This window comes from Pinus tabuliformis, chromosome 6 (genome assembly GCF_031772625.1).
Source record: "Pinus tabuliformis cultivar Carrire ecotype Pingquan chromosome 6, CPIR1, whole genome shotgun sequence".
Taxonomy (NCBI): domain Eukaryota; kingdom Viridiplantae; phylum Streptophyta; class Pinopsida; order Pinales; family Pinaceae; genus Pinus; species Pinus tabuliformis.
This window is the reverse complement of record NC_142292.1, coordinates 1,398,388,024-1,398,460,112: the sequence shown is the minus strand read 5'-3', so window position 1 is coordinate 1,398,460,112 and position 72,089 is coordinate 1,398,388,024. Positions and strand designations below refer to the sequence as shown.

Genomic DNA, 72,089 nt, shown 5'->3' with positions numbered 1-72,089 from the left:
GACCATAGTTGTGGGGAATTATAGGGGCATCAAATTAAGAAATTGATCCCCTATAGGGTAATTGGATATAATGCTCTCATTTCAAGGCATTTTCTGCAGTCATGGGATCATTTAAGTTTCCATCACAGGGATTTAAGGGACAAGCAGGTGTGGACTATTGTGAAATCGGATTTGCATAAGCATGAGAGGGCTAAGAAACTAGTGACAACAAGTCCAGCATTGTGGAGCCTCCCACGAACGAAACGTAGGTATTGGAAAATGATGCCCAAGTGAACACATTAAATCCAGGTAGTGCGACAAAGGACCATAACAATTATGTTGAAGAAAGAATGGTGTATTATTTTAAAGGGGCATAAAATGTTGAGCCATTAATTCAAATGGGAGCGCGAGAGTTAAATTTTTCATAAAGAGGCAAATATTATTATTATTATTTTTATTCAGAGGTTCATTATCCAAGGGTTTAAAGGCTTATTGACAGGACTCCAAATCCTCCAAAAGAGATCAAACATCTCGAGGAATGGAATTGCCATCTCAAAACAAATCCTTGGTTGGATTACTAGTGGAGAGAAATCGATTTGGTCCTGTAACCAAGGGATCAAAATTTATGGTACATTATTTATACTAAAACCATGGATGAGGTCATCTTTATTTTTTTTTGACTTGGGTATCTGCAATTGGCAAGTTGAACTAATTGGAATCCTTGTGTGCTCCAGTAGAGTAGGACATTCTCTTATTCTAGACGTGTTAGTTAAGTTGAGAACACTTATCTATAGGATCCGTGTTCGTGCAGGATTTCATGTGCGTATTGGAGGATCTAGTTTGCAATTATAGAAATAAAAATAGATCAATTTTGTGCACAGTTGTTGTAAGGTCCGAAAACCATCGCTCTAGGACTATGGATTGGCATTTAACATTTTGGGTTTTTGTTGCAGCCATGCTTGGTTGATTTGCTAAACAAGTAGAATACATGCATGAATAATATTATCCATTTGACTAATTACAGGGCCTTGATTTTTCACCACAGGAGCTCACATTCTCTAAAAGGTCGTGAGGCCATTACATATCATGTGGAATAGTTATAAGGATGCAGGCCAGTCGAGGAACAACGCCCCCGCATTCCTAATAGAAAGGGCATTATCTCTGTAATAGTCGAGGCCGTTAGGGGAAATAATTTTGTACACCAAGCTGCCATGAAGCCATACCTTCCCAAACACCAGAACCTCAGGAAAATATTGGCACGTTGTCGCCATCGGTGTATTAACCACATGAGGATATTTGATTGTTGAAGCCATTTTCTCCACTTTTATAAAAAGGTTTGAGCAATTCAATTTAGAATTACTAAATCCAATCTGGGGGTTGATATATCAACCAAAATTGCATTCCATAATTTTTCTGAGTGGAGTTATTATTGACATGTGTTGTAAGGGCCTCATATGGAGCCATTATTGACAGGCATTGTGAAGGTCGCATACTAGTTTACGGGATGATTTCCATATCATTTTCATAATATTTATCTATCAAAATCCTCATAAAAATGGCAATGTTTGTATTAAGAAATAAAACTCACTGGTCAGCTCTACGAAAGGGAGTCTGAACCAGGAGAGTCTGGCTTTGCAGAACGCTCTACATTGTTCATCAACATTACACATTAAATAGAATACATGGTTTTAGGGAAGTTAAAACAACATCCTAAGAAATAGAAACAAATTCCTATCTTAAGGCTATGTGAACCAACTCTACCGATTCTAGAATATTCTCCATTATCTTCAACACTCCCCCTTAATGGAGAATGGGTTCACATATATGCCTAACATCTCCCTAAACATTTGAAGTTTTACTTTTCCAAGGGGCGTAGTGAAAATGTCCGCAACATTATCACATGTATTACGATATTCCAGATGAATTTCTTTAGATTGCACTTTCTCCCTAACAAAATGGAATTGAGTATCAATATGTTTCGTGTTTTTGTGAAAAAATGGATTGTTGGCCAGCTTGATTGAACTTTGATTATCGCATCTAATTGTTGTTGCAACTGTCTATTCTTCCCCAACACCCTGGAGAAGTTTCCCGCAGCCAAACTGCCTCACATGTTGCTGCACACATGGCTTGATACTCTGCTTCTGCTGAGGACAAGGATACTGTGTTCTACTTCTTACTGCTCCAAGTGATCACCCCAGATCCAAGACTAAATGCATAACCTATTATAGTTTTTCGATCATCTACATTTCCTGTCCAATCTGAATTTGCAAATCCTACCAGTCTAACATCAGAAGAGTCAGTGTAAATAATTCCATAATCTACAGTACCTTGTAGATACCTCAAAACATTATTTGCTGCATTCCAGCTTTCAAGTGGCTTAGACATAAATTGGCTTAACAAACTGGTTGCATAAGCCAAATCAGGTTTAGTGGTGGTTAGGTAGATCAGAACCGCAACCAACTATCTATAAAGTGTTGCATCCGTAGCTTTTGAGCCATCCTCACACTGCAATTTGATGTTCTGCTACAATGGTACCGATGCAGGCTTACATTGATCCATTCTAAACTTTTCTAATAGGCCTTTAGCATAATTTGCTTGTGACAGAAATGTTTGACCTGAATCTCTCCAGATCTCAAGGCCTAAACAATATCTGAGTTCACCGAGATGCTTCATCTCAAACATCTATGACATCTGCTGCTTGATTTCATCAATTAGATATATAGCATCACCTGTAATTATCAAATCATCTACATATAATGAAATCAACACTACGCACCCCTGTTCATCTTTCATGGTGTAAAGATTAGGGTCATTCTTACTTCTATTGTAGCCAGCTTGTAGAAAAAATGAATCAATTTTCTCATACCATGACCTAAGAGCTTGTTTTAGTCCATAGAGTGCTTTCTTCAACCTACAGACTAAATGTTCTTTTCCATTCTAGACAAACCCTTCCGGTTGCTCTAAATAAACCTATTCTTTCAGTTCCCCATTCAAAAATGTAGACTTTACATCTAGTTGGTGCATCATCCAATGTTTCTCAATAGCTAAAGCAATTAACATTCTGATGGTGTTCAATTTAGCTACAGGGGTGAAGGTTTCTTCATAATCTATCCCTTCTTTTTGTGTGTACCTCTTTGCAACCAACCTAGCTTTCAGTTTTTTTATAGTTCCATTTGCATTAATTTTCAGTGTATATAACCATTTGCAACCTATGACCTGTTTTCCTCAAGGAAGTTCTACCAATTCCCAAGTGTTGTTTCTGATTATTGAATCATATTCCTGTTCCATGGCTATTTTCCATTCATTATTTTCATTTGCTTCTTTATAACTAGATGGTTCAACAACATTCATCATACTAGTTATAAATGCATTTTCCCTATATCTTGCAGGCATTTGAGCTTTCCTACCTAAACTCCTGAGTGGCGAGGTGGTGGTTTCAAACCTTATTTCTTCCTACTACTGCTACTGTTTCTGTTGTTGTTGTTGCTGTTGCTACTGTTGCTGTCGCTGTTACTGTTGCTGTTGTTGCTGTTGTTATTCATCCTCTGCCTTTGTTTGCTACTGATCCTAATTGTTCTCTCCATCCTCTTCTTCAAAGTACGAAATGTCCCATCTATCATAGTGCTCATTAGTTTCTTCACTATCCTGCTCATGGAATTTAACATCTCTACTAACAAAGATCTTGTGAGTAGAGGGTATAAATAATCTGTATGCTTTATATGACGAACAATACCCTATAAAAGTGCATCTGATGGCTTTTGAGTCTAATTTCTTTCTATCTTCCTTGGCTATGTGGGAAAATGCTTTACATCCAAATATTCTTAAGTGTTTTACTACAGGCTTATATCCATACAAAGCTTCAAAAGGAGTTTTAAACTCAAGACTTCTTGTAGGACTTCTATTTTTTAAATAAACCACAATACTCACTGCTTCAGCCCAAAAACCATTCAAAAGATTCTTACCTTTCAGCATACTTCTCCCACATTCCACCAGAGTTCCGTTCTTCCTTTCTATTACTCCATTCTGCTGTGGAGTATGGGGTACTATAAACTGCTGCAAAATTCCATGATCTTTACAATATCTGATCAGCTCATCTTTCCTATATTCTCCCCCTTGATCAGAATGGAGAATTTTTATCTGTTTCCCTGTCTGTCTCTCAATCATATTTTTAAACTGCTTAAAGTATTTGAATGTATGTCTCTTCTTACTTAAGAAATACACCCAAGAAAATTTCGTACAGTCATCAATAAACAATAGGAAATACGCTGCACCTCCTAATGATTTTGTCTGCACGGGACTACAAAGGTCTGTGTGCACTAACTCCAGTATAACCCTCTGTTTCTTTTCTACTCTAATAGGGAATTCTTCTCTCTGAAATTTTCCTAAAGTACAAGCATCACAATCATTATGTACTTGCTTTAGCATAGGAAGATCTCCTACCATTTCTTTCCTCTGTAGTAACAAAAAATCATTGTAATTGATGTGGCCGAATCTCTAGTGCCAAAGATCTTCTATAGTCAAGCTCGTTGCTGTCAATGCTCGAACTGGTGTAGTCTCACATCCAACTTGCATAGGCCTCCTATTCAGATCCCTGTATCAATTGTCTTCATTCCATCTAGCAGATCCTTAATGTAACAGTTAGATTTTAAAAATTCAACCTTCAAATCTTGATCTGTAATCATTAATACAGAAATCAAGTTCTTAGTTATGCAAGGCACATACATTACATTATAAATTTGTTTAATATTACCATTAGGTAGAATAAAAGAAACTTTCCCACATCCTTTGATTTGATGGCTTCTGTCATCTCCTAGGTAAATCTGTGCGCCTTCATTGATCTTCTTTAAAATCCTCCATCCAATGCTTGTTCCTTGTCAAGTGTGTTGACGCTCCTGAATCTACATACCAAATGCCTGCATCAACATCTTCATCACGATCAACCATGAACAACCTCAAAATTTTGCACCTGATCATTGTTCGTGAGATGACCTGCATGTCTCTTTGGCTTCTGCTGTTCTTCATGATACTTCTTGTTCCTACATTCCCTAGCAATATGACCCAATTTTTCATAATAAAAACATTTAGTTTCAGAGTAGTTTTTGTTAGGGTGCATACCTTGGGTCAGATTTGGCTGTTTATGTGAAATTGCTCTGTTTTGTTGTTGTGGACCTCCTTTCCGTTTGTAGAATTTCTTCCTCGCCACCAATGTAAGATCGACAGTCTAGGGCTTCATATTCAATCTTCTCTCTTCTTCTTGCATCAGTATACCTGTCAGTGCTTCAATATGTAGGGACTTTTCCCTGGTATTGATCCCAATGATGAACATATGATAATCATCAGTGACACCATTCACTGTAACGGTCACAATATCTGTATCGTCCATTTTATGACCAATATCTGATAAATTTTTTTTAGATCCTTAATCCTTGCTACAAATGAAGCAATCATTTCATTCTCCTCCATCTTCATGGACAGGATCTTACTCTTGAGGAACGAAAGATGATTTGAATTTATGATCTTGTACAATTCCTTCAGAGTTCCCTAGATCTCGTTAGCTGACTTACCTTCTCTGATATGCGGTATAATGCAGTCTTTCACTAACATTTTTAACATTGTCGTTGCTCTTCTTTCTCATTTCTCCCAATCTGGGACCGATGCTGATCCAACCATGGGCCTCGGCTCATCCCCATTCATAATAGTCCAAGCACTCTGTGCTTCTAGTAGAGTCTGCATTTTAAACTTCCAATTTGCATAATTAGAACCATATAGCTTGTTATGCTCATTCATGCATGCTTCAAAAATATTGTTATTCATCTTTGCGATTTAGAAAAAAAATCGACAGGTAAAAAATGTTTAATTTACCCCAGATCTATGACAAAGACAGATTTGTTGTTTGATCTCGCAACAAACGCGCAGATCACCGTGGCTTTCTTCCCAGCCTCTAGACAACCTCCTATTGTCAGCTACAACCTTGTTTTTGCTTCCCCACTCAGCTTCTCTGTCAGCTACAACATTGTTCTTAGCTCCCTTTACAATTTCTTTGATTTGCACGATCATCATAGATACTTGCCCAATATCCGAGGCTAGTCGCAAACATCGTAGAAATACACCAATTTTCTGAGACTAGTCATAGATATATGCCCAATTTCTGGGACCGTTGTAGAAATATACCAATTTTCAAAGACTAGTCACAGCTGTCGCAATTGTACACTGGAAAAATGCGATGATCGAAAAAATGAAAATTTTAAGAAGTGTAGTGTATCGTCGCGGCTATCCACTCAAAACCTGCGATGATTTTGGTTCAAAGAACCACCCACCAACCATCGTACAGGTTCCTTAGCCCTGACGCTCTGATACCATGATAAAAATGGCAATGTTTGTATTAAAAAATAAAACCCACTAGTCAGCTCTACGAAAGAGAGTCTGAACCAAGAGAGTCTGGCTCTGCAGAACACTCTACATTGTTCATCAACATTACACATTAAATAAAATACATGGCTTTAGGGAATTTAGAACAACATCCTAAGAAATAGAAACTAATTCCTATCTTGACGTTACATGAACCAACTCTACCTATTCTAGGATATTCTCCATTATCTTCAATAAATCCTCTGCCATTTATAGAAAGGAGTGTTGATTGCTTAGATGACCTTGGAATTATTTCACCCTCTTAAATTACATAATGCAGTGATAACTTAATCTACTGGTATTTTTTTGTACTCTTTGGAATCTCAGAGTGGTGGCAGTTGTTGAGCGAGATTGGAGAGGGCTGATAAAGTTGTATGTCCAATAGGTACATAATTGTCGAGGGGGAAGTTATATACCAAGAGGCCATACATATCGGTGCCAATGGACACATATCATTTCCAAAACTCTAGAGCCATATGTGGGTCACATATCATTGCCAAAACTGTGGAGCATGTGGGTCATGCATTTGAAAAGGGTCTACACAATCTCGTGTGCAGTCTGTCACTCTATACTCTACAATTCAATGCTTTGGAATAATTGGACCAAATATTTTTCTGGTCATGGTGGAGATATAAGGGTTATGGGAGATATAAGATTTAATTTATTTTGGTGAAAAAGGGTTTGATTAGGATGGTGATATTGAAACATGTGTTTATTTTCCAAGATTGTTGGGTTGGGAAAAATAAAGAAAGCGTGGGAAAATCATTTTTATTATTAGCTCTAGTTATTATCTTCCAAGTATGTGGCTATAGTATTTTTGGGAAAAACTTGTTGATATAATCCCCCTATAAAGAATTAGTGTATTCCTACATATTTTCCTGCTTTGAAGATGGGTCGTTTTGAAGAGGTCCTAGAAAACACCAAGAGACTTTTTGACGAACTAGTGAAAATATATGGTCCTTTACCCACCAATACCTCCTTAGAACAAAATAATGGTTAAAGCAACAGACCATTCTAGAAAAGATTCCATGTCATTCTATAGCAAAAGCACCCATTGGAAGTGAAGGAAGGCTGAGAAAGAGGGGCTATGCTCTTGACACTTGGATTTGAATTGTGACAAAAAAAATTCAATCATAAACCTTCATAAGTTGGTGGAATTAGACAAATGTGTGTCAAGGGTGGGACAACTAGAATGGAAAAAACACAGTTGGACTCTCAAGCCATCCATGCTTGCATTGATACAACCCAAACTTTGGTAGCATCCTTGTGAATAATTTAGGCTCATATTTGCCTCTTGTCTTAGCAGGATCATAACTTTAACATCTCCTCTACCGCCTTACAATAATGATATCATGAGGGAGGCATTGCAACTGATAGTAGAAGCCCTTAAAAGGTTGAATACCGTCATGCTTCCTACTTTTCAAAAGCGATGCAAAACATTAGAACTCATGGTAGAGTGAAACTTTGGCACATTCATGCTAAATCCAGAATGTGAGGACTTAATATTTCAGGTGTTTTAGAAGTTTTACACTAGCATTATATCAACTCATCTAGACAATGTCAAAACAAGCATACAAAATATCATGTTCTTGTTTTTAGAAGGAGACGCCGACATAGGCAAGATACTAAGATCGAAACTGTTGACCATCTAGAGAAAGGAAGTAATGGTATCACCAACCGCCTATCATCTAGTCAAGGAATTGGTCATGCAAAACATAAAATTGCTTATAACTCTATATACTAAGAAGGATATTAACATGATTGATGGAGGAAGCAAAAACAAAGGTAGTAAAACTTGCAAAAAGAATGAACTAAGAAGGAGAGGACTATGATTTAACTGCAAGGGACCTTGGGCACTTAACCATTCATGTCCAAGTGATAGGAAGGATGCAATAGGGACATAACAAGATGAGATTTCTTCAGATCATAAAGAGTCTTCTATAATTGAGTCTACTGATTTTCGAGATGGTGAGAAATATTACGACATTATTCAGAGAGACTTGCAAGATGACAAACAATCAGAAGTACATGAGGAAATTCTACCTAATGGTGTTGATAAGATAGACTCCTATAGTCTTGAGTCCATATGTCTCTAAGAGGATACCCATAAACAATATGAAGAGTCAAGTATATATAGTAGTCCACAAATTCATCTATATTTGACAACCGAAGAGGATGAACAATAGATTGTCTTCACAATTAGAGGAGGCCAGGAATAGTTGATTAAGGAGCCAACAATAGTGAACCAGCATGATAAGCATGATCATGAGGGGGATAATGACATACTTAGTGTGAAGGATGAACAATTCTCAAAGAGTTAGTCAAAGGCTCAAGTTGGAGCTATTATAATTGGGCATCTAATGTAGACAAATACAAAGACATTTAGCAGGGTACCAAAATCACCAGTAGAGGAATTTTACGAAAAGATTACGCATTTCAAGACACATCGTATGATGTTGAAGCATAGATTCTGGACAACCTGAGACACTATCTTACATGAGAATAGAAAAATTTTGGAGCTCATGGGGGTATGTTCCTAGTTAGCATCCAAGTCCTCTAGTGTAGAGTAATGTTTCAAGTCCTTCACAAAACAATAAGAGGAATTTGGGAGTTCTAGAGAAACCCTCCAGTGGAGTACATAGATTTGTCTTGTGAAACTAATAAATCACCTTTATACATTAGGGAGAGAATTAAATATTTCTCCAAATGGATCATGTTGGGTGACCAAGCAGAGAAACATGAGTTGAGCACCACACAACATCAACATAGTAGACTTATTCCATGTATTCATGAATTAGATCTATCCCACGAGATGGATTGGAGAGAGATTATGAGGGTGATTCCTAGTAGGATACCCTTAGCCAAGAGCATATTTTAGCTTTGGCCCTTAGGAACGGGCAATGATGGAGGTATAAAATGGTATCATAACCCACAGGTCCTAGGATTTAGGTCGAATTGGGATCCAGGTGAATCTATTGAGAGAAGGATTGGTTAGAGGATTGTTTGAGATTGAGGTATTGAAGGATCCATTCAAGATTATTTAACATGGAGGCATGGAATAACACACTGGTTTTTATAGGATTCTAGTATTAGTATACATATTATTTTGTTGTGGATACAAGTGGATTGATTGAGGGAAAGAAATCTTTGGGCTTGAGGATTTGGAATATTCACTTTTCTTGATATGATCAAAATGGATGGAATCTATGCATAGTATTTATCATGGTATTTTCCAATGTGATCTTCCCATGGTATTTGCCTTCATTTTTCAAGGGAAAATAATAAAATGAGCTTTCTAGAGAGTCTATCAAGCTTATTAAAGGGGATAGTTGTTGATTTTCGTAGCTTGGGTGGTAGTCCAAGCCCCATGGTTCTTGGCTTGGAGGGAAAAGTGCCAAAAGAGTCACTTGTGGGCTTGGGACCTAAGGTTGGGGTTTTGTACCCAAGCTGATTTGGCCCAAAACCATGGGCACTTTTCGACATGTGATGGATGAGGATGATAGCTCTTGTCAAAACAAATACGATGCAATGAATATCATTTGATTTTGTGCTGTAGAAATGGAGATATGAATTTTTGAAGTTATGGAGTGGGTTTGCACCAAATGAGTTAAGGTTGGCTTCAGTTTAGTAAGCCTCTTGATAGCTGGACAATCCCATGGAGGATGTTGGAAGGACCCCTTCTTATGTGTATAAAAATAAGGTGATGGAGAGTAATTTTAGACATCCATTTATGAAACATAAGATCCTGTTGGGGGATTGGACAAACTCATCATACCTACCTCTGTTTGGGTCATAGGTGGGAGAGAATCTCATCAAGGAGAAGAGGTTGGATAGAGGCCTCTTGTGACTTTTGAGGGATTATTTTCTGCTTGTAGGAGAGACAATTATGAGTAGGAGAGACGCGGGTCTGTATTGAAGGGGTTGGTGGGTGGAGAACCCTTGGAAGAGGTAGTTGCAACCTAGAGAAGGCTACTACGGGTAGGACTCAACCCTTATCAACCTGTAGTGGAGGTGTACAGGGTAGGTTGAGGGCTGCTTTATACCCATAAAAACAATAAAATAGGTGATGTGTCGTCCTATGGAAGCCTGAGGCAAATGAAGGGAAGTCAGAGTTGTTTTAGGGTTGTCTGGATGCTGTTACAAGGGTTGTTGAAGCATGCGAGTGCCCTAAACAGGAACAATAAATGACAATAGTGTGATAATAGAATTGGAGTGAAGTTTTTCCTATGTTGGATCCATGTTTTGGATTCGATTTTTTTGCAGCCTGCAGTAGCAAAAGTTGATGGGAAGACTTGGTGGTTAGATGAATTAACTAGTGGTAATATCTACAATGATTATTCATTGATGTATTATACATATGAAGAAGTCCGTTGGAAGCAAAGAGGAGGGCTTCCTAGGTGTGAGGATGGCTTAGCCAGAGGCAGAGGTTACAATGAGGATTGGTCACTCATGGTCTATTGGAGGGCAACATGAGAATGGACCAAGTGTGGATGTGTATTAGGCATTTATGGTCTTCTAGAGGACAATGTGACAGTGCTCACATTGGAGCCTGACGTGAAACACTTTGATGGAAAAAAATAGTTGCTAGAGTGGCAGTCGTTGAGCTCAAGGGTTTGATCAACCAAGAGAATTTTGTGGAGCCCTAGACTTGTGTGTGGAGAAGGACTTCCACAACAGAAGATGGGAAATCCTCCTAACTCATGTTCATTGTGGGAGATGGACATCTTATAGTCACAGGTGGTAGCACTCCATGCCTTATGTTGGTCTTCATTGGAGCAATATAGGAAGACCATAGTGGGTGGAAGTCCCTGAGTAGATGAGGAGAAATAGTGGGTATATTGGGAGTTGTTCAGAAATGGAGTTGTGAAAAACTTGATAGGAGTCTCAATGTGTTATGCGCTTGATCAACTAAGGAAAAAACAATGAGCAAACTAGATACCTGAGGTTCAGTGGCTAGATAGACTTGGATCATTGATATAGGCAGTGCTGCAGATCAGGAGCCAAAAGATCGGGAAGGTACAGGGTATGACCGAGAGGAGCTAAGAGAGTCAACTACATCAGCTAGATGGACAGAGTATCTTGTTGAGGGTAGATAGGTTGTCGATGAACAAAAACCAGCCCCTAAGAGTGAGTGCTAATTTTTGTAGATTGGGAGGTATTCCAAGCCCTAGGGTTCAAGGTTTGGAGGGAAAAAAACCACAAGAGTCACTTGTGGGCTTGGAATCCAAGGTTGGGGTTTTGCACCCATCATGATTTGACACAAAACCATGGGAAAATTTTGACATGTGATGGATGAGGATGATATATCTCATCGAGATGAATCTGACACAATGAAGAACATTTGATTTTGAGTTGTAGAAATGTATATATGAATTTTTGGAGTTGTGGAGTGGGTTTGCACCAGATGAGTTAAGGTCAACTTAAGTTTAGTAAACCTCTTGACTGCTAGACAATCCCATGAAGGACATTGGAAGGAGCCCTTCTTGTGTGTATAAAAAGAAGGTGATAGATAGTCATTTTAGACATCCATTTGTGCAACATAATAGCTCATTGGAGTAGTGGACAAACTCGCCAAACCTATATTTTTTTGGGCTGCAGGTGGGAGAGCATCTTAGAGAGGAGAAGAGGCTACGTAACAAACTTCTTATGATTGTTGAGGGACTGTTTTATGCTTATAGGAGGGTCAAGTATGAGGAGGAGAGATGCAGACCTGTATTGAAGGCATATGTGGGTGGAGAACCCTTTGAAGAGGCAGTCACAACCTAGAGAAGGTTATTGTGGGTAGGCCACAACCATTGTCATCCTATAGCACAGGTGCGTAGGGTTGGTTGAGGGCTGGTCTATGCCCAAAACAATAAAAAATAGGTGAGGTGTCCTCCTAGGAAAGGCCACAATAAATTAATGGAAGAAACAATTTTTTTAGGGTTGTTTGGATGGTGTTATAATGGTTGTTGTAACATGCAAGTGCCCTAACTAGTAACAGTAAATGACAGTAGCATGATAACAAACTTGGAGTGAAGTTTTGATTATGTTGGAGCCATGTTTTGATCATTTTGGATGGGATTTGTTTGAAGCCTATAGTAGCCAATGTGGAGGGGCAGACCTAGTGGTTAGATGCTCTAACCAGTAGAAGTATCTACAATGATTATTCATCGATGTATTAGACATATGGAGAATTTTTTTGGCATCCAAGAGAAGGGATTATTAGGTGTTAGGATTCCCTAACCATAGGCCAATACTACAATGAGGATTGGTCACTCATGTTCAGTTGGAGGATAGCATGAGAGTGGACCAAGTGTGTATGTGGATTGCGCATTTATGGTCTGCTAGAGGAAAATGCGACAGTAGACATGTTGGAGCCCAGTGCACAACACTTTGATGGAAAAAGGTAGTTGCTAGAGTGGAAGTTATTGAGCTCAAGGGTCTGATCAACTAGGAGTAGTTTATGGAACCCTATACTTGTGTGTGGAGAAGGACTTCTACAGAAGATGATGGGAAGTCCTCCTAGCCCATGTGCATTGTGAGAGATGAACATCTTACAGTGATAGGTGGCAACCCTCAATGCCCTATGTTGGTCTTCATTAGACTAGCACAGGAAGGCCATAGTGGGATGAAGTAACCGAGTTGGTGAGGAGAAGTAGTGGGAAGATTGACAGTTTTTCACAAACGAAGTTGTGAAAAACCCGATAGGAGTATCGATATGTTGTACCCTTGATGGAAAAAGGCACAACTAGTGAGTAGATTGGATATACGAGGTTTAGTGCCAGATGGAATTGGATTGTTGATAAAGGCAATACTGTAGTTTGGGAGTCGAAGGACTCGGAAGGTACAGGGTATGACTAACAGGAGCTGAGAGAGTCGACTACATCAGCCAGATGGTCAGAATATCTTGGTTATCGATTGAACCAACACCAAGCAATAGTTTTGTATTTTGTATCAGTGGATGTATGAGGGCCATTATCCCTGGTATGAAAAGCCTATACTCTTGTATTATATATTGACTAATATAACGAATTTGGGTTGAAAATTGTAAAATATTGTCCATATTTTGTGCACTAGAATATTTATTGTTGTTTATATTCTGCTGTGCATAGTAGTATCATTGTGATTCTTGGTTTGGTAATGTAAAAGATTCTAATATTCTATCCTAGACCCAAGATCGTGGAAAAAAACAATAGGAGCAAGGCATTTGGATCATCTTGAGTTACCAATCTATTTTGTCTTTGTTGAGAACTTGGCGAGGCTAGTTCTACTTTGATCCCAGGCATGAAAACCCCATGGGTGTAATTTGTTTAGTGGATCCATCCAAGGTCCACAAGTGGGCTTCAGAGTTCAGTTGGACGAGTCTGTTGATGAGCATCATTACATGTCATTAAAAAGGGTTCCTATGTTAATCATTTTCACATGTATTATTTGTAGTTATTAATTAAATAAGGTGGACGTCTTTTTGGATTCCTTTGTGTTCTTGTTCTTGCTAAAAGTTTACGTTAATTAAAATGTTAAAATGTACTAGATATGTTATAATTTTTAATATTTGTGATCTTACAACATAGTATATAATCTATGAAATCCATGAGTGATAAAAACTTACCTATATAGCAAAGAATTAACTTATTTGTAATTTTAGAACCATTGTGCTATTTAGATCCAGCTAACTTCAACCAACACTTCTAGGATGACTCCCCACCTAATCATAGGCTCATATGCACTGTATTTCTACAACTAGTTACCCATGATCCTTCAATCAACTACCTTAACAAGTGAATCCTTCTATCCTATAATTCTCCTCAGGAAAATAATGCATCACATCCTTTGTCTCATTGATTAAATAGAATAATTCATTCTAAAAAATGGAAATACAATCTTCAAGTATGAAATCCATGTGTCATCATGCAAATTTCTATTTTTTTTATTTTTACTTTACTTAAATTAGCTTTCTCCATAATTGACACTTTCTTATTTTATTCATTTATTTTTTATTAAGTTTACTTTATTTTTACTTTATTTTTATAGTTTCTTTTATATATTTATCCAATACTTCACTTTGTTATTTATTGTTTTATTGATTTATTTATTAATATTCTCACTTCTGTTTATTATCATCATCATGATTATTTATTGATTTAATAATACGGTCAATACATACTCACCCTCTTTAGGAAAATTCATCTCAAAGTTAAGTTTAGTCATATAGTTATAAGTTATTTATTTATTTCTTCTCTCATATCCAACACCTTCTACTATAAAAAGTATAAGGGCCACCTAAGTTACTGTAACAAGCATCAAAAGTTACATCACAACACCCGAGAAAGCGTGGATACTCTCAAGATTTTCTTTCCCAACATTTGGAACCAAGCTTAAATCCCTATTAGTCTATACTAGAGTCCTAAGGCGGGAAGCTCATCTGCCCCAAGGAATATAGTAGTCTAGTACTCATGTAACCTATGCATATCAAATGGATGAACCAAAATCCCTGTATAGCTCCTAACAGGTACAACGCCATGAATCAAAGTCCCATATCCACTCTAGACTTCAACATCACAACTCCCGTATGAGGCACTCAACCTTCTCAACATGGTCCCACCATGAAGTACATCTCCCGCATGCACCCGATGGAAATAGAGCATAGAAGAGACCCTCTAAACTAGCCAATACTGAAAGTTGACAACAAAATGTGAGGAATCCACCAATAGGGTTAAATGGAAACCAAAGTATTTCAAAAATCCAATTAAATGACAATATAAGTTGGCATCAAACACAAGGGAGATTACCCATTTAAAGGAAAATGCTGAAAATAAGTGTTGAGTATAAGGTAACTTATCAGTAATGGAAATAGGGCTAGGGGGCGACTCTAGATATAGTCTCTGAGAAATTTTCTAGAGTTGATAAGAAAAGACCTGTTAAGAAGAAGTTAATGGGGACCTTCTATACTAACATGAGTATATGAATGAGATGTTGATATGATACTGAGAATAACTTGATGAACTAGGTATGGTTAACACAATTAGTCAATAGATACAAAATAATGGCTGACCAAAAATTTTACTTCCCTTGAGAAAAAGCATGAAACATTTGGTGACTTAGGTAACATGGACCATAATAAACTTTGTATAAGTTTAAGATACAAGAGGCATAAACAAAATGTCCATATGTTTGGAAGATAAACCAACGAGAGGAGTACTAACTCTAGAACAAGGTTTGGTTCCTAGTGGCCATACTAAATCCCAACTTGATGAGCAAAAGACTCATAACTGGGAGAATTTTTCAAGGGTACAAAACTTACTCTGCTACCAAATAAATGAGAGAAACTCTTCCCATATCCTCTTTTTTTAGAATGTTTAATTTTTTTTTCTATCCATATAAGGGAAACTACTAGAAATTATTTCCCCATTGGAGTAACCAATTTTGTTTGAGGGAAATATTCCCTAGGGCTAGGGTTGAAAGCCCTAACAAATCAGACACAAAATTCAATCAAGAAAATTCAAACATACATGCTCAACACCTGAATTGACAAAGGTAGGAAAAAATGGCATACATATAGGTCCTACGTTAGTTGACGTCTTGTAGTGTCCAAACCTTAACTCTTCCTCCTAAAGTTGCAGACCTGCAAGGTGGACAACAAAACACCAACATATCACATCATTCAAAGTACATATGCATATAAATATTTTAGATTATAAGAGTATACATTTCAAATCCACATTCATAAAGATGAATAGTGAAAACTGGAATAAAATATGTGTTTCTTTATTAAAATGATAGTAGGAAGAGGTGGATAATCTACAAACTAATCTTGGCTACTGGCATTGATGGAAACTTCCTACGGATACTTATAATCGGGCCAACAAATACGTCGTCTCCCATAGAAGCAGTATGATGTAAGATAAATGGGTCCCAACATCTATGCATGGAAACAAGTGTTTCCTAGATACAGGGAAATGCAAAGAGAATTGGATAACATAGGATTGATCTAGGGATAATTTGTTGGAGAAAGAATGCAAATCAATAGGATGATTTTTAGGCCAACCTATTGGGTGTATTTTACCACCAAAAACTAGTTAGTTTAGTTATGCCATAAGTTCCTATATTTAGATTTCTAGTCTAACCTGTAAACCCCACTCAAAGAATAGGTAGTTTATATATTTTTTTACTTTTGAAAAGTTTTACATGGGAATCTTTGACAAGAGTTGAGTACATAGGAAATTTTACTACAGGAAAAGCACATATATATTTTGAAATTCACTTATTTAAGATGAGGATAGTTCTAGAAGGGAAAAGGGATCCGCTTAGGACAATCAAGAGCATCTCATGAAAATGAGTGGCAAAATAGGTTATAATAATTTTCTTGGCAATATGTTATTGCATAGGCATAAGAATATTAAAGAAGAAGATTAAAGACATACAATTCTTTACTCCCATACTTGAGGCAAGAGAGAAAGTCTACAACACACGATGAAAAGCATTGGATTTTGAGACAGTGGTTGTTCACATGCTAATGATATCATCCATTAACTGCTAGTGGGTGAGTGGAAGATCATTGCCAAAACGTGATATGCCTATGAGATATTTCTCATGTATTGTAACTTTGATGCATCATCATAGACCTTCCATCACTATAATGAATAGTATTTGGGGGGAGCGAATCCCCTAACTAATATGATATTTCTAAACCACATAGTCCACTAAGTGGAAAAGCCATAAGCCTAGAGAACCCGAAGAAAAATGTCCAAAATGAGCTTATAAAATGCCTTGGAAATATCAAGCTTAAGGAACATCACTAGTTTCCAATACAACTTTAATGAATGGATGACTTCATGAGCTACCATGATCATATCAATGATTTGTCTCCCCTCCACAAAACCTGTATGTTTAGGGAATATAAGATTGGGGCGGAGGGGCTTCATATTTTTACCATGGGGGCTTCACTCAATGAACCTATAAGATAGCACATGCATTTGTGGCATACTAAACAATACCCTTAATTTGACTACATATTGGAAAATACCTCTAAAAATCACTTTATATAACCTCCTACCAATATGAACCCAATACACCTTCCCAATTTAAAAAATCCCTACTTTAACTAGATATTGTATCTATCTATTTTGTATAGCTCCATGTTTTTATACACAACCTATAAAAACCCTTTACCCCCTATGATATGCTCAATATATTATGTCATTTTTCCTCAATAAATATCCCTCAATATGAACTCACGTGGTATGGTATTTCTCCCCCAATGAAGCCCCCATGCCTTTTAGCAAGAATTTTTGTAATGATCTTAGAAATGATGTTGTGAAGAGCAATATGTATGAAGCCAGTTAGTTCTTCCACATTGACTTGCTTCGAAACTAGGCTAAGGAATGTAGTATTGAGGGCTATTAGGATAGATTAGGATTTTAAATATTCTTCAACAACTATCCATACCTCTTCACCTACTATGAGCCAATGGGATTGGAAGAATTTAGTGGTGAAGCCATTTGGCCCAAGAGCTTTGTTGCAAGGCATCCTTTTAATGATAGCCTCAACTTCATTTTCATTTTTAAGAGAAAGGAGACATTTCTCTTGTTAGTGAGAAACCATGGGAATTGAGCCACGATTGTGCATATTGCATCCACTCTGTGAATACCAAGCATTGCTAGAATTCCTTGGAAATGTTATTTGAGTTCTTGAGTGATGTCCTGAAAAATATGAAGTTTTTTACTCGCAGGGTTTTTGATAGAGGCAATTTTATTATGGTGTCGATGTTGTAACATAGATGTATGAAAGGAAAACGTGTTTCTTTTACCTTCTTTTAGCCAACAAAATTTAGATTTTTAATGCCAAAGGAGTTCCTCTTGCTTCGAGATGAGTGAGAGTGATAGCATAGTCTGCTATAAGGGTGTTAGATCCACTCTTGGAGATAAATTCTTATTGAATAACAACCCTGTTTTTGCTTAGCTTGCTTTTCTCTTCTAGAATGTTGCTGAATTTCGACATATTCCAACCTTTTAATTACTAGTGAAGTGATTTTTCTTTAATTAAATGTTGAGTATTAAATATTGTATTCATAATTTTAAAAATATAAAAATTATTTTTATTATTATCTTTTAAATATATATTTTATAATTTAATTTTATTGAATAAATATAGAAAAAAAAATTAAATTAAAATAAATAATAATAATATAAAAGGTTTTACAGAAAATAAATTGAAAATTAAATTCTATAGTATAAAAACATAAAAGATTCCAAAGTAAAAGGGGAAGAAAAAAAAAACAAACATATAACTTATTGAAAAAAATATATTTGTCAAAATTTAATATTGTGATTGGATTTTGCGAGTTTAATTTGTTAAAGTGGTTGATATTAGTAAAGAGGAGACACACAAATAATTGGAAATATGTGAATAATTTAATGGATTTCAAAATAATTCTGACAATTTAAATGTTTATGAGTTATGATTTCTTAAACCACATACCAATATTAAAAAAAAAAAAAAATTATCTATTTATTAAAATATTGGAAAAAATATGTTTATTTTTATGATATATTAATTAATTAAACCTTATAAAACTCAAAATAAAATAAAATAAAAAATAAAATATTTAAATATATTAAACCTTAAAATAAAACTTAAAAGAAATAAAAAATAAAAAATAAAAAATAAATATTTTAAAAATAAATTTCAATATATATATATATGTAATGTGGGTTTCGGCATTGAGGGGGCTGAGGGCTTGAAGGCTGGATTCCTAGCCTTCGCGACCCTCGTTTTTGGGATGTTTATCCCTCTTTCGCCTCTATCTAATATTATTTTGGTGTGACTCTTTGTTCTTGTTGATGGGTTGTCATTTGTTGTTGCGTCTTCACTTTCTTCAGTCGTGGTTGTCACTCTTACTGATTTTTCATGGCTCACTCAATGGTTCAGGGTCTGTCGGTGCCTAGCTTGTGTCATTCCTCCATTCATGAGTGTTTTTGACATAGTTTGGGGTCTTTTAGTGTCTAGTTGTGGTTGTGGTCCCACTTCTCTTCTAGGTTTGGCCCTTCAAGGTTTGTCCCTTGATATAATATGGTCCCCTATGAGGTTTTTTGTATGTGGGCCTTTGCGCCCTATCTGTATATTTCTAGGGGTTTTGGGCCCGGGATTTTAGTTTTTTGTGTGGACCTTAGGGGTTCCTTTATTAGAGGACTATAATTAGAACTTTATGCTTGATTTTTTTGTAGGTTATTTGACTATCTCTTGAATGTGTATCAACATTTACAAAATGTAATTTTGTTTTCAATAATAAAATTAGGGGGAGTAAATATATATTAAAAAATTATTACTAAAAAAAAATACAAAAATACATTTCAAATTATAATAAATAAACATATTTAAAAATAACAAATAAATAATACATATAAATATATATACCCTGATACCCTGCCTTGCCTTCTCTTAGTTTTTCCCAAAAGAAAAGCACTTTCATTAAGATGAATTAAGAAAGTACAGATATCCAACATGACATGCCTATCTTGATTGGAATACAGGAACAAAGGTCATTTCAAGATCGTCTTCAGATGTCTTATGTCTTTACAAAAGAAAAAAAAAAAATAGAAGGGAAACAGAGAGATGTCAATTTAATAAAACATAGTTGCATTGCAAAACATCAAGATTCCTCCTATTGTCATTTAGCTAAGTATGTTTGGTTCCAGGTAATGAATTGAGGAGCACAGGAGAAATCTGAGAAGGGTCTCAAGAGCACGAATGTCAATTGATAATCTTTTACCATTACAAAAAATCAATTAACTCATCATTCAAAAATATACATAAATCAATTTTAAATAATAAAAAAATAAAAATGTATGAATATGTCATTTTAAAATATTATTAAAAGATTTAATAAAACTTAAACTAATACGATATCAAAAACTATTTGCACTATATTATCAAATATAAATTTGATTATTATGGACAATATAATCTAACTAATTGTTCTAGTTTCTAGAAAATGGCTATGGAGTATAATCTAACTAAATATTGTAGGTTTTAGAGAATGGTTATTATTATGGACAATATAATCTAACTAATTGTTCTAGTTTCTAGAAAATAGCTATGGAGTATAATCTAACTAAATATTGTAGGTTTTAGAGAATGGTTAGACATAGTCATTGTTAATATAGAAATGCACACCTTTTCAATATATTATCCTATTTTATATTATCATATAAATTTAATAATGGTTGAGTATACACATACACACTTTTTCGTATAATAATAAAATAAATTACAAACATTGACATTTCCATTATTTAAATTTAGTAAACTTTCATATACCGTTTCTCTATATGGATTGCTTATGGTAATTGAGTTGATAGTATCAAAGAAACAATAAAGTAGATAACATTTCTTAATAATTTCATGCAATTTTTGAAAAATAATAATGTTAATGGTCACCAATTATGTGAAGAAAGTGAATAAAGGTTAATGGTCACCAATTATGTGAAGAAAGTGAATAAAGTAATTCTTTTTTATTACTGGAAGAAAGCCAATAAAGAAATTATTTTCAACCATAATAAAAATTTATGTAACATAGTACACAATCTTAAGATATAATTATTACCATTCTCTCAACAAACAATGCTGACATAGAGCTGATATAGATATTACAATTTTTTAATTTTACTACCTATATATTAGATTTTAGTGTCTTTATATTAGTGTCTATGGTTAATTCTCATTATTAGTCCCTTCATATGGAAAAGAAGGGATTATTGTGATCGGTGGATGATTGATCACTTATTAATTCAAGCGTTGACTCTTCAAAATTATATAATAAAATGTATTAATTCGGTCAAATAATTATGTTTCATTAAATAATTGACAAAAAAATTATGTGATTGGACAATAAGATTTGAGGTCTAATTGTCGATTTAAATTTTTTATCCAAAATGTTTTTCCCACTTAAAATTTTATCAAATTCTTATTTTCTACTTAAACTTTTTATCTAAAGTTTTCTTGCGGAGTGTTTTGGTCTCTGTTGTTTTATCAAAAGTAGTTTTTATCCAAACTTTGTTTTACGGCTCTGCATATTTTGTCCAAAGGTTTTTTTTGAATCTCTGCCCACTTAGTTAATTGGCAGCGCACCGCTTAGTGGCAAGTTGCAGCTTATTACATTATAGTGTGGCAAGTTGCATGCTTACTACATTATAGTATTATAGATTGCATTGTAATCTCTCTTATACCTTTCTTCTTATTTCCATTGATGTTCTCCATTTTCCTCTGGTCCAAAACTTTTCCCATAAACTACTTGGAGGTTGCAGGCCCCTCAAATGTGCTGAGCCATCCATACCAATTCATAAGCTTTCTCTAGCCACCCTTTGATGTTAATCTCTGCATGGGCATGATGTACAAAATCCGACAATCCCACCACTACAAATTCTAGGCAGCATACACCCAAATGGTTGAATCAACGCCCCCCTCTACAATCAGTGCCCCCCACTATAGCTCTTGCAGGTATGCATTCATTTGTCTTAGATTGAATGTGGCAGCATACACACAAATGGATTTGTCTCAGATTGAACGTGGAAACATACACCCAAATGGATTTGTCTCAAATTGAACATGGAAGCATACACCGAAATGGCTGAATCAATGCCCCCCTCTACAACTCTTGCAGGTATGCATTCATTTGTCTTATATTGAAAGTTGTTGCCCTCTCTCTAGCCCTTGCAGGTATGAATTCATTTGTCTCATATTGAACATTGGTTCTCTCTTCATATAGAGCAAATATATCAACTCATTTTGATTATGACCGCCTCTCATCCATTGATAATTAACCTTCATTTTCTAGGTAATGAACCTTGCATTTTGTTTTTTTCTCTTTCATTCATAGGCATTATCAGGAGCCAAATATAGATCCGGGTCATGACCTGGCCAACTAAATAACACAATTTGAGGTGGGAGTGGTAAGGCTGAAAATATGATTCTTCAATGTAGAATGCTTTAGCAATAGCTTAGCACAACCAAAATCTACATTTATAGTAATTCATACTAGAAAAAGGAATTTGTAATAAAATAAAATAAAAATAATACTAATCTATAAATTGAGATTATGTACTATTCAGGCTAATTGAATTACCACAAGTGAACGTCAATATAATGTGTTGTTTCCCAAAAGGGTCTTGAGTCGTGATGTTTTGTTTCCCAGAAGAGCCTTGATTCATGTTGTTCTTGAGTGTCATCCACTGATAGAGCAATTGTAATTTTGTTTGTATCCTTTTTACATTAAGATTTAGGTTACATTGTAAGACTTAAATTCAGAGCCCTTGATCTCCCTCATCATAGAATTCTTCCCTACAAAACACCATCTATACATTCGTACCATAAATATCAATCTGCAACAATATAGCTAGTCATTCTCATATGATATGACCTTCTAGATTATTTCGGTTGGAACCAAATATCTAATACCTATGAGGAAATTGATGTCACTATGTTGATTGTTGATTAGGAAAGTAAGGATTTCAAAGGATTCTTCAGAATTTGAAATTTGAACAGATGGATAGCCTGCAAATGAGGAATCTACCTCCTAGATTTAATTCATCCTCTACTCTTTTGTAAGATTCAATTTCTATTTTTCGTTCATGGCCCCTCTCCCTATCCTCTCCACTGCCTCTCCCTTCCCCTTCCTTTCCCCTGCTTCGCTACCTTGAATTTGCAGACTCTTGGCATACAATCTGCACTCTTCCCCAACCACTTAATACCATTGAAATTGAATGGGCATGGTCGTGCTAGTGCAGAGTTGCCATCTTTCCCTATGGTATTATTCTACACTCTGTCACATTCTAATGTCAATAAATTATATTCAAAGGGTTAGAGGGGATTTATGCAGATGGAACAATTTGCTTTTCATTAGTAGCCAAGGCAATAATTTTTGTAATGATCTTATAAGTAATGTTGTGAGGAGTGATATGTATGAAGCCACTTGGTTCTTCTGCATTGACTTGCCTCAAAACTAGGCTAAGGATGTGGTATTGAGGGATCTTAGGATAGATTAGGATTTTTGAGATTCTTCAATAGCTAACCATACCTCTTCACCTACTATGAGCCAATGGGATTGGAAGAATTCAGTGGTGAAACCATTAGGCCCAAGAGATTTGTTGCAATGCATCCCTTTAATGATAACTTCAACTTCGTTTTTATTTCTCAAAGGAAGGAATTATTTTGCTTCTTAGTGAGAAATCTTGGGATTTGAGATGTGATTGTGCATATTGCGTCCACTCTCTGAATATCAAGCTTTGTTAGAATTACTTGGAAATGTCAGATGAGTTGTTAAGTGATGTCCTGCAAATTATGAAACTTTTTATTGGTAGGGATTTTAATAGAGGCACTTATATTATGGTGTTGATGTTGTAACATAAATTTATGATATAAGAAGTGTTTCTTTCACCTTCCTTTAGTCAACGGACTTTAGATTTCTGCTACCAAAGGAGTTCCTCTTGCTTCTGAAGTTCGTTTAGATGAGTGAGAGTGATAGCCTATTTTGCTATAAGGGCGTTATATTTTCCATTTGAGATAGCTTCTTGTTGAATCACAAGCATTTTTTGCTCTAGCTTATTTTTCTCTTATAAGATGTTCTTGAATTTAGACTTATTCCAACCTTTCAATTGCTAGATTTTTCTTTAATTAAATGTTGAGTAATTTTATTTTTAATTTACCTCATTTTGAATTAAATAGTTATATTCATAATTTTAAAAATATAAAAAATAATTTTATTATTTTTTTCTTAAATATAAATTTTATAATTTTTTTTATTAAATAAATTTAGACAAAAAGAAGTTAAATTTGAATAAATAGTAATAATGAAAAAGTTATATGGAAAATAAATTGACAACTAAATTATATATTAAAAAAACATAAAAGATTCCAAAAATAAAAGGGGAAGGAAGAAAAACAAAACTATAACTTCGTGAAAAAATATATTAGTCAAAATTCGATGTGTGATTGGATTTTGAGAGTTTAAGTATGTAAAGTGGCTAATGTTAGTACAAAAAGAGACACAAAAATAAATTGAACTATGTGAATAGTTTAATGAGATTTTCAAATAATTTTGACAATTTAAATGTTTATGACATAATGTCTTAAATGACGTACTATTACTAAAAAATAACAAAATAAATATTTATTTACTAAACCATTAAAAATAAATAAAATAAATATATTAAACTTCAATTTTTATATTATTTTACTAAATTAATAAACTATTACAACTAAAAACAAAAATTTAAATTATCCATTATTCAAAAATATACTTAAATAAATTTTTAAATAATAATAGAATTTTTTTATTAATATAGCATTTTAAAGCATTCTTGATTTTTTTTAATAAAACAGAAATTAATACCATATCAAAACTAATTAAACATACACTAATACCATATCAAAAACTAATATTATGGAGGGTATAATCTAACTAAAAATTCTAGTTTTCTGAGAATGGTTAGACAAAACCATGGTTGTATATAAAAATACACATATTTTTAATATATTATCATATAGTAGCATAATAATTGTTGAATATAGAAATATGCATCTTTTCATATAATAATAACATAAATTACAGACACTGACATTTCCATGTTATTTTAAATTTATTGAACTTCCTTATTCAGTTTCTCTATTCTCTATATGGATTCCATATGGTGATTGAGTTGATAGTCTCAAAGTAATAATAAAGTAGATAACATTTCTTCTATATGCATTGCATATGGTGATTGGGTTGATAGTCTCACAGTAACAATAAAGTAGATAACATTTTTTTAATAATTTCATGATTTTTTTGCGAAATAATAATGTTAATGGTGGCCAATTATGTGAAAAAAATGAATAGAGTAATTTTTTCTTAAAAAAGCGAATAAAGGAATTATTTTCTACTGTAAGAGAGAATTATGTAACAGAGTACATAATCCTAACATAGATCTGTTACCATTTTTCCAACATATAATTTTTTTTTTCTCAGTATAATTAAGCTATTTCTATTGAGTAAAATATAGTACAATCAAGAGAGACAAAAAACCAGCCGATCGGAAATGATGAAACTATCAACCTCGGTCTCGGAAAAGGAATGAACCATACAAGTAGCTACATCAGTTAACTTGAGAGAAAACTGACTTTTACCCCATAGGGGCAAAATTCTCAACACGATGCTTTTTCCCATTCTTTTTATTGACTTTTATCCAGCCATCCTCGGGAGAATGAGCTATAACAACTTGAAGATTGGAATTTTCCAATAGGGGGATCTCCTTATCTGATTCAGAAGAGGAGGTCTCATGGATGCGTTTCTGGGAGATTGCTGAGACAGAGGTGGGCGCAGGAGTATCAGTGGGCGGATCCATCGATTGAGCGCCTGGTCCAGTGCTGCGTCGCTCTCCTCACCTTTCGAGCTTGGGGAATCAGAGCTCATTGCTTGCGGTGGAGGACAAGGGGCCCAGCGTTTGGGTTTGGTCTTTGCAATGTTGCCCTTTTTCGCTTTTGGAGGGAGCGATGGGCAAGAATTCTACAGGTGCCTGTTAGGTGACAATGGCGGCAACGGAAGGCAGTGTTCTCGTAGTCTAGGTTCTGGGTCCAAACAAAATCGTTGATCTTGAGATTGGTTTGATCTGGCAGACCCTTGCTAAGATCTAGCTCCACACATATTCTGGCATATGTGTAGAAACCTTGATGTTCCCGCATCGAATCTCCCATTAAAAAGCGGCCCAAGGTGTTGCCTATACACCTATAGACTGCTAAATGCCATAGGTGAGCTGGTAAATTTGGAAGTCTGATCCAGACAGGCGCTTTGGTGATGACTGCAGATGCTGGGTCAAAATTTGGGAACCATGGAGTTAAGAAGAGTCCTGCTGTACCCATAAACCAAGGACCTTCTTCTAAGGCCTGCTCATAATGCTTATGATTGTTAAACAGAACTATAAAATATCCTTTTGAGCAGAAGCTGACCTTGCAATGATGAGTCCAGTTGTCATGGATCGAGTCATAGAGGTCCTTAGAGCATGGCCAAAGGCCGTTGAATCTGTAGATGATGGCAGCAAATTTTTGAAGGTTATTTGTAAGGCGCGGGTGGGAGAGCTCAACAGAGGGAGTCTCCTCTAACTTGTCAACCAGGAAAGGCTTGGGTTTGGGAGCCTCAGGGGAGAAGGGAATCTCAGAGTGTACTGAAGCTTTGTAGGAGAAGGGAGGAGGAGAAGAAGATTAACCTGCAGCGCCGCCTCTCAAGCGAAGGGAAAACACCAAAGAGCTATTATTTTTTATGCTGTAAGAAGAGAGGGAAAGAGGATCATCGAATTGTTTACCTTGAAAGAGAAGTCTATGTAGGGCAGAGGGGATCCCGACTCCACTCTCCAGTTTTACCTTGAGATCCTGCACCAGATGTGAAGGGTAGACCCATTGCTTGAGATCTGTGAGATTTGAACGTGAAAGGGGGCAGAGAAGTTTTCAAACGCTTTCTGGAGCAAAACAATGCTTGAATCTTTTGGGTTTTCTGTCTCCTCACCAACTAGAGGCGGTGGGGGAAGAAAAGGCTTCTGCAGATGGCAGCTATCGCTCCATCCGTTGCTAAAGATAGGCTAGCAGATTTGTGGAGGGGCGGAATGGACCTTTGCGTCATACAAATCCCTGCCTCATTGCTTTTTTAGAGAAGGGCACGCTTGGAGCGCGTCTAAGGTATGTGTCCTGGGAGAAAAATCTGGGCAACTGGCACAAGCATGCCAGTCTTTAGAATGTCTGCCATGGTCACCAACAAGCCGAAGGAAAAGCCAGCCATCATTTGACAACGTAACCGCTAGTGTTGCATAAAGCGCTGCAGAGGGGCAAAAGAGATCCCTGAAACGCTGAGTCTGAGTGATGCGTCTGCCTTTGCAGAGCCTCATAGCAAGGGTTGAGCGAAGCACGAAATGCAGGGGCAAAGTCGCTCGAGGCACTCTGGTGCGGCGCGTGAGTTGCAGAGGAAAGAGCCACTAACAAAACCCTATTCTCCATTTTCTCTCAGGATTTCTTATCTCCGTAGGCGATCTCAATTTCCAACACACAATGTTAGATTTCCTAAAATTCTTTAATTTTAGTGTTTATATATTAGATTTAAAGATGGTTAATGTTAAGATTTGCATTATAATTATTTCTTTTACCAATGGAATTTTACATTTTAATAATTACTTAGTAAGTGAGAACGTAAGTCCATTTATGAAAATTGGTTTGGTTATTTTTACAAATAAATCTTGGTAAATACCTGAAAATAAATAAAATACTGGTGATATATATTTCTGGAATATACTTTTAAAAATAAATAGATATCTGGATAGACCATTCGTTGCACAGTTGAAACTTATGGGCTGATGTATCATCACAACTCAAACTCTGCAGCAATCCAGAGTTTGTAGATTATTATGTATTATAAGAAATACTGGTAGAACTGTGGGTACTAAGATCGGAAACCCTAATCAAAGGCCAAACACGCAGGCAAGCTACGCAATCTCATTTTGCTTTGTCACCACGCGCTCAACGGACTATGCTGGCAAGGGCGCCAACCATCCCAGCATTAATGTACGTCGTTGGCTCCAGCTGTTTGTAAGAAGATATCGCGTCAGTGAACTGATCATTTGAATCAGGTCCTCCCACCACAGCGCCCACATGAATGTTTGGTTTCGGCAAATTGGCGTTGTACCAGTTACTCTTTCCTTCGTTGCACAATATCTTCTCAGGCTTTACATGAATGGATGGAAGGGAAGCACCTCGATGATGAAGACACTGGGGACATTTCGGTTCAAAGCCCACCATATAGGAAATCTTCAATGGGTTGTTGCCGAGTATATAGTCCACCTGATCAAAGCCCATATATTCAAACCAGTCAGATATTAAAAGCTGGTTTTATAATTATATTTGATGTGATGAGGCTCCGGCGGCATCCTTATGTGGATTGTTCAGAAATCTAATCTATTTACGTGTGTTTCTACAAAGCTTCTAATATCTGAAGGTGAAACTGGAACACTGCCACCAGGGTTGGAATTTGGATGTCTTTTTACCCATCATATAATATTTTTTTGACGTTTTAGGTTATTATGCTCATCCTCAAGAAACGTTATGTTTAAAATTTTGCCCTTCAAGAGTAATGTTCTTACAATAAATTAACTCTTCACGTTTTTAAAATTTTGCAATGTTCTTACAATAAATTAACCCTTCACCAATAAATGTTTGATTATAAAATTACTTTTCAATAACATAATTATGTTAAATTTTCACATATTTATCATAAGGAAAAAACAAAATGGCCATAACACACAAATGATTTATTAAATCTCAAATCTTGGTTTGAAATTGCATGGAACCTTCACAATAAAGTCTTTGGAACTTGAAATCAATTTATCTTGGTTTGAAATTGCATGGAACCTTCACAATAAAGTCTTTGGAACTTGAAATCAATTTTCCTTGCCCCAGACATGCCATAGCATTTGTATATATGAGATATGACTAAGGATATCTTATAGGACATATAAGATGACCAACATAGTAAAACTATTGAATGTTATCAATAACTCAAAAGTAAATTAATTAATATGGTTTATGTTATTATTTAGCATTGTTTTGGATAATGAGATATACAATAATGTTAACAACAATTAATGTATAGTATTTGAACCTTTTAAAAATTAAAAGACAAAAACTATAATAAATGGACAATGTAGATCTCTTAACATCATGTTATAGGATTATGTTATGATTTCCTCCACTATTACATTTTTAGAGAACAAACACTTATAATATTAAATGTGATAAAAGCATGCTCTCATCAAATCCTTCCTTCTATTTATCATCAAATTGTAGTAAAATCAATATATATAAACAAAAGCCATTGTGTATTAAAGTAACATTAAATAAAATCATAAAAAACTCACTCTAATTAACTAGTTCGTTTATTTTTTAGACAAAATAACTTATTTGAAAATTCAAAATAATTTTCACCTTGGTGTATTATTTAGAGACTATACCCTTTAATATAACTTGTAGACATATCAACTAAAAATTAAATATATTTAAATTATAATACTTTGACAACTACAATTGTGGAGATTTCAACAAAAAAATATTGAACATTTGAAACATGTTTATTTTTCTTATTGAAAGTATATAATCAATCCTAGGTAGAGTACTTGATGGTTATCCATTGCATATATTTCAAGTGTCATTTAAAAGCAACAATTTATATTATATCACCAGAAAGTTTCAATTCCCAATAAGACTAAGTTTCATGCAAATTAGGAGATAATTTTTTACATTATCTAATATAAGATTTGATACAAAACATAAGTATATGACACCCTAAAAGGGGACAAGAACATAGCACCAACATCCAGTTTTCATATCCATCTAATAAGAGAAATTTATTTTACAACAAATTATTAGTTGTTTCAAAGTGATGTCACAACATACAAGTTTCCAAATTTCATTGCTCCAATGATAATGTAAGCAAATAAATGAGTCAAGATGCATGGAAGCTATTCATTAAATCCAAATATAGATGGAAATTGGATATATGTGCAAAAGACTTTCCTCATATTTAAATGCATCTTGAGAAACATAAAGGGAAAGATGCTATGCCATCTAAATGTGTCACATCTTTTACTGCATTTTTAAAAATGTTGTTAAGATGTGGGAAACCTAGGTATATGAAATGCAAATAGACAAAAAATGTAATAAACATCTCATTCTCCAATATGTAGTGTAGTGGGGCCTTCAATATTATAGAACTTTATTCTTTTAAGATTAATTTGACATACAAATGCAATACTTTGACCTTAATTATACTCCATAAAAATATATCATGTTGGAGTTCAATTTTGTTTTTTCTTAAACATGTTTATGCTTTGGATTCTTTATATTTTTAATTCTTATCTATGTTTAATAGGTTTGCGATTAAAATAAATATATCCAAATAATAAGTAATTATTGTTTTTATAATTAAATGATCTTCCTTTCAAATATTTTAGTAAGGGATTTTTAAGATTTGATCTTTCTGGCCACTTGGTAGATACACATTTAAGATGGATCTAAGTTGGTTTAATTATTAATTATAATTATTAACTTTGATTTTTGATTTTTAATTTTATTTATTTATTTTTCTAATTTTATTTTGACCAAGTCAAATGTTATAAAAGAGATTACAACATCTCTACCATATTGGAGAGCAGTTTGCTCACAAATATTTAAGAAAAGAAGGAAATCCTCATTGTCTTAAAATATACACTCTAACAAAAAAAATAGTATTTACATCAAAACAAATTTATTAAATGAAAAAGTCATACTCAAATATAATATTAAAAAAATATCCCAATTCATTGTTGTATGTTTTTTATTAATTATTTAATTTAGAGAAGTATATCTAAATATATTAGGATCAGTATGATTACTAGTAAGCCCCGATTCATTACAGCAGAGGAAAGATTTCTTCAAACCCGTCACTTGTACTATCGTTGGTAGTGCATTGCCTCTTGGAATTCACTTCCCATAAAGTTGAAAATGAATCCAGAGGGTGGTTACTTCTGGCTGTCTCCACAAAACAAACCAATATAATCCCTTTAAATGTGCAAGTGATCCACTAAATTAACCGACGGCAGCAAATCATTTATTTGGTTCAACTCTGAGTTTACACCCTAAAAAATGGCAGAGAATCTGCAACCAAACATCCACCAAAAGTCCGTTCAGGGATTTGGCTAAAATAATGTGCAGAATCAAAAATAAAAGCAAGGCCGGATTTACTTTAGGTTTTCCTGGATGCGTTTCCCAGGATTTCAAAATTACATTGTTGTGAACTTAATTTGAAGCATGGGATGGATGTAAAATTATCACTTACAACAGTAATATGACAAAAACATACCAACGTTCCTAGAGACAGGATGGCTTGCTGGAGGCCGGACAAGTGGCCATATCGAGGAGAACAAGCGCCTGGCAACTTAGTCTACTACTTTCGCTTCTGCTTTCTTGAATGGGTATTAATCACGTTTTCAGAAAAATATTAACCGTCAAAAATACGTTTTTGAATGGTTCCAAACACGTCTTAAGAAACGGTCTTCAAAATTTTCCAACCATCAAATACGTTCAAAAGGCCTTATGACGGGCAAAATGCCCGTCAAATTCCATCCCTGACTGCCACACTGTAGTGAAGAAATCCCTGCGTCCGCAAGTATGTCGAGTATACTAGCAGTGCTTGTGAAGCGACAGACGTACTGTAAGTTGCTACTGTCTCTTACAAACAAAAGCCCACCTGCAAAGGTCATGTTATTAGTTTGCAAGGAAGGCCAAAGAAGAAAGATTTAAGGAAATATACTAATTCCTCTAACTTGCAAAGCATTTAAGTATTCAAGTTTTAAAGCATGTAAGTTAAGTTCTACATGACTTATTATTATTATTTCAAGCCTATTTTACCAGAAACGCGAACGAGAACGGTACAAGAAACGAAGTTGGGAGGGTTAGCATATAAGAAACCACCACAAGAGAGAAACGAAGTTGGGAGGGTTAGCATATAAGAAACCACCACAAGAGAGAGAAAATAGAAGGTTAAAGGTAAACCATATAAAACAAAGAATTAATCATAAACATGCAATGCGTAAGATTGTAAAGAAACATTTATAAATAATAAATTATTTTAAAAAAATATATAATTTTGTAGATCCAAAAATTTAGATAATCACTTCTATAAACTTTTTTAAATCAATCTTACATATCTTAGCCTTTTAAAAATTTATTATATATAAAGTTGGAAGGTATAAATAGAATGAAATATTTAACCAATTTTCTATGTTTTATGTTCTTAAATCATTTCATGTTTTCAAAAAGCTCTCATATTTTCCAAATCCTTGTATACCAAGAGATTGAACAACAAGTATGTAAAGGTCATGCAAGAGAGGGAAATATTGCATTAAATCCCTTAGGCCTTCAAAATGTTAGTGTCTTAAAACATTACAATTATTAGGGTCTTGATATATTACCACTCTCCAATTCCAATTGATAAGTTAAAGCTTAAAATTCGATTTTCTTGTTCCATAATATATTTTGATAAATAAAATTTAAACTTGATCTTCAAAGAAAAAACAGAGGCTAGTAATGGCCATAGCACTGGACAATGGTCACGACCAAAAGAAATATGAAAAACAACAATTCCAAAATTTCCTTTCCGGTAATTTCTACTTACCTGAAAGATTCTCATAACATTATATCTTCTCATAACATTATATCTTGAAATGTAAAGGTGAAGGGCATATTAAAACAATCCGCTCGAAATTTCTAGTTGATGAATAAAGACATACATTTTATGATTCAAGTATGAAAACATTAAGATATGCGGGCTTTCAAGGTACACATAAAAAACTAGCAGAAGCAAAATGTAAACGTCACAGCTCAGGGATCGAATCGCGGAAAGATAAAGTATGACTGCACAAATTGATTGAACAATGTACCTGACATATAACTTCACAAGAAAACGATGGCACTGAACCTAACTTGCTAGGGGCGTGAAGCTGCTCGGCGCGGTTCTGATCTGTTCTTTCCCGGCGTCTGGTGAATGATAATTTGATCTTCTCTGCAGCTTAAGTCTTTGATTAATCTTGAGAGCTGTCACAACCATTATTTTATTTTGCATGCACAATTTTTTTCAACACGAAAAAAGACTTCGCATGGGCAGTTGCAGTGTTTGGAAAAGCAACTGGAGTTTACAGGAGATTTAACTCTAGTTGGGAAAGGAAATCTAGAATGAAGGAGAAACGATTTGCACTGTAAGCTGTAGGATTTAATTCCAGTTGGGAAAGGAAATTGAGAATGAATAAAAAACGATTTGCACTGTATGCTGTAGGAAACGACTAGTTTCACGAACAGTTTCGCAATAAATCAGTTTCTGGTCAACTAGAAAGAGAACGAGAACGGCGTATAAGACGGTGTTTCTTGTGTTTTCTTGTTTCTAGAGCGGCTTTTGCCAGAAACGTTGCCCCTCGCCCAGTTTCTGGTAACATAGTTTCAAGCTATGAATGAAACATAGTTTCAAGCTATGAATGATGTGAGGAATATTCATAATAAATTTTTCGTTTGGAAATTTGTAAAAAATATCTTAGTAAATGTTATATGTAAATTTACACCATTTATATGAAAAATTAATAATATTACCATTTAAATTTCGTAAGTTACTCAACTAAACTTTCTAAACTTTGCTTTAAAAAGATTTTATTGGTTAAACCTGGAGTCGTTAGAATCTGCACTGTGCTACTTTTGGGCAGTAAGGCGCACACATATGAGTCTGCATCTGTTTTAAATTTCTGCAAGGCCTTCTCCAGATACATATTCCTGTGCATCAAAACGGTCTGTTATATGAGCTAAGATATATACTTACAAATTATGGGTGAAAGAGGTTACTTTGACCAGCAGTAAGTGTTCTGAGCTATTTATCTAATTGAATTTCTTAAAGTTCAGTATTTTATTACATTTACCAATTTAATTTTTTTATTAAATACATTTAGTTCACCTGTATGAAATTTATGGGATTAATTAATTGATTTATATGAAAGTTTGTATTATTAAATTTAAAATTTAAACTTTAGAAAAGTAATTGAAAATTATTGTTGATTTGAAACTAATATGATTAATCTGGAAAACATACTTACTAAATTATGATTACAAAAATTCAAAATCTAACATTTAAAAAAAATTGAAATTGAATTAAAATACGAGTTATTAGTATTTAGTATCACTAGACAAAAATCTGAATTGAATTGAAGTGTCAGTTTATTATTACTTATTTTAGGAGTAGTCTAAGGAGGGGGAGGAATTGACAGGACTTTTAAAAGTGGCCGGCATCTGGGGCTAAAAAATTTCAAAAAATCTTGTAGAAACAGTGTTTGAATCCTGTTTTTGATGGTGGAAATGGATTCAGCACCATCAAACACGTCTAAGACACCTAAAAGTTTGCAGTTTAAAGACTATAACTTGGATTTACGAAAATCCTTACCAGATTTTCTGTAAATATAATCAGAATTTCTGAGCAACTCCACCTCCTACCTCAGCTAAGAGTATCTGGGCAGCTGCAAATTTGTTATCCCAACCAAATTCATTGACTGCGGAACTCGATCCTTGGTTATCCAACACAAATTGCAAATAAGATCGATCGCGTGTTGCCTTATGAAGCCAAGCAGCAGCCCACAGCAGTTCGTCCTGCTCAGCATTACAAAATTTATGAATATGATACTCATCTAACACTCGAACCTTTTTGTATTTTTTATGCCTCCAATTTTGTTCACAGCAGGGATAAGATTAATGTATAATTGTATGCAGGAGTACATGCTTGGAAACCAGAATAGGAACAGTAGTAAGGGCAAGATGCTTGATAAGACCCACGGTATTTGTCTGCAAGTTCGAAGAGCTGCAGAAGCAAGGCAACAGAATATATATATATATATAAAAAGTTAATTCAAAATCTTAAAACTTACTTTAATATCATATTTTTAAAATATTTTGGAATTTAAAAGATAGGAATTAGATCAAGCCATTAAGGTAACACAAATAAGTTAGATTAAACAATTAAGTTTAGAGGTTTGAGGCCGCTTTTAAAATATTTTCAAAATCTTAAAATTCAATTTAATATGATATTTTAAAAATATTTTAGATTTTAAAAGATAAAAATTAGAGCAAGCAATTAAAATAACACAAATAAATTAGATTAAACAATTAAATTCAGAGGTTTGAGTCAGATTTTAAAATATTCTCAAAATATACCATACAAATAGAAATTTCAAAGGAAATGAAATTTGCATCCAACTTTTGAAATATAAAATAATAAAATTTTAAAATATTTTTAAAATATACAATTCAGGTTGACATTTCCAAGTTGCCGAAATTTGTACTCACAGCTTTTGAATGCGTAATAAATCTGAGTAAGAAGGATTAATCTTATTTTCTTTTGTTTTTTACCAAAAAAAAAAATTTGTATTGATGTTAGAGTAAAGATATACAAATGTCAACTATTGTTCGTACACATGAGCCTTTTTGTCACTCTCTGTATTATATAAATCAGGTTGAAGTTGCATGTGCCCCATAACAACAAAAATAAATAATAGGTGGTTCATATATACTCTGATAAGTCTATGTATAAGAAGCTGAAAAGATATAAGATAGAGACAGGGCTACAACTGACAGTATGGTATGTCAGTATTAGGACACTGTATGGTCATGTTGACGAAACACCATCTACGAGGAGGAAGAATTAGGGCTTTGCAAGGAGAGGATTGGTCCATCCTCATAGAGGACACTATTTATGCCCAGTGGCCAGGCAGTGGATTAAACACAAACATAAACAAAAACAGACTTTCAATAGTGCCCAAAAAAACGTATATTCTAGGAAAAAGGAAGTCCTCCATGACATAAGTGTTATGCTCCCAAGTGATTTCTAGGAACTAGTTACTAGGTGCTCCAAGCACACCTTTTTTTGATAGGCTGTCTAGTTGCATATTTTGGGATTTGCCTATGTGTTGGATTGTGAAACCATTTTGAAGCTACCAAAGGATCTCTATTCTCTTTAGCCATCCTTGTAATGATGGGGTGTTGATGGAGGCCTTTCCTAAAACATGGTCAATTATGATCTTGGAGTCCCCATATACATGTAGGAAAGGAATATTTAGAAAGTTGTTGAACCACAATAGGCCCCAAAGAGCCATCGCTTCCGCCTTATTGTTGGTGCCATGTCCTCCATTCCAGAGAATATTGTAGGATAGTTTTTTAGATATGGAGATCCAAACCCCACTGGCATATAACCCTTTTTGTTTTGCACTGTCAAAAAAACCCATTAAATACGTTAACTGTGAGTCAATGTGCATGCGAGGATTGTTGCTTGGGCGATTGAGTTGGGGAGAAGAAACACTGAAATTTGTTACAATTCTATGAAAGCGCTGTTGGAAGTCCTCTCTAGAGTTCTGGAACAAGTAGTTGTTCCACCATTTCCAGATGTCCCATATATTGATTAAATGAATGGCCCTCCAGGGGGGCTTCTGTGACCTCCACCACTTTAGTGATTCAGTGATGGATGAGTGTAGTATTAAATGGAAACCAAAATATTTAGACAAATTCTTCCATACCTGGGTAGTGAGTTGACATTGTAGGAAGATGTGGTTTTTGTTTCTAGCATCACATTTACAGATAGAATAGATTCCCGACCCTTGCCAGTGTATTTTCTGTAGATTCTCCAAGATGAGGTTCTTGTTGTGAAAAACTAGCCAAGAAAAAATGATGATTTTGTTTGAAATTCCTGTTTTCCCAAAAGCTGAGGGGAAATGCAAAACTGATTGTAGGGTTGGTACTCTGGAGAGAGAGATAAGTATCAGCTACAATAATATTATCAGTCTTCATCTTTCCTTTCCATGTGATTAAGTCTCTGGTTCTGCGACATATACCAATGTTTTTTATATTTGCTATGATCTTGTTCCATTGTAGGGCCTTGTGACCATTTAGGCCAATGTTGTGTGCTTCTTTCCAAGTCGGTAAAGGGCCTTGCTAGCCCACTATAGCTTGACCCCATATAAATATGCCCAGTCCATGTAGGGTATTTTTAATGTTCTCTGGAATGGCGGCAGAGGATGGAGCTACGGAGGCATCGACAACAGACTCGGTGCCAGGAGAACATGGGTTGATCTGTTTCAATGTTTGAGGAGTATCCATGTCTTCTGGTCGCTACCAACATGGATGATTGGTGTCCCCATTGCCCACCTCAGTCAACAGCGTCATATGAGATGAATGAGCCTTCACTATGAAATTTGTTCCCCAACGAATTGCTTGGAGAGTGTAATTTAGCTGGTTTGCCCGACTTACTCGTCTTCATAATGAGAAGCTGCCTAAGAAAGCAATGTCACTATGAATGACATGGGCCATTCAATTTTTACGTTGTCTTTCGCATCGTAGTAACCCCCCGTCAGGTCCACCTGAAAGAAAAATCATCGAAATTTCAACTTGGAGAAAATAGCAATCTGTAATAGAAGTGAGTATCTTTTTTATGTGGATTACAGATTTTAATAATATTTTTGAATCTGACGATTAATAAAGAAATCAATCGAAAACCATTCAGAAATATAAAACCATTAAATATCACTATTTATTTTGGATTGCGGCCATTGCACGAGCTAGGCGACCATCAGAAAGAGCAGAGTCTCCCCTCCATTTCACTCATTGATTCAAGGGAAGTTTTCCAGAGTGTCGCCCTTCTAAGAAGTGAATGGCCTTTGAGAGTGCTTCATCGTAATCGATTTCTCCTGCCTTTTCCTGTGCAACAAACCAGAGAACATAAGACATAGTAGATTGAACTGAACACAAACATTCACAAAACTTGCTCATTCCATTACCAAGCAGGGAGTTTTATACGCTGCTGAGAAGTTTCTGGATTCTGGTTGTTGGTGGCTTCTTCAGGATGCATGCTCCAGAAGTCTCAAGTGTTCACTCTATAAGACTTGACACCTAACATGCACCTAACAGAGTTAATGTTTTGGTTGGAATTAATGTTTTTCCAACACTCCCCATTAATTCCAACCATAAGATAAACACAAAAAATACACTATAGCACAATGCATAAGACAGAGTCATACTCTTAATTGACATACAGCCTGCTGGTCTAAGTCTCAGCTAGGCTTACAACATAATATGGATTTTCTACATCACATAACTTACTTCTACAATACTCAAACTTTGCCTTCACAAGAGGCTTAGTGAATATGTCAGCTACATTCTCGTTTGTATTACAATATATGACATCAATTTCTTTTGATTGAACTTTTCTCAGCCAAAATGATATTGTATGTTTATATGCTTTGACCTTGCATGACATACAAGATTGTTCCCGAGTTTGAAAGTGCTTTGATTATTTGATTACTATAGGTTCTTTTTGACCTTCACCAACATCTTCAAGTATTATTCTGAGCCATATAGCTTCACGGGTGGCACTACATAATGCTTTATACTCTGCTTCAATTGATGACAAGGAAATTGTTTCTTGTTTCTTATTGCTCCTTAATATAGCTCTGGATCCTATATTGAAGACATATCCAATGGTGGATTTCCTATCATTTAGATTTCTCACCCAGTCAGAATCAGAATGACTTGTCAATTCAACATTACAAGAATTAGTATATTCAATACCAAAATTGATAGTTCCTTTTAAATATCGAAGGACCCTTTTTGTAGCTATCCAATGGCTTTCATGAGGTTTAGCCATGAATTAACTAAGTATGCTTACAGCATAAGCAATGTCTGGTCTAGTGGTAGTGAGATAATTCAGACTTCCCACTAATGTTGATCCAATGTTCCATTCACCTCTTTTGTTTCATCTTCACTTCTCAATTTGATATTTTGTTCCAATGGAGCAATCATTTCTTTACATCCATTCATATGAAATATCTTTAGTACTTCATTTGTATATTTTCTTTGTGTGATTAAGGTCCTTCCATCATCTCTCCATACTTCAAGACATAGACAATAGTGCATCTGACAAAGATTTTTCATCTCAAATTCCTGTGATAACTTCATTTTTATATGTTCGTTTTATTAACACTCCCTGTTATTATTAGATCATCAAAATATAAGAGAGTAATACTATATCCCCATTTGTATTTGTCTTGACATACAAATTAGGATAGTTTTTTCTTTTGTTAAATCATTGCTGAAAGAAGAATTTGTCGATTTTCTCATACCAAGATCTAGGTGCCTGTTTTAGTCCATACAAGGCCTTTTTTAACTTGCATACAAGATGTTCTTGTCCCTTTTTTACAAATCCTTGTGGTTGAACAAGATAAATCTCCTCTTTTAAGTCACCATTTAGAAAAGTTGACTTCACATCTAATTGATGTAGCTTCCAATCATATTTAGTTGCCAATGCTATCATTATTTTGATTGTATTCATTTTTTCAACTAGAGCAAAGGTATATTCATAATCTATACCTTCTTTTTGTGAATAACCTTTTGCAACCAATCTTTCCTTATACTTGTCTATGCTACCATCTGCATTAAACTTTGTCTTGTACAACCACATTGATCCTATAGGGCCTTTATTTTTAGGAAATTTTTTTAATTCCCAAGTTTCATTTTTCATTATAGAGTCATATTCTTCTTTCATAGGTTCCATCCATTGTTTATGATTTTAGCTGCTTCATAATTTAAGAGCTCAAAAACAGTCATTACTTGAGACATTCAAGCATAATCTTTATACCTGATAGGGGATTGAATCTATTGTGTTGACCTTCTTAGAGGTTCATTACACTGTGGAGTACCTTCTCCTCTTCTTCTTATGTGTGGAGTGCCTTCATCACTTCTTTGTGGATTTTGACTCCTTAACATGTCTTTTGGAATGTCCATGTTTTCTTGAGTTGATTCCACAACTTCCTCTTCTTCCTTAAAGATGTCCTAAGGAGGCTTACATACATTATTTTCATTTTCTTTTATTTCTTTATTTGCATGCTCATGAAATATAACATCTCTACTTGCAAAGACCTCGTGAGTACTTGGATCATACATTTTATATGCTTTTTGATCAGTGCAATATCCAATGAAAATACATTTGATGGCTTTGGCATCTAACTTTCTCCTATCCTCTTTAGGAATATGAGCAAAGGCCTTGCATCCAAATATCCTTAAATGACTAACATTAGGTTTAAAACCATAAAGTGCTTCAAATGGTGTTTTACACTCAAGACACTTAGTAGGGATTCTATTTTTAAGGTATACAACTATATTAATGGCTTCAACCCAAAAGCTATTAGAAAGTCATTTATTTTTTAACATACTACGAGCAGATTCAACTAATGTTCTATTCTTTCTCTCAACTACTCCATTTTGCTAAGGTGTATGTGGTACTGTAATTGTTGCATAATTCCATTTTGTTTGCAATATTTGATAAAAGCTCCTGAAGTGTACTCACCACCTTTACCTGATCGAAGAATTTTAATGCTCTTTCATGTTTTCTTTTCAACCATACTCATGAATTCTTTAAAATATTCAAACACATCACTTTTATTTCTTATAAAGTACACCGAAGTGTATCTAGTGCTATCATCAATAAATATAAGAGAGCAATATGCTCCACCAAGTGACTTAGTTTGCATTAGACCACATACATTAGTATGCACTAGTTCAAGTATTTCATGTTTTCTTCTATTCTCATGCACATGAAATTATTCCCTATGTTGTTTTCCTAATGCACAACCTTCACATTCACTTTTTCACCCTTAATATTTGGAAGACCTTGTACCATTAATTTCTTTTGTAATAACATTAGGTCATTATGATTTAAGTGTCCATACCTTTGATGCCAAAGCTCTATATTTGACATGCTTGTTGATGCCAAATCTTGATGCCCATTCTTCATAACATCCAACTTATATAATCCTCTGACTCTCATTCCTTTTGCAACAACCTTGTAGTTGTCCTACACATCCTTTATCGAACAATGCGATTTCACAAATTCAAGTTTTAAATGTTGATCTGTAATAGCAGAGACTGAAATTAAGTTCTTATTTAATTCTAGAACATATACCACATTTTGAATTTGTTTTTCTTGTCAATTAGGCAACAGAACACTTATATCACCATATCCTTTAATTTCATGTGATCTATTATCTCCTAAATAGATGTGTCCACCATTATTAATCTCATGATAAGTATCAAACCAATCTCTTTTGCGTGACATATGGATTGATGCATTAGAATATATAAACTAAGCATTATCATCATCAGTTTCTGTTGATAAAGCAACATTGAACACAAACAATTTAAGATTGCTAAAGTCATGACTAATTGCTTCCTCTCTATCAACATAATTTCCTGAATGCCTTCTTTTTTAAAATTGATCTGACCTTCTTTTCATGCAATTCTTAGCAAAATGACCAGGTTTTCCACAATAATATCACACATCATCTCTACTTGATTTGGCATTTGTCCTTGGTAAAGGTGTACCTTGAAATGATTTTATTGGTGAATTTTTGCCTTTAATATTCTCCCAATATTTGCGTTTGAAGGACTGCTTCCCTTTGGCCATTAATACAAAATTTGAATTGAGAGATTTTTGTTTAAGGCTTCTTCCCCGCTCTTCTTCCTACACAAGTATACCTGCCAACTCATCAAAAGTAGGAGCCTTCTCTCTAGCTGAAAGACTAGTGATACACATTTGATATTCATCAAGCATTCCATTTAATGTCACAGTAACCAAGTCTGTAGTAGATATTGTTTCACCAATGTCACCAAATTTATCCTTTAAATCCTTAATTCTAGAAATAAAATTACTCACACTTTCATTTTCTTCCATCTTAATTGAAAGAAGCTTACTCTTTAAATATAATATTGGATTTGTAGTATTCCTCCCATACAAATTTTTGAGAGTGTCCCATGTGTGCTTGGATGTTTTCCACTCTCTAATGTGTGGAATAATGTTGTCCTTAACAGACATCTATAAAATCACCTTCGCTTTATTTTCCCGTCGCTCCCAATCTTGAATTACAGAATTTGTGGCTTGAGAGGATACTGGTTTGACTATAGCTCCAGACAGAGTCGTCCATATAGTATAGCCTTCCTCTAAAGTTTGCAACTTAAACTTCCAATTTGCATAATTTTCACCATCTAACTTGTTAGAATTTGATAAATAAGATTCTTCTAATATATTTTCCATTTTCAATAACCTTATGAATCTTTAAATACCAACCACCAAGATACAATTTTTTCACAACTTCAATAATTTTTTTAATAACGCCTCACCTTTTAAAAATTAATTTTTACTTACTCCTTACCCCTTTATTTATATATATATATATATATATATATATATATATATATATATTACTTTATTTCATAAAAAAAACACAAAGAATAACCATACTCTTACTTCAATCAATGGATCATTCCTTCCAACAACGAATTCTTTGCCTTCATAATTTCTTAAAAAGTCCCCTGTGCAACACTTTAGCACATTCTCAAAAGACGTCACTCCAACACTTCAATGCATTCTTAAAATACATCTCAGATGGCACAAAATTGTTTGATTAATTTAGTTTTGCACCAAAATCATACTTCACCAAGAGCACCATAAATAATTCATCACAAAACTAGCAAAACAATATATCATATGTTAAATCTAAACAATTATATCCATTAAAATTTTGGCAGCCTCCAGACTTTCATTAATTTACATGTTTGGGTGGCGTAACACACTAAACATTTTCTAATTTAAAACAACTTCAAACACTGTAAGATTCAAGGAAATAAAAAAACGTGGACCTTCCTAATGCTTTTCCAGCTTAGCCCTGGCTTGCTTGAATACCGTCCTGCACAAACCACTATTCCACATCGTTTAGGAACCCTAGAACAACCAGTCCTCTGCACCAGATAGTTCTTACAATTAGGCATACTGCAATTTTAAGCAATGGGTTCTTACACACAAGAAGATGTATTGCAACTTTACAGCAGCAAAAAAATCCCACACAGTCCTTCGTCTAGATCACCCTTCCATACAACAGTCTCTTTAGAGAATTTTTTTCTTTCAACATCTCTCATCACACTAATCTCTTACATAGCGATCTCTCACTCTCGGTATGATTGCTCACAAACAGGAACCTTACTCTCTTAGCAATTAACCTCACCTTGCTTTGATACCAAATCAGAGAACATAAGACACATCAGATTGACTTGAACACAAACACTCAGAAAACTTGCTCATTCGATTACCAAGCAGGGATTTTTATACACGGTTGAGAAGTTTCTAGATTCTGGTTGTCGGTGGCTTCTTTAGGAGTCTCGAGTGAACTCTTGAGAAGACTTGACACCTAACATGCGCCTAACACATTTAATGTTGTCGATGGAATTGATGTTTTTCCAACACAGCATTGATAAAATTTACTATCGTGAAGCCGACACAAGCAAACAGTGCAATAGCAAGAGAAAGATTTGACATCATCTCTATTGATTACTGTTCTATGCCACTGTTGCTATAGTTTTCCCTTGCTAGTGCTCCTATTATGCTGCACTTTGTTTTTACAATATATGGTTTTGTTATAAATTATCCTTAATTTATATAGCTGACTGTACCGAAAAATAGCTAAACTGAGAGGGTCGTCGAGTACTGAAGAGGAATAATTGGATCAGAATTTGAAGAATGGCATTATTCTTTCATGATAAATCATGAACATGAAAAACAGTGGAAGACATCTGGACAACTTTATCAGAAAATACCAAACCCATAACATGGCAATTTGAATGGAAGTGGGCACAAACCTTTGAATCGTTATTAGTTTGAATTTTAGGGTTATTTTATTGTTCATAATATATATGTTTGATGTTATAAATAATTGTTGTTGGTTGCACAATATCTTTTGAGGCTTTACGTGAATAGATGGAAGGGATGCACGTCGATGATAAGACAATGGGGAAATTTCTGTCCAAAGCCCACCATATAGGAAATATTCAATGGGTTGTTGCTCCGTGTAACACATCCATGTATTAATCATAGCATATATATATATATATATACCATGCCACCAAAGTACTGTCTCTTTATAATTCTTGGCATTATTATTTCTATGAATAACATTATGAAAATAATGACAAGGTCTATTAATAAAACATTAAATGAAAACTACCGTTGAAACTTTAATGTATATCTACATATATGATTCATGAATATTGGTGGAATCATTTATAACCGTATTTGATTTGACTTATGGTTTTCAAATGAATTATATTTATATTTTCCAGTACTATGCTAGACTGGTACTTAAATGAAACTCAGCTCTAGCCTCAAAACCCTCCATTTGGCTCATGTATATTTAATGGACCTGGCTGTTTCGGCCTAGGTGGCGGTCTGACGTACTCCATGCTGTCCACTTCCCACGTAGTCCTCGGGATCCACTCTCCCCATTGATGGCTCTTGGTTGCTCATTAGATCGAACAATGTTGGAGGGATCAGTAATTCATTTCCTGGGTCTATTACCTCTATCTAGTCATTATGTCAATCTAGGGCATGACGAACTCCATCTCTGTCCAGGGTCTTATGGTTTTGGTTCTATTTGACCTGGCTACCTCGCTTGTAGTCATGGTTCGCTTTCCTACCATCTCTGACATCTGGCATCATGGATTTGCTCTGGCTTGTCTGACCACTGCAATAAATTTCTTTAGTGCTTCGGATTCCAATCTTCTACGACGAGGTCTTCATAATGCTCTTCAATGGTAAGTGTACGATGTTTTTCTGCATTTTTTCCTTGAGCATTATTACATTTTTTGTTTAAGGCTAAGCTCTAATGTTGTCTTTCCAACTAGCTTGGTGGAAGGTTTTATAGGTGCTGAGGTGTTTTTTGGCAGTGCTGTGGAGAAGCCCTCTTACCAGCTTCAACTTACCAAGGGGCTGAACCTACCTTTCACTGGGTATTTCACTCCTTTTTGTCTCTCTTTCTATGGAAGCCTCTCACGGCCAAGGAGTCGGGGTTTCCAAAATTTCAGTTATTGATTTCTTGTAGGTTTCTCAACTGTTTGGAGCTATGATCATACTGGTTAGGTTTTATGAATGTTAGTTGTAACTGTCTTTACGGCTTCAGCCCATACATTGTAAATTTGGGCATTTTTCTGAGGCCGCTACTTTGTAAAAGGCACAGTTTTTGGAACCTCTAATATATATATATAGTTTTGGCTCACTCTACAATCTTTCTCTATGTCAAGACATTATGAACATATGAAGGGTTCGATTTTTTAATATTATAGGGTTTCAGTAAGGTTTTTTAATACTTATTTGTATTGTAAATCCAAGATCTTTGAGCCCTCGTAGTTCAGAATTTTCTCAGTTTTGATATATGGCAAATGTGCATATTATCATCCCGCACAGAGTCTAGTTCTTGATTTTGTTTTTGCTGAGTGTTGTCGTCCGCCTATAACCTGTAGATGTTGAGGCCATTTAATAGCATTTATGCTCTCAGTGTTATACTTTCCCCTCTAAATCATGTAAGGGACTGGGTACTATATAATTTCCAGAGCGTAATAGAATGTATTAGTCAACTAGGGTTTATGAGTGGAATTTCATATATGGGGAAAGAAATATTAAAGGATTCTGATTTCTAATGCGTTTAATTATGCAGATAAGCAGCTATAACCAATATTGGTTTTTACTCCTTTGTATTGAAGCTTTTCTTCTTTATGGTAAATTTAATTTGCCTTGAGAGTTTTGGATTTAATTTCCTGTTCTTTCCAGCTAATTTTATTAATCTACGTTATAAAGCTCCATCCAAGATTTAGCTGTACTCGCTATTGATGTTATCTCTATTATCAATTTTTATTTCCTAGTACTGTATTTAATATTCTCTATCTTTTTTTAATATTTGCACTGCAATTTCATTTTGAATATAGAGATGGTTCCTTTTTGCTTTCTGTTGTTCTTTCTATTCATAACTCATTATTCATGGAATACTTGAAGAAGAAATTTATCTCTTAAGTAGAGAATAACCTACTGATACTTCTCTTAAATTAACCAGTCTATAGTGATTAATTCATTCAATAAACTCAGATTATGGGCTTATTATCTAAATAACTTCTATGCTTAACACAAGAAGATTTTCACTTATCTGAATATGTTTCTTCGAGAGTTTGGTCTATAATTAGACTTGCACTTTTTTTTCCTCCCTACTGTGAGATCTATTGTTCCAGCAAATCTCCCCCCGTGTTATCCCTAATTCCAGGGAAAAATCTTCTCTCCTTAGAGACCTTGTTTTCCAGCTATCTGGTCTTAACTAGACATAGCTATCACAGACTATCTGACCTCTCAACATAGTTCTTTCTTCTCTTTTCTCTTGTTGATCTCAGATACCCCTATCCTCTTGATCTCTTTGAGTAAAATACTCCAAGATTTAGTTTTGGGACATATAACTATCTTTCTTAACTAATTAACAAAAAAGAAACAATATTTACTAATAACTGCAAAATTCATCTTTCCATAACTAAATTCAAGAATAGTTTAAAATTTAAAAATAGTAACAGTTTATTTGGTTGTAGTAAAATAAATATTTACATTAACGATGGATATTACATCTTCCCCCCCGCAAAATGGAACATTGTCCCGATGTTCTTCTTCTACAAATAGACCCAGAAAGTTTTCTCTCATAACTTGCTCATCTTCCCAGGTGGTCTCTTCTCTCCCATAGTGTTATCACTAACTTTAGTTAGGGTGATAACTCATTTCCACAATGTTACTTCTCTCTGATCTAGTATAAATAGAGTTTCGACCAAGAAATTTCCTTTCAATTTGACCTGAACATAACAATAAAATGCGTTACGTCATTAACCAATCTGTTTAATACACCTTTAAAGAGAAACCATATATATATATATATATATATATATATATATATATATATATATATATATATATATATATATATATATATATGTATGTATGTATGTATATACTTGAATTTCTTGCCATTTGATTACATGATTAGCGTCATAAACATATTTCTTATGTAGAGAAACATGAAAGACATCGTGTACATGGATGTGACTAGGTAAGGCAAGTTGGTAAGCCACCGATCTGATTCGAGCCAAGATATGGAAAGGCCCACAAAATCGGGGTGCTAATTTAGCACATCCTGTCCATTGCAAGGTGATTTTCTTGGCTCGTACTCTAATGTAGACGTGGTATCCTACTTGGAATTCCCAAAAGCTCATCTTCTGATCAGCAATGTTCTTTTGTGAGTCGTGAGCATCTTTTTAAATTGACTCATACCTTTTTCATCATTTCTTCCATTTCCTCTAACATGTCTGGCCCTAATGTCAGCTTATCCTCCGGTCCAATCCAACTCAAAGGTGTCCTACACTTGCGCTCGTACAATACCTCAAAGGAACTAATATGTAAGGATGCATGGTACCCATTGCTATAGGAAAACTCTACCAAGTGTAGATAGTCCTCCCACTTGGTGGGCTGCTGCATTACATAAGTTCACAGCATGTGTTCAACAAATTGGTTTACTCGCTCAGTCTGTCCATCCATTTCAGGATGATATACAGTACTGAAGTGCAGTTGTGTGCCCAATCCCTCATGAAGGGCCTTCCAGGAGGCTGACGTAAATTTTACATCTTGGTTGGAAATGATCATCTTGGAGATTCCGTGTAATTTAAAAATATTTTGCATAAAAATATTAGCAATTTGGAATGCTTTATAAGTTGATTGGATAGGTACAAAATGAGCAGACTTGCTCAATTTGTCCACTACCACCATGATGGAGTCATTTTGCTTTCTGGATTTAGGCAGTCCGTTAATGAAATTGATGGATATCATTTCCCATTTCCATTCTGGGATAGGCATAGGGTGAAGTAATCATGTTGGGAGTTGGTGCTCAACCTTCACTTGTTGGCACTCCAAACATTTGCCTAACTACTCTGCCACCTCCTTCTTCATACCAAGCCAAAAAAAATCCTTCCAAGGGCAGGAATCATTTCTGGTATTCGGAGTGTCCTGCATAAGGAATCTTATGGTATTCATCTAAAATTAAAATTTTTAGATGTTTCTGGTTAGGCACTTATATCCTCTTCCTATTAATCAGTAAATTTTATACAATTATTTCATAACCCAGCTGTTGGTCATGGCTGTTGGGAACTTTTTCTTGCTATCAGAAATGTTTATATGCTAGATCTTGCATGGTTGATTCATGAATCTGCTCAAAAAAAGTAGTTCATGATTCACTAAAATAAATTTCATATAAACAATTTACCTTCCGACTTAAAGCATCTGCCACTTGATTTTCTTTTCCTTTCAAATGTTTGATTTCAAAATCGAATTCACTTAGGAAATCTGCCCACCAAGCTTGCCTAGCATTTAAAGTGGGTTGTTTGAAGTAGTTAATCAGACTGTGGTGATCAATCATCAACATAAATTTCTTACCCAATAGGAAATGCAACCAAATTTTTAAGGCATGAATTACTGTTGTCAACTCCAAGTCATATACTAAATACTTTTGCTCATACTCTTTAAGCTTTCTTGACTCGTAGGGAACCACTCTGCCTTCTTTCATTAATACGCCACCTACACCTTCCTTGCTAGCATCCGTACAAAACACATATTCTTTGTTGGGATCAACAATGCTCAAAATGGGTGTTGTGGTAAGTAGATGTTTGAGTTGATCGAAGGTCCTTTGATAGTCGGGGTTCCATTTGAGGGTTTTTCCTTTCTTTTGTAGAGAGGTAATAGGATATGCCACTCTAGAAAAACCTTCGGCAAATCTCTGATAGTATCCTGCTGGGCCCATGAATGATATTATGTCATAATAGTTCTTATCTTTTCTGGATCTACTGCGATTCCATCCTTGGTGATGACGTGTCCTAAGTACTAGATTTTCTCCTTAAAGAAATCACATTTGTTGTACTTGGCATACAATTGGTGTTCTCTTAGGACTTGTAGAATAATACAAAGATGCTCCTTATGTTTTTCTATGTTCCGAAAGTAGATCAGTATGTCATCAATGAAGATTGATATAAATTTGTCTAAGAACGGATGGAATATGTTGTTCATGAGGCATATGAAGGTTGTTGGGGTGTTAGTTAGCCCAAATGGAAAAACCACGAACCCATAATGTCCATAACGAGTCCTGAATGCAGTTTTTGCAATAACTTTCTCCTTTATTCTGATATGATGATAACCAGAGTGGAGATCGATCTTTGAGAATACAATTGCACCTTTCACCTGGTAAAATAGAGCATCTATACGGGGAAGGGGGTATTTATTTTTAATGGTCAGCTTGTTTAGCTGGTAGCAATCCATGCACATCTGCAGCGATCTGCAAGGTTCCATCCTTCTTTTTAACAAATAATACTGGAGCTCCACAAGGAGACACATTGGGTCAGATATACTTTTATCAAGCAGCTCTTGAAGTTTTATTTTTAATTCTATTAGCTCCTGTATGCTCATTTGGTAAGGTGCTCAGGAAACTGGGCATCTCCCAGAATTAACTCAATGGTAAAATCTATGTCTCTCTTTGGGGTAGGCCTCGTATTTCCTTAGGAAATACATCTGGAAAATTTTGTATCACAGGTATATTCTCTAGTGATACAGATTTATCTTTAGAGTTAGCATACCCTACTTTTATTGTGTAAACTTGGCAGCCTTTTCTGATGCATTTTTCTAATTGGGAGGTTGTTATAGATCTTAATTGCAGAGGTTTTTGAACACCTTGAATTTCCTGCCTCTCCCCTACCTCATCTCGGTAGCTAATAGTTTTTGTTTTACAATTTATGAGGGACCAATGTTTCTCTAACCAGTCCATGCCTATAAAAATGTTATAAGACCCTAGCGGTAACACATTCAAATCCGCTATGATAGGTTGACTAGCTAATTTTAAAGTAAAATGACCGACTTTAAACAAAACTCTCATTTTTGCTCTCGTGGCTAGGTGCACTAACCACAGATTTTTAAATTTAACACCTTGCAACCTACATCGTTCCACTATCTTGGGACTAATGTAACCTAAAGTGGCCCCAGAATCTATTAAAATAGAACATGTTTGGTAAAAAATAGTACCTTCAAATTCAACCATGGTTGCCTGAAATTCTACCTAATGATCTTCAAGGGCTGCATTAATTTTAGGAATGCTCCTTGCCACTTCTCCTATAGTAGATGGCTCTTGTATTTGTGAGACTGATTTGATATCTTACAGTGAGGAAAATTTTTGAGATAATGTGGGCCTCGACATCCCCAACACTATACAAGTGGTCTATTAGTTAATTTTGCTTCATTTCTTGCCAGCTTGCTCATTTGTCCAGATTTCACCTAGCACTTCATATTTGGGCAAATTCCTATTCACATTTTGGTTGGTTTGACCTTTATAAAATCCCTTATTGCTTGTGCCCTTATTCCCCTTGTAGCTGGGAACAAATTTACCTCCCTTTTTGTCAACCCACCTCTTGCTCATATCTCCCTTTGGTTTATTTTGCTGATAGCAGATCCGTGCTTTACGAATAACTTCGTCCATGGTTTTTGGGTTGTCAAATTCTAGCCGTTCTTTCATGAACAATGGAAGACCACTGATAAACTGCTGTACTTTTTCTTTTTCTTCATGAATATAAGGGACGTATCGCAATAATGATGTAAACTTTGTTATAAACTCATCCATGGTCATTTGGCCCAGGCGGAGATCATGAAATTATTTTGCTTTCTCATCACAAAATCTTCCTGTTAGATATTTTTCTTTAAAATATTTTTGAAATTTCTCCCAAGTTATGTTTTTCTCATTGAATCCACGGAATGTTTTCGTTTCCTCCCACTGCAATGTGGCTTTCCCTTGAAGATGGGAAATGGCCAAACGAGCCTTCAAATTATAATCATACTCGTACAACTGGAAATTAATGTTCATATTAATTAACCATGCTTCTGCGACCTCTTTTTGTTCACCATCAAAGAGAGGAGGCTTGATTTTCTAAAACTCCCCTTACAGTTCAATTTTTTTCTTCTTCTGAGTCTTGTGATGGGACACATTACCTTATTCTTCTTCTTCATTTTCTTCAACTTTTTCTGTCTCCACATTTTCAGTTCGGAACTATTGTCCCCCAGTCATATGGTCATGCTCAAGGCTAGTGACTAGTGGCCGATGATTTTGTCTATCCGATAGGGTTTTCAAGATCTTTTCATGTTCCTACATCAATCTTTCATTGTCTGCCCAAAGTCAGGCCATTTCACCTTTCAATTCTTGTACAATCACCAAGATATATGTATTGGGATTTCATGGCTTATCGCCCAATTGCACCCAAACCTCAGGATTTCATTTGTGAAATGATGTTGGTCCTGTTCCCATTACCAAACTGTGAGGTAGATTCTCAGTTTGCCTCATGCTGACTATTTGCTGCCTCCTACATGCACATCACTGAGTTTTTTATTCCTTATTCCAGAGGCCTCAGTTTTGGAAACCTAAGCGCTCTGATACCATATGTATAACATCCATGTATTAATCATAGCATATATATATATATATAATATATATATATATATTATGAATATTATATATATATAATATATATATCCTACCATGTCACCAAAGTACTATCTCTTTATAATTCTTGGCAATATTATTTCTATGAATAACATTATGAAAATAATGACAAGGTCTATTAATAAAACATTAAATGAAAATGATAGCTGAAACTTTAATGTATATCTACATATAGGATTCATGAGTATTAGCAAATCGTTTATGTATTTGATTTGATTTATGGTTTTCAAATGAATTACATTTATATTTTCTAGTAATTTGCTGGACTGGTACTTAAATAAAACTCGGTTCTAGCCTCTAGACCTACCATTTGGATCATGTATATTTAATGGACCTAGCTAGTTCGGCCTAGCTGATGGTCCAACGTACTCCATGTTGTCCACTTTCCGCACTGCCCTCGGGATCTGCCTTCCCCATCAATTAATCTTGGTTGCTCGTTAGATAAAACAGTGTTGGAGGGATTAGTCCTTCATTTACAAGGTGTATTGCCTCTATCTGGTCATTGCGTCAATCCAGGGCACAAAGAACTTCAGCTCTATCTAGGGTCTTATGGTTTTAGTTCTGTTTTACCGAGTTACCTTGCTTGTAGTCATGGTTCACTTGCCTATTGTTATCACTCAGGTTGTTCCCAAAAGTTGTAAGAAAGGGAATACAGCTGAGGTAACCATAGACCAATCTTTTAGATATAGATTCTAGCCAATCTGCATCCAGAGAGGGCTCTCTACTTATGATTTAGCTTTGTTTTAGAAAGGTATTAGGCTAGTTATGAGGTTCAAGGGTTTTTTGTTTTGAGTTTGGGTGGTGAGATTCAATAGAACAATGAGGTAAAACTGAAGAGTTCAGTCCATTGGGCATGATGGAGTCAAAGAAGATGGATTTCTGGATTTGGTTTCTCAACAGAGGATGGCATCACAGAGCAAGGTAGTCAAGCATGGAACAATTTAAAGGTCGGAATTAGATGGAATGGACTCAAATGGATGAAGGGAAGTTAAGAATCCTTCATCATATTGAAAGGGGGAAAATGGGTGCTTACCGACAAAGAGCAGTTAAGAATTATTTATCAAATAAATAACATGAGAGAACCAGGAAACAGGAGCAATTAAGAATTCACTATTTATTCTAATTCTAAAGAAAACACAGAGAATAATAAATATTGAAAACAGAGTGTAGCTAAGCAAATTCTAAGTTAATCTTTTTCTTTACTATTCAGATCATGAAACATAGGTGATCTAACACACTAAAAAACAGTAAAACACAAAGTAGAGAATACTTATTGATTCATGGGTTGATTCAAGAATTTTGTGATAGGTCTTCTGCATCAATTCCTCATCCAATAGGCCAGACAACAGTTGGTTCCAACAGCATTTTATTCCAAAGTTTAGAGTTACAACAAAGTCTAAGAAATCTACACAGACCCAACCTCTTCAAAACTCTGATGAAGGGGGTATTTATATAACAAAAATATGTAAACAAAATATCTCGTCAAAGCTATGAGATAATATCTAAGTTCAACCTAAAGTATTTTACAAGAAAAGTAAAAAAATCTAACTTATGTTGTGCTGGAGGCTGGCTCTTTAGGGTTCGGCCTGCAGTTGTCTGAAGAAGCTGTGCGCCGACTCTCTTTCTTAACTGATGCATTAATTCTGATATGCTTTCCTTAGTCAGCTCAGATACTCTTTAATGCTGATTTGATATGCTTTTAATACTGAATTGATACACTTTAACGCTCCTCTGATACTCTTTAATGTGTTTTTACATTGATTTGATCATCTTTAACTTGCTAAAATGGACTCCTCTAATACTCTTTATCGCTGATCTGATCCGTGTTCATCGCTTTTCCGGCAAAATGGAACTGCAAAATGTCTTTCTCATTGGCTTTCCTCTGCCACTCACGTTTCTCAAGATCTACTAGCGGGAGTAGCAAAAATCCCTATAAATCACTTTACTTCTTCTTCTGCGGGCTAGGAATTCATTCGACACTGGCTCAAACTATGTTAAATGAGGAAGAAACTGCATTGTGTAGGTTGAATAGCAGGTTGCAGAGTTTTTTGTGGCCTTTCTGTTCGAGGTGGTCGAAATATTGGAAACGCGAGCATGAAAGACTGCAAGCCTGGAGCATTGTTTTTGCAGAAAAACATAAAAAATGACCTTTTTTTCCCCTTTATTGAACAAAAGATTTTTTTGCGGGAAAATTTGATTTTTTAGACAGGTGACATCAGCATGATGTCAGCGAGGGGTACAGAATAGACGACGTGGCAGGTGATGTGGCAGTATAGATGGTGACATGGTGGTGTGACGTCAGCAAAGGACAGCTGACGTGAACAGATGATGTCAGTGAGGGTCAGCGGGAGGGCAATAAGCTGTTTCCCCCACACTGTTTTTGGGCTAGGGCGGTTTTGGGTGAAGGGGTAGCGATCACGCCGGACGCACAGCACGTGGCAGCAGTAGAGGAGCATACCACTGTCTCCCCGGGCGGTAAAGTTCAGCGGTAAGATGGGTCGCGATATGACTGTCAGCCGTCCGATGCGAGGGTGCCAATCGGACGGTGGGCACCAAATGGAGACGGAGGGGAGTTAATGCTCGGGTCGGTAATAAAAAGTGTTTTCTAATGCATCGAGGCGGGTTTTTGATTGGTTGCGGGGTGATTAGGTTGTTTAATTAACCAGAGGTTAATTAACCTTTGAGCGCGTGGCGGGAAGGCTATTAAGGGTTCCAAATGAACCTTTAATCCCTGCTTAATTAATGCTATGATTATAGTTTAACCAGGGGCGGGGATATTAAAATATGGGGATTATATTATATATAATATGGGATATGGGTATTGATTTACATGGGATTTATATAAAATAAAGTTAATGAGTTAATATGAATTTTGTGAAAATGGAAAGCGCTAAGCATAATTTTTTGGAATTTTTACATAAAATCTTAGGCCAAAAGGGAAGAAAAGGGGTTTTTACAAGGAATATGGTCGACTTCCTAAGTAAAGTAGGAATTCACTTAGGCAATGAATGAAATGGAATGAGTGGCTTAGTGATATTAAGCAGATCTTAATATCATTGGGGGAAATTATTAAGTGATTGGGGAAACAATATGAAGGGAGTTAGTCATGCCTCGCTTGAGCTACATCAAGAGTATCTGCTTTGCAGTTGTGATGGAACTGAAAGTTAACATATTTACAATACATCACAAGTCACATTCTACAACTTCATCTACCTACCCAGCCTACTTTGCCTAACATTTTTTCTTCTTTTCTTTGGATGCACTTAGACTGGCAAACCCTTATCAATCTTTTCTTTTCTTTGCATGGTAAGCCTATCTAAGTTTGCACTTATTTCTTCCAAGGGCTCAGATTAAACAGTTGAGCTCCTTTGCTTCTCTACCTATCTACTCATCTGCCAAGATTAAACAGTTTGGACAGATTTTACTCTCTATCTCTAAAACATGAAATTCAAACATGAACTAGCCAAGATTAAGCTGTTTGACCTTCCATCAGTTGTGGCATGATTTTGACAAACTACACACAATGCTTCATTTTGCAAAAATGGAATAGTAGTGGCATTTACACTTGCACACTTTCCTGATCTATTTATTTGGGGTTCATCTCTTTTCATTTTTTTCTTTTTGACCATTTATTTTTTTCACCTTTCGATTTTTCTTTTAGGGATACCCTCTTTACATTTTTTAATTTTTTGAGTTTTTAATAATATGGAAACCTTTTTAGAAAGGAAAGGTATGAACATATTACAGAGCTCAACCAGTCAATCATGAAATATGACACCTATAACTATAGGAGTATAACACCTACCACATCCGGCCTTTGGCATCATGGCTTTACTCTGGCTTGTTTGACCACTACAATCGGTTTCTTCAGTGCTCTGGATTCCAATCTTCTGTGATAGGGTCTTCATAATTCTCTTCAATGGTAAGTGTACAATATTTTTCTGCATTTTTTTCCTTCTTGAGGATTATTATAGTTTTGTTTAAGGCTAAGCTCTATTGATGTCTTTCCAACTGGATTGGTGGAAGGTTTTACAAGTGCAGAGTTTTCTTTTTTGGTGCCACTGTGAAGAAACCCTGTTACTAGCTTCAACTTACCAAGGGGCCAAACCTACTTTGCACCAGGTATTTAACTCATTTTTGTCTCTCTTTCTATGGAAAGATATCGCGGCCAGGGAGCTGGGGTTTCTAAAATTTTAGTTATTGATTTCGTGTAGGTTTGTTAGCTATTTGGAGCTATGATCATACTTCTTAGTTTTTATGACTATAAGCTGTAATTATTTTTATGGCTTCGGCCCATACATTGTAAATTTGGGCATTTTTCTGAGGCCGCTACTTTGTAAAAGGCATAATTTTTTGAACCTCTATAATATATATATATATATATATATATATATATATATATATATATATATATATATATATATATATATAGATAGATAGATAGATAGATAGATAGATATATAGATAGTTCTACCTCATTGCTATAGTCTTTCTCTATGTCAAGACATTGTGAACGTATGAAGGGTTTGATTGTTTAATATCATAGGGTTTCAGTAAGGTTTTTTAATAATTATTTGAATTGTAAATCCGAAATCTTCGAGCCCTCGCAGTTTAGAATTTTCTCAGTTTTGATATATGGAAAATGTGCATATTATCGTTCTGCACAGAGTCTAGTTCTTGGTTTTGTTTTTGCTAAATGTTGTAGTCCACCTGTAACCTGTATATATGCACAGAGTCTAGTTCTTGATTTTGTTTTGCTGAATGTTGCAGTTCGCCTGTAACCTATAGATATTGTGGTTATTTCATAGCATTTCTGCTCTTAATGTTATACTTTCCCTTCTAAATCTTATATGGGACTTGGTACTATATAATTTCCAGAGCGTAATAGAATGTATTAGTCAACTAGGGTTTTACGACTGAAATTTCATATATGGGGAAAGAAATATTAAAGGATTCTGATTTCTCATGGGTTTAGTTATGCGAATAAGTAGCTATAACCAATATTGGTTTTTACTCCTTTGTATTGAAGCTTTTCTTCTTTATGGTAATTGATTTACCTAAAACTTTTGGATTTAATTTCCTGTAGAATGATGATTATTGTGGTTCTTTCCATCTGATTTTATTAATCTACGTTATAAAGCTCTGTCTGAGATTTATTTGTACTCACTACTGATCTTATATCCGTTATCAGTTTTTCTTTCTTAGTACTGTATTTAGTATTCAAAATCTTTTCTTAATATTTGCATTGCAATTTCATTTTGAATATAGATATGGTTCCTTTTCACTTTCTATTTTTCTTTCTATTCGTAACTTATTATTCATGGAATACTTGAAGAAGAAATCTATCTCTTAAGTATAGAATAACCTACTGATACTTCTCTTAAATTAACCAGTCTATAGTGATTAATTCATTCAGTAAACTCAGATTATAGACTTATTTATCTAAATAACTTCTATGCTTAACACAAGAAGATTTTCACTTATCTGAATATGCTGCTTCCAGAATTTGGTCTATAATTAGACTTACACTTTGTTTTTCCTCCCTACCGTGAGATCTACTGTTCCAAAAAATCTCCCCCTATGCTATCCCTGATTCCAAGGAAAATTCTTCTCTCCTTAGAGACCTTGTTTTCCAGCTATCGGTCTTAACCAGACGTAGCTATCATAGGTTGACCTCTCAGCGCAATTCTTTCTCCTCTTTTCTCTCGCTGATCTCACATACCCCTATCCTCTTGATCTCTCTGAGTAAAAATATTACAAGATTTAGTTTTGGGACAGATAACTATCTTTCTTAACTAATTCACAAAAAAGAAACAATATTTACTAATAACTGCAAAATTCATCTTTCCATAACTATGTTGAAATACGGCAATAAGAATATTCCAATTTAATTTGTCCTTGAATTGAATTGTGAATTAAAATCAAATTTAGTCTTAACAACTACTTGGAAATAATTAATTAATTTATTTTAAATTAATTAGTTAGAGAAATTCAAGTTAGATGTCTTTTTGAAGTAATGCAAGAGTTATTCCTTAAATTAAGGAGATAAGATTGAGTTATATTTGAGTTGTAATTAGTTAACTCAGTTTACTCAGTTAATTCTAGATAAATTAGTCCCAAACTATTTGAGGAACTAATAGTGAGTTAATATTCAGTTGATGCATTAATGCACTCAACTAGTGCTACTCTAGTTAACTGAATATTCCCTCATTAGAAACTCATGCATGTTTATTTTGAGAAAGACCCAGTTGAGATTAATGTTCAAGGATAGTGTACTATCGCCTGCACGTGTTTCTCATAGAGAAAACTCATGCATGCAGTCAAGGATTCATCCTTGAGGATTGCGCAGTTTTGATGGCTTGGTTTTCCACTTGGTAATAGGCTAATTGTCCACAAGGAACAACACAAGGAAATAGGAGCTTGGAGTTCAGAAAGGAAGGCTGGAGAGAAGCCAAGATTTCCTGTGAGCATCTGTGAGGATTGTACTGAGAGCTGGCTAGCCGTGAGAGCTAAGGATTTGTATAATTCATATGTATTTCCACCATGTATGATAATAAATAGTGTGGGGTTTTTCGCTGAGGCTTTCCCAAAAGTATTTTCATGTGTATTGTGCCATTGATTCTTCTTCTACTGGTTATATTATTCATCTCGATCTTTAAGCTTCTGCAAATTGATAGTAGAAGTAGGTTATAATATTCTTCTTTGATTTATATTGCATTATCAGGTTAACCTATTATAGATTTTCTACATGGTATCAGAGTTATGAACAATATACAGAGAGGAGAATTCGAAGTTTGATGTTCGGGGTTATAGGTGAAAATTGAATACATATCATACTTTAAGGTTGGCCAATGACGTTCTATGGCTTGAGACTTGAGTATGACTTGGAACGTAGCTCGAATTACATAGCATGGAAGATATAATGGAGGTTGTATTAGAAGATAATGGCTTGAAGGAATTCATTGATCAAGACATCCCAAAGACAGCTTCAAATAATGCACAAGAGTTGGCTGAGTGAAAGAATTGTGTGGCGAAGGTGAGATAGATCATCCTTGAGGGAGTTGAGATCATATTGTCTTGAGTCTCCATGGGAAGGATACTCCATTTTCAAAGTGGAAGACATTGAAGGACCTCTCCTAGAATAGTAGCGACTAAAGGAAATTGGCGCTCAAGGATAAGCTTCGAAGAATCAAGATGGAGAAGGGCGATACTATTTCCACATATTTGAACAAGCTCACCACCTGCAGAGATGAGGTTAGAAGTGTGGGAATAAGTACTATCGATGATGATATGGTGAGCCTCACTCTCCTTAGCCTTCCAAAGAGTTGGAATAGCTACTAGGACTTTGTGAATGGAAGGGAGAAACTGCCAGATTGGGAACGACTGTGGTCATATCTTATGCAGGAGGAGATTAGAAGAGCACACGAGATGGTTCTTCATCCAAGAATGATGATGAAGAAAATATGGCCTTAGCAAGTAAGGCAAGGAAAGGGAACAGGAAGGCTTCCCATTTCAAATCGAATTATTCTCATGGAGGGAAGAAGGGTGACATGTCTAAAGTAAGATGCTTTAATTGTCACAAGATGGAACATTATGCGACTAATTTCCCATCGAAGAATTCCAAGAAGGAATCTTCAAAGGATCGGAAGGTGAGGAATTAGACTCTCAGTTCGAAATGGACTTTACCCTCATCGCATGCATGGTGTCATCGATGATGGGTTGTGTCTGGTATCTTGATAGTGGAGCCTCATTCCACATGACCAGTGATAAAAATTTATTTAGTGCCTTAGAGGAGAAAGACCTCAAGATGCACATACATATGGGTGATGATGGAAGGTATAGTGTTTCAAGAGTGGGCACGGTTGCATTTTAGAGGGAGCATGGAGCTCCTCTCACCTTGACAGATCTGATGTATGTGCCTGGACTGAAGAAGAACTTGGTATTAGTCACGATGGTGGAGGACAAAGGCTACGATGTTCTCTTCAGTAAAGTTAAGGTGTTCATAAGACACATAGCCATGGGTCAGACCAAGAGGATAGGGATTCGGGTAAAAAATCTCTATAAACTAGAGGTAGATGATTGTGTATCATTGAGTATGAAAAAAGAATTGGTGCAAAGCCAAGACATTGGTGAGTTATGGCACAGGCAGTTGGGCCATTTGCATCATGTGGCTTTGAAGATAATGTAGTAGATATCTACAGGACTTCCCAAAGGTAAACTTGAGCAAGTTGACACATTCAAAGGTTGTACCTTGGGAAAGTTGATGTAGGAGCATCTAACACTACCTAATCAAACAAAGGAATCCAAAGCAGACGTGGACCATCGAGCTAATCAAGGGGACTTTCTGTTTAAAACAGATCTTAAATGATGGAATGGATAAGTCTCTCGAAGACTTAATTAAATGTAATTTGCCACATGCAGGGAAAATTTTAAGAACCCCCCCTAAATTTATAAATATAATAAATGGGCGAATCTTCATGGTATATAGGAAAAATGGAAGGCGATTTTATCAATAATATAATATGTATATATAATTTTTTGGCAAATCTCTCACCAGGCATGGCGAATATTTTACTCAATTATAAAATCTTGTAAGATCTTGGCGAGTCTTTCACTAAATAATAAAACTTTGTAAAGTCCTAGTGAATCTTAGCATAGGCTACATGCTGGTTTAATTCCCCCATTTAAATAGGCTACATTCCAGGTGAATACCATGGGTCAATACCATGTGCCATTTTTATTTTTATTAATTCTAATATTAGGGTTAATAATGGTTTTTTGCATGGTATTAATAACAGTCTAGTCCATGGTATTTTTCCCATAGTATTTTGGCCATAGGTTTCACCTAAATATAAACCATTTTTTGAGTGTTGGTAAATATAAGGTGACTTATGGAGTAAATATAAAAAAATGTTTTATTTGTTTACCATACCTCTCGTTTATTTATATTTTTATTAATTTACCATACTTTTTTACAAATATGGTATTTGGCCCATAGGATTCACTTAAATAAAACCTCTTTCTTGAGCCTTCATAAATAGAATGAGGGTTATGGACTAAATATAAAAAGAGGTTTTATTTATTTACGATACATCTAGTTTATTTATATTTTTATTTATTTACCATACTTTTTGAGTAAGTATAAAAAGACGTTTTATTTATTTACCATACCTCCACTTTACTTATATTTTTATTTGTTTACACCCTTACATGTATATAAGGTGACTTATGGAGTAAATATAAAAAATGTTTTATTTATTTACCATACCTCTCATTTATTTATATTTTTATGAATTTACCATACCTCTTTTATAAATATGGTATTTGGCCCATAGGATTCACTTAAATAAAACCTATTCTTGAAAATGGGCGAATGGATTCACTTAAATAAAACCTATTCTTGAAAATGGGAGAATGGAAGGTTGTAAGTCCTAATTTCAAGGGCTAAATTTACCTTTTTTACCCTCTCCCTTAAAATAAGGTGGGCTATTTGAGGTGATTTGTAAAAATGTACTATGATACAAAATATTCGCCCACTAAAAATTTAAAACCCCTTAATTTCGCCAAAGGGCGAACGTTCGCCCCTAAAATTATCCTTGGCCATATGTATTCTATAGCGAGCTTTAGGGCTTTAGTTTAGAGATTTAAGGAAAGGATGTGATCGGATCCTTTACAGTGATCCGATCCAATGTTTCCATATAAATATATGTGTGATGAACCTGCGTGTTCTATAAATATATGTAAGCCTATGGGTTGGGGAAAAAAGAGGGAAGAGGCCACAATATTGAAGAATAGGTCTATGTGTGCGAGGCACAGAGACCTCATTCTGTAACCATCATTTATATTATTAATATAATCATCTCATTTCTGAGTGGAATGCGTGTTTCATGTGTTGGATTTTATGTGAACTCATAGGTTTTGTAATAGGGGTTTGCAGACAAAGTTAAGCAGAACACGTAGAGAAGTAAAATGATTCAGAAGAATCACAAAGGGATCATTGAGTCCAAGTGAAGAGACAAATTTAGCTTTGGAGAGGAGTTGTGAAGCAATAATTCGCTAAGGAGCCCAGCTCAGAGGAAGAAGAAACAACAAGAAGGCAAAACATTTGAAGAGGAGAAAACCACAGAAGAATGGAAGACTAGCGCAAAAACAAAGTGAAAAAGGAAGAACAGAGAAGTGTAGAGGAACACACAGGAGCTGTTTGATCACATGGATCAATGGTTCAGAGGATGTCGTGAGGAAGAAGGTGAAACATCGCATCGGTGGAATTATTTATAAAGGTTAAGTCTCACAAGCTAAAATCCAGTTTACACTGAAAGTGAGCGCAAAACTTAGTTTGAACCGAGTTCTGGATTTGAAGCATTTGTTGGGTTGTGTTATATTCTTTCCATGATTAGCCCACGTAGTTAACCAGAAGGTTAGAGGGGGGGTTGAGCCCTGCATTCGTTGCACCGGTTGCATAGTAGGGGGGTCACAGGGGGTTTGAGGGTGGAGGTAACCCCACTCTATGGGGTCTGGGGAAGCGCCCCAGAAAATTTTGGTTTTGGAACCTATGTTAGGTTGGGGGGACCTACCTATGGTTGTGTGCATGATTTTTGCACATGGTTTTGGACGCGATGGTTTTCGGTCCATGGTATTGGATGCCTCGGCATGTATAAATATGTATTATAACATTGAAAGGAATATAATGAAAAATCAAGCTGGTAGTCCCAGTTTTGGGATCCAGGAGAAGATCTCTGTGTGTATTTATTTTATGTGTTATACTCTCACATTGTTTATTTTATGTGTTTTAGAATTCGTATGCAGGTAATTCATGTATGGGGTTTAAAACCTACAACATTTATAGGTGAGGATTTATACCCATATCAGGTGCATAAGAGATATTGGATCAATGTTCAAGTGGAAGGCTGGCTAGAGGAATGTCGATACGCTGACGCCGATAAGCACAGATCGATGATCGGAGATTAGAATGATCTCTAATCGGAGATCGACGATCGGGTGGATCAGAGTCACACAGTGGAAGACTTGGAAGGAGCGAACCTGACAATCATTGTTAACATGGCTTATAAACATTTGAAGTCTGAACTTATATGGTTCGGAGTGGGGTTAATGGATTTTCCTTTGTATTTCATACAAAGTGAGGCTGAGTCATTCAATTGAAACATAGTGTTAATGATTCTGATAGTCATGGAGATCGGAGTCAGAGGGTTGATGGGGTATGTATCTATGACCCATAAATGGAGCGATGGCCGATTGCAATGGAGGTAGCCTCAGAATCTGTGCCAAAGCAGTACGGAAAGAGAAAAAGGGTATGTTTACGTAAGTTTTCTTTGTAAACATATCTATAAGGAAATTGTGTGAATGAAGGGTTTTATATGTTAAATATGTATTAACCAAAGGTGGAGAGGACTGGTTATATATATATATATATATATATATATATATATATATGTGTGTGTGTGTGTGTGTGTGTGTGTGTGCCTAAAGGCTTGAACTAAGGTTCTGAAGGGTTTTAATTCCCGATAGAAGTATTTAGAGGGAAAGCTTTGATGAAAGTCTCATACGAAGGCTTAAGGATGAAAATAGTCCTGATAGGAGGTTTTAGGCAGGTGATTGGTTCCGATACAATGGAACTATATAAGAGGGCCTTAACCATTGTATGTATGAATATTTGACTCCATTGCATAGTTAAATACCTAGGACAGTTGTCTTTATGCATATTGATGCATTCTGTGGGCATGTGCGGGGGTATCCCTGCACCAAAAGTACACCAAGTCTTCCTTTAATGATCGAGACAGTCGAGTAGAGGCTATATTAGAGGAGTTCATACTGATTTATGTGGACCATTATCGACGACATCGACAAAGAAGCAAAGGTATTATGTGATTTTCATTGATGATTATTCTCGTAAATGCTAGATTTATTTCATGCAGAAGAAGGACCAAACTTTCACAAAGTTTTGTGAGTTCAAAGCTTTGGTCGAGAAAGAGTCAGGGAAGAAGATCAAGATCTTAAGAAGAAACAATGATGGAGAATATTTCTCTCAAGAGTTTAAGGACTTCTATGCAGTGGAAGGAATTAAACGAGAGTTGACGACACCTCATAAACCACAGCAGAATAGGGTGGCTAAGAGGAAGAATATAACTATTGTAGGGGCATCACGGGCAATGCTTTATCACCAAGTCCTACCACTTCATTTATGGTTTGAGGCATGCAACACAGTCGTCTATTTGCAGAATAGAAGCCCACATCGCATACTTGGGATGAAGACACTAGAGGAAGCTTTCTCCGGTGAGAGACCAGATGTGGGTCACTTCAGAATATTTGGCTCATCAGTATATTTCCATGTGACAAAGGATGCATGGAAGAAGCTTGAGCTGACAATAGAGTTGGGGATATTTTTGGGGTACACTGATACACCACACAACTATCAGTTGTACTTGCCTACCAGTCGGAGGACAGTGGTTCACAAAGATCTCAAGTTTGATGAGCAGAAGGCCATGTGAGTTTCCCTTGAGAGGGAGCTCCAACTATAGGCTATGGAGGAACTATTGGTTCCTAAGGAGGAGGAGTGTTAGACTAATACAGAGTAGCCGCATGAAGAGGTTCCTTGAGTGGAGACATCCACTCAAGCATAGTCTTCCAGAGATGGACAAAAGCGCATAAGAGAAGCTAACAGAATGTTGGAGGATGTGAGAGAGAATGTGGGAGCACCATATTCTCAGCACAGACAAAGGAGATCACCTAAGAGGTACACTGGATACATGGCCCTTGCAGGGAATGTGTTGAGACTTATCCATCTTCCTTTGAGGAAGCAGTGAAGCAGCCGATTTGGGTTGATGCTATGGTGGAGGAGTATGACTCCATAGTTCGTAATAGCATTTGGGACGTGGTTTCCAGACTGGAGAACAAGCTAGTTGTGAGTTACCGTTGGATTTACAAGGTAAAGTAAGTTCTTGATGGTAGTGTGGAGAAGCATAAGGTTAGATTTGTTGCCCGTGGATTTTCACAGGTCGAGGGGGTTGACTATGATGAGAATTTTTCTCCTGTCACAAGGTACTCATCTATCATATCTATGTTGGAATTATCAACTTAAATGGGTTGGAGGATCCATCAGATGGATGTGAAGACCTCATTGCTCAATGGCGATATTGAGGAAGAGGTGTACATAGAGCAGTCGGAAGGTTTTGAGACCTTCGATCATGAGTCACATGTGTGTGGACTCAAGAGAGCGTTTTATGGGCTTAGGCAAGCACCTCGTTCTTGGTACACTATTATAGACAACTACTTCATCGAGTTGGGCTTCACAAAGAGTGAAGCGGTTGCGAACTTATACCACATCATCGTGAAAGGTAAGTTGTTGATCATCGTATTTTATGTTGATGATCTCATTTTAACTGGTGATGATTAGTTGATCGTGTCTTGCAAGGAGGAACTTGCAAGAGAATTCGAGATGAAAGACATGGGCCTCATGCATTACTTCTTTGGCATGGAAGTGTGGCAGAAAGATGGGGATATGTTTGTGTCTTAGGGCAAGTATGCCAATGAGATACTCAGGAGATTGCACATGAAGAAGTGCAAGCCCATGCAGACTCCTCTAACAGGTAACTGGAGGAAGGAGGTCTCTACTTCAAGAGAAGTGGTAGAGGTTACTGTGTACAGGCAGCTTGTGGGTTCACTGATGTACATAGTGAACACATGACCAGATTTGTGCTATGCCATGAACTAGTAGAGTCAAGCGATGGTTCAGCCTATCAAGATGTTTTTGAAGGCGGAAAAGCATGTATTGAGATACCTCAGAGGCACATCTCATTACAGATTATGGTATAGATGGACAGAAGGAGTGAAGCTACAGGGCTTCATTGATGCAGATTGGGCAGGGAGTCCATCTGATCGGAAGAGCACATCAGGAGGGATTTTCAACCTTGGGTCAGTGATAGTTTCTTGGTATAGTAGGAAATAAAGGTCAGTTGCACTCAGCTTGATAGAGGTAGAATACATGGCTACAAGTCAGGTAGCATGTGAGGTCATCTGAATGCGGAAAATCCTAGTTGGTTTGTTTGATCAGAGGATGGTGTTGGCATTATGATTCTGGTTTGGCTCTATGGTACATGTGTTGTACTTGATGGCAACTCACTCAAGTGGCAAAACTCTATTCAGGGTCTTAAAATAATGGAAAATAAGAGGTTCGCAGGTGCATCGTTCAAAAGGTGCGGACCCGCAAGTTCGCCGTCCAGGGAGTGCGGACATACTCACAGGTTCACTGTTCATAAGGTGCGGTCCCCCAGTTCACTCACTCCAATGTAGAGAAGCGCGCTCACATGGGGTATCCTATGTTTGGCCCTTGGTTTTTAGCCCGTCTTTTACGATCCTATGGTTTTGGCCTGTGGTATAGGATCTAGTTTATTGAACCCCAGTTTGGATCCCTTGTATTGGTTTTTGATGGTTTTGTCCCATGGTGTGGATAAGGGTTTGACTATAAAAAGGGGAAGGAGATCACTTGGCTAGACACTTGTGAAAATTGAATATCTTAAGATCTGAAATTTTGGGTGTTTGGTTTTACAAAGCTAGATCTAAATCAAGGAGAAATCTTAAGGCGAATCTATTGATAAGTCGTGAACTCTCGGGTGCATGATCAGATCTGTGGATCTGACTGACTGTGGCACATGGAAGACTGTTAATTTGGCCCTAATCAGAGGTTCACAGGCGATCCACGGCGTAGGTGCGGGGGTACGCAGTGCAGGAGAAGATGCAGTGCGGGGGTACGCAACACAACAGGAGGCGCAGTGCGAGGTATGCAGCGCAGAAGAAAGCAAAGTGCAGAGATACGTAGAGGGACAGAAGGAATAGTGTGGAGGTACGCGATCAGACAGTCAGTGCAGTGCGTATCTGAGTTGAGGTACGCAGTTCAACAGAAGGGGAAGGTGCGGTGGTATGCAGAGCAGCAGAAGGATATAGTGCGGATCTGCGCAGTTCAAGCACAAAAATACTGCGGATATCCGCAAGGTTATATCGGTGAAGTTGTGGACCTGTCTTGAATCATTTGTTGGCTGTCTTTTATCTATTGTTGCAGAGTTCTGGGTTTAGATTTCTAGTATTACTTTTCTGTTTACAACATTCTGAGAAGTTGGGTGATTCATTCGTTGATTGTATAAGAAAATTGGGTGATTTGCATGTACTTGATGATTATTTGATCTTCTTGGATCCAGTCTGAAAATTAATGAAACATGGTCCTTAAAGAAGTAGAAGAGCAAAGGGGTTTGTATCTCCCTTCCAGGAGAGACTGGAAAACGAGAGAGAGTTGTAGCTCTCTGCAGGTTGTAGCCTGTGTACTGGTAAAGGGCTGCACCAGTACAAAATCCTTGTAAAAGAAGTTTCTAATTGAAAGAAGATAGAGACATATTGCAGCAGGTGGTTTTCACCCACATTGGGTTTCCACCTTATATTTGGTGTTCTTTGGTGTGCTTATCTATTTTTCTTGTTCTTGTTCATTATTATATGGCACTGACATACAAATTAATGATCAATATCTGAAGAATAAATTAAAGTATAAATCTGGAAGGCATATTGAAAATAATTTGATAATACTGATTCACCCCCCCTCTTTGTATTATTTCCAACAATTGGTATCAGAGTAGGTTCTTCAGAAGAAGCTTGATCGCTTGAAGAAAGATCTTGCATCATGAGCAACTATGAGATGGAAGCATCAATCAGGCCACCGATTTTTGATGGGAAAAACTTCGTTTATTGGAAGGTAAGAGTTACTGCCTATCTTCAATCTCTTGGTACAGAAGTCTGGGATATCATAGATACAGGGTATACTTTTCCATCAGCAACTCCTACAGATCCGGCTGAGAAGAAGAAATATGAAACAAATTCAAAGGCGGTCAATACTCTATTAGGATGCCTATCTCAATCAAAATTTGTCAAGGTAATGCAGTTTAAATCTGCAAAAGAGATATGGGACAAGATTGTTTTGAGCTATGAAGGAGATGGTCAGGTAAAAAGAGCAAAACTTCAAACCCTCAGGATTCAGTATGAAAATCTCAGGATGTATAATGATGAAAGTGTGGCTAACTATTTTCTTCTTGTAGATGAGATTGTTAATTGTATGAAAAATTTTGGTGAAGAAATAAAAGAGGCTGTTGTGGTTAAAAAAGTTCTAAGATCTTTGTCCCCTAGGTTTGAATCTAAAGTTTCTGCTATAGAAGAAAAAGAGAATCTACAAAGCCTTAAAATGTCACAGCTGCACGAAATTCTAACTGCTTATGAAATGAGGAAAGGAGGTCCATCGGACAGGAGAGAAGCTGCCTTCAAGGCTTCAGTCAAAGGCGAGTACTACGAGTCAAGACACGTGTCAGAAGAAGAAGAAGAATCAAATTTTGTCAGAAATCTTCAACAGGGTACTGGACGGTTCCAAGGTAAGTTACCTTTCAAATGCTTTGCTTGTGGAAGAGTCGGTCACTATGCTGCCAAATGTCCTCACAAGGATAAGATTGACAAAGGGAAGGAACCTGTTAGATGGAACAAGAAACAAAATGCAAATAAGAAAAGTTATTGCACTCATGAAGATAGTGATGGCCTATCAAATAGTGACGAAGAAGAACGAGGTAATGATTATAAACTTTTAATGGCTTTTGAAGATGATGATTACATGGATGCTATAGATGTGGATGACTTTTATGAAGATATTTCTAGACTCAAGACATATTTAGAAGAAAAGAATGTGATCATTGATACTCTGCAATTTCAACTTGATGAAAAAGAAAAATGTCTTGAGAAGTTAGAATGTGAAATTGTTGGCCTTAGAAAAGAAATTGAGAAAACAAAGGTTCTTAATCTTAAGTTTGTTAAAGGATCTGAAACTTTGGATGAGATTATCAATGTACAGTGTTCTCCACTAATTAAGACAGGTCTGGGTTATAATGGAGAAACATCTCAAGCATCCACCTCAAAGAGTTATCTTGATGCAGCAAGGAGGAATGAGCAAAAGCCCGACGGAGATCATCATGTAAAGCAGGGACGAATTACATCAAGAATAAACAGAGACTACCAGGTAAACCAGGGGTAATCCATCTTAAGGGTGAACGAAAGCTACAACCAGCCACAGGTAAATCAATTTGCTTCAAGAATGGATGACAATAGAAATTACAATCATTTGGCTGGTAGATTTGATAATCGCAGAAGTTTCTTCAATGGCCAATGTTTCTCTTGCCATAACTTTGGTCACAAAGTAGCTCAATGTGTTGCCTATAAGACAATCATGACTAGAGAAGCTCAAAAACAAAGAAGTATGACCGGATTACGAAAAGGACCTATAACAACTTTTCGGCCCTTGAAAATGAAATTGAATGTTCTATTTGTAATAACTTCGGTCATGAAGATTCTGAATGCAAGAGCAGGTTTCAGTAGACAAAGGAACAAGCCTCAAGCACCCGAACATGGAGAATAAAGGAACCACAACCAGAAAGATGTGGGATAGCCTTTTATGCAGAAGGACAGGAAAATCTATGGTACATCGATAGCGGATGTTCGAAGCATATGACAGGTGATAAAGAAAAACTTGAATCATATACTGCTTTAGAGAAGGGTAAGAAAGTCTCTTTTGGAAATGATACCCCTGCAGCCATAAAAGGAAAAGGCACTGATCATTTGAAAGAAAAGGTCAAAGCTAGAAATATGTTATATTTTGATGGCTTGAAGAATAATCTACTGAGTGTCAGTCAGATGTGTGATCAAGGAACCAAGGTAATATTTCGATCAAATGGATGTAGCGTTCGTGATCTTGATACAGGAAAAACAGTGATCAAAGACAGAAGAACTCCAAATAATCTATACATATTTGAAGAAGGACAACAACAATGCTATTTGAGCAAGGATGATGAACATTGGTTATGGCACTGAAGGTTGGGGCATCTAAGCTTTTAACAAATAAGGAAAGCATGCAAATACCAGGCAGTTCGTGGTCTTCCAGATATCAAAATTCCAGACAACACCATATGTAAATCATGTCAGTTTGGTAAGCAAACCAGAACTAACTTCCCTGAGAAGGAAGGATCAGGCAGCAGGCCTCTTGAACTAGTCCATACAGATGTATGTGGTCCATTTAGGACAAGGTCACCTCGAGGAGAAGAATACTTTATATTATTCATTGATGACTTCTCCCGTATGGTTTGGTTGGGACTTATGAAACACAAGGATGAAAACGAATCAGATCACAAAATTAAGTGCCTCAGGTCTGACAGAGGTGGGGAGTTTACCTCAAATGAATTTTTTGATTTCTGTGAAGAACATGGAATAAGAAGGGAATTCTCTACAACTAGGACTCCTAAGCAAAATGGAGTGGTGGAAAGGATGAACAGAACGGTCCAACAAATAACTCGTGCTATGCTTGATGAGTCTGGGACTCCCGCAACCTTCTGGGGTGAAGCGGCATTTGATGCGGTTGTTATTCTCAACAAAACAAATGTCCGAGTGAACATCACTCAACCTCCTCATGAGCTCTGGTATGGTGAGACTCCTTTAGTAAATCATTTCAATATTTTTGGGAGCAAATGCTATATCAAGAACACTGATGAACAGCTTGGAAAACTTGAACCTAGAGCAGATGAAGGCATTCTCCTTGGTTATTCTCCCCACAGAAAAGCATATAAGTGTTACAATAAAATACCTGGAAGAATTGTTGACAACATTGATGTAGTGGTTGATGAAAAAGGATACATCCCTAGGCAAGTAAATCATGAAAATATCGAAGAAGATGAAGACTACTCTCTAGATCAGACAATTGATGAAGAAGAACCTCAAGAGGCACCTGAGGAGAAAATAAGGATAGAAGAGAAGACTCCGTCCAGGTACGTTCACAAGAATCACCCAGAATCTCAGATTTTGGGGCAGAAAGAAGCAGGTGTACAAACAAGAAGAACAATTGCAGAAGCCTCAAGGTACTTGGCATTGCTCTCCTCCACTAAACCACAAAATGTAAAAGATACATGCAAAGATGAATGCTGGGTCAAGGCGATGGATGAAGAACTTGAGCAGATCGAAAAGAACAACACTTGGGAGTTGGTTCCTAGACCAAAAGATAAGAATGTCATAGGGACAAAATGGATCTTCAAAAATAAGTTGAATGAAAATGGAGAAGTAATTAGAAACAAGGCCAAACTTGTGTGTAAAGGGCATGCTCAACAAGAAGGAATAGACTTCAAAGAAACTTTTGCTCCTGTTGCTAGACTTGAGGCCATCCGAATGTTCCTTGCTCTCTCAAGCTTTCAGAAGTTCAAAGTTTTTCAAATGGACGTGAAATCAACCTTTTTGAATGGGGACTTAGAAGAAGAAGTGTACGTTGAGAAACCAGATGGTTTCATCCTTGGGAATGATCCAAATCTTGTATGCAGACTAAAGAAGGCTCTCTATGGTCTTAAACAAGCTCCAAGGGCTTGGTACTACCGTTTGGACAAATATCTTCATCAACAAGGTTTTTCAAAGGGATCAACAGATAGCAATCTTTACATAAAAATTGAAAATGACAAATTACTAATACTTGTTGTGTATGTAGATGATATTATCTTTGGCAGCAATGAAGAAGCTATGAGTCAAAGCTTTGACTTAGTGATGCAGAAATAATTCGAAATGTATTTGCTTGGAGAACTGACATATTTTCTTGGATTGCAAATCCAACAAAATGAAGGCGGGATCTTCTTGTCTCAAACCAAGTGTCTCAAGCAGATTTTGAAGAAATATGGCATGGAAGATGCAAAACCAGTATGTACCCCCATGGTCACAGGATGTAGCCTCAGTGCAAATGATGAATCAGCAGTAGTGCATCAACCAACCTACAGATCTATGATTGGAAGTCTACTTTATTTAACAGGTACTCGACCAGACATCATGCATGTAGTGGGAATAGTTGGAAGATTTCAGGCAAATCCAAAGGAAACTCATCTTCAGGCAGTGAAGCGAATTTTCAAGTACCTTCAAGGAACTCAAAACTATGGCTTATGGTATCCTAGAGATACATATCTCACACTTCATGCTTATACAGATGCATATTGGGCCGAAAGTGTGGATGACAGGAAGAGCACAAGTGGTGGTGCATTCTTTATGGGTTCCAGATTAGTATCTTGGTTCAACAAGAAATAGAGTTCGATTGCTTTATCTACAGCTGAAGAGGAATATGTGGCTATTGCATCTTGTTGCACTCAACTCCTTTGGATGATGCAGACCTTGTAGGATTTTCAAATCACTTGTACTCCACCTTTCTCCATCTTATGTGATAATACAAGTGAAATCAGCATTTCAAAGAACCCAGTCATGCATTCAAAGACCAAGCACATACCGATCAAGTATCACTTTCTCAGGGAACAAGTGCTTGAACAAAAGGTCAAGTTGGAGTATGTTCCTTCTAAGGAACAAGTTGTTGATATACTCACCAAACCATTGCCCAGGGAGACCTTTGAATACCTCAGGCAAAAGCTGGGGGTAGTTGATGCATCATCTTGTTGTTGAATCTCATCTATTGTTGGTTGTACGTGAGGTTCATTTGGGGTATACGCGTACATTTGCTGGCTTATGGATTGGTCGAAGATCGAATGGCACAGGTTCAGGGGGAGCACATATAATGCATTGTTGGCATTATGGTAGCACAGAAGGAGAACATGGATGCTGATCTAAATATTG

The 72,089-nt window shown here is 35.9% G+C and overlaps 1 pseudogene; it reads right to left on the bottom strand.

Annotated features, from left to right (window-relative positions):
- Window positions 1-27,900: 27,900 nt before the first annotated feature.
- LOC149263875 (endoglucanase 18-like) lies at window positions 27,901-44,314 on the bottom strand (annotated as a pseudogene).
- Window positions 44,315-72,089: the final 27,775 nt, after the last annotated feature.